At 34.2% G+C, this 71,116-nt stretch overlaps 8 protein-coding genes and 1 pseudogene across 11 annotated transcripts; 4 read left to right on the top strand and 5 right to left on the bottom strand.

Annotated features, from left to right (window-relative positions):
• Positions 1-13,709: 13,709 nt before the first annotated feature.
• LOC105780571 (UDP-glycosyltransferase 73C6) lies at positions 13,710-15,425 on the bottom strand. The gene has a single exon (XM_012604971.2). It carries the CDS (start codon positions 15,380-15,382, stop codon positions 13,886-13,888), a length of 1,497 nt encoding a protein of 498 aa, XP_012460425.1. The 5' UTR covers positions 15,383-15,425; the 3' UTR covers positions 13,710-13,885.
• A 10,493-nt stretch (positions 15,426-25,918) lies between these two features.
• On the bottom strand, positions 25,919-26,443 carry LOC105786757 (UDP-glycosyltransferase 73C9). Its single transcript, XM_012613239.1, has 2 exons — positions 26,366-26,443; positions 25,919-26,245 (listed from the first exon to the last, which is right to left on the bottom strand). Exons 1-2 carry the CDS (start codon positions 26,441-26,443, stop codon positions 25,919-25,921), a joined length of 405 nt encoding a protein of 134 aa, XP_012468693.1.
• Positions 26,444-36,892: 10,449 nt separating this feature from the next.
• LOC105780514 (DNA polymerase I A, chloroplastic/mitochondrial) lies at positions 36,893-44,369 on the top strand. Its single transcript, XM_012604899.2, has 12 exons — positions 36,893-37,376; positions 38,006-39,038; positions 39,161-39,352; positions 39,484-40,166; positions 40,623-41,043; positions 41,673-41,768; positions 42,126-42,218; positions 42,291-42,485; positions 42,923-43,015; positions 43,094-43,306; positions 43,385-43,474; positions 43,851-44,369. The coding sequence occupies exons 1-12, from the start codon at positions 37,237-37,239 to the stop codon at positions 44,010-44,012; spliced, it is 3,411 nt and encodes a 1,136-aa protein (XP_012460353.1). The 5' UTR covers positions 36,893-37,236; the 3' UTR covers positions 44,013-44,369.
• LOC105780522 (microtubule-associated protein TORTIFOLIA1) lies at positions 43,847-49,001 on the bottom strand. Of its 3 annotated transcripts, XR_008196130.1 has the most exons (7): positions 48,104-49,001; positions 47,621-47,812; positions 47,008-47,113; positions 46,227-46,912; positions 45,289-46,152; positions 44,751-45,184; positions 43,847-44,487 (listed from the first exon to the last, which is right to left on the bottom strand). XR_008196130.1 is itself a non-coding variant. In XM_012604909.2 (6 exons), exons 1-6 carry the CDS (start codon positions 48,794-48,796, stop codon positions 44,987-44,989), a joined length of 2,739 nt encoding a protein of 912 aa, XP_012460363.1. In that variant the 5' UTR covers positions 48,797-49,001; the 3' UTR covers positions 44,701-44,986. The 3 variants fall into 3 exon arrangements, 2 of the variants coding, with proteins under 2 accessions (XP_012460363.1, XP_052487268.1); XM_012604909.2 differs by lacking the exon at positions 43,847-44,487 and having other exon boundaries at positions 44,701-45,184; XM_052631308.1 differs by lacking the exon at positions 43,847-44,487 and having other exon boundaries at positions 44,701-45,184; positions 46,227-46,774.
• A 3,429-nt stretch (positions 49,002-52,430) lies between these two features.
• LOC128041321 (uncharacterized) lies at positions 52,431-54,543 on the top strand. 2 transcript variants are annotated; one of them, XM_052631303.1, is made up of 2 exons: positions 52,431-52,597; positions 53,208-54,543. In XM_052631303.1, the coding sequence occupies exon 2, from the start codon at positions 53,292-53,294 to the stop codon at positions 53,796-53,798; it is 507 nt and encodes a 168-aa protein (XP_052487263.1). In that variant the 5' UTR covers positions 52,431-52,597; positions 53,208-53,291; the 3' UTR covers positions 53,799-54,543. The 2 variants fall into 2 exon arrangements, with proteins under 2 accessions (XP_052487263.1, XP_052487264.1); XM_052631304.1 differs by lacking the exon at positions 52,431-52,597 and adding an exon at positions 52,613-52,736.
• Positions 54,544-54,558: 15 nt separating this feature from the next.
• On the top strand, positions 54,559-61,031 carry LOC105780552 (F-box/LRR-repeat protein At4g14103-like). Its single transcript, XM_052628237.1, has 5 exons — positions 54,559-54,620; positions 59,887-60,133; positions 60,243-60,581; positions 60,726-60,881; positions 60,954-61,031. Exons 1-5 carry the CDS (start codon positions 54,559-54,561, stop codon positions 61,029-61,031), a joined length of 882 nt encoding a protein of 293 aa, XP_052484197.1.
• A 4,131-nt stretch (positions 61,032-65,162) lies between these two features.
• Positions 65,163-66,479, top strand: LOC105780562 (F-box/FBD/LRR-repeat protein At3g52680-like). Its single transcript, XM_052628197.1, has 4 exons — positions 65,163-65,671; positions 65,810-65,880; positions 65,983-66,144; positions 66,225-66,479. The coding sequence occupies exons 1-4, from the start codon at positions 65,284-65,286 to the stop codon at positions 66,477-66,479; spliced, it is 876 nt and encodes a 291-aa protein (XP_052484157.1). The 5' UTR covers positions 65,163-65,283.
• Positions 66,480-66,686: 207 nt separating this feature from the next.
• On the bottom strand, positions 66,687-69,393 carry LOC105786755 (germin-like protein 9-3; annotated as a pseudogene).
• Positions 69,394-69,396: 3 nt separating this feature from the next.
• On the bottom strand, positions 69,397-70,461 carry LOC105786754 (aspartic proteinase nepenthesin-2-like). The gene has a single exon (XM_052628127.1). The coding sequence runs from the start codon at positions 70,459-70,461 to the stop codon at positions 69,397-69,399; it is 1,065 nt and encodes a 354-aa protein (XP_052484087.1).
• Positions 70,462-71,116: the final 655 nt, after the last annotated feature.

The following is a 71,116-nucleotide window of genomic DNA, read 5'->3' as shown; positions in this document are numbered from 1 at the left end:
TTTTTTTTTAAGTTTTTAATAGATTAGACCGAAAGAAATTTATTTAGACAATATTAAAATGACCAAAAGCTTCCTTATATTATCACATAATTTCAAGTGTTTCCTTTTTTTAATTCATTAGATAATTTATTTTTACGGGACATAATTTTATTCAAATTATTGAATATAATTTAAATATATTATTTTTAAAGTAAATAATAATAATAATAATTCAACCCATAATTTTAGCCTAAAAATAATAATGACAATTGAATTTTTTTGAGAATTTTTAAGGATAATTTATCAAAAAAAGCCAATTTTTTTTTAAATTTATCGAAATAGGCCCGATATTTTATTATTTACCGGAATGGGCCCCTTTTCCCTAAATCGCGTCCACGTCAACGCGATGTCAGGAGATGTGTCAGCAAAGCGCGGCCACGTCACCGCGCTTTGATGACATGGCAACAAAGCGCGGCCTTGAGAGCGCGATTTGTTGCAACGTCAGCAAAGCACTCTAACGTGGTCGCGATTTGATGACGTGGCGCATCCTTGGGGACGTGATTTAGACCGCGCGTGAACAGTGCAACGGTCAAAAATTTGACCGTTGCCCCCTACGTAAAAAAAAACTATAAATACCCCCACCCTTTTTTTTTCACAAACAAATCCTCTCTCAAATTTCCTCTCAATTTCCTTCCAAATTTCTCTCAAATTCATATTTAATCTCAATTAGCTCTCAATTTCCTTTTAAATTTCTCTTAAATCCCTATTTTTAAATAATTTTAAAAAAATTTTGATTTTTTTTAAACCTAAAAAAACTACTCTTATATCCCTAATTTTTAAACCGAAAAAATTTGTACGATTTCAGTAATGGACGGATGATTGACTCATCTTGATAAGCACCACATGTCCGTGGAACAAATGAAGATGGTAAGTGTTAAATTTAATTTTTAAATATTATTTAAGATTTATTATTTATGCATTTTTAGATAATTATTAATTTATTATTTGTTATAAAAGTCTGTAGATCGAGTATTGGAATGAAATATCCGGAATATGCATGCTCCTCCATCACCGTTGGTAGAGAACTACCTGTGGGAAGCGGGTTTTTGGCACGTGACGACGGTAGGCCGGGGATGCAAGGTAGACTCGAAACTAATCAGTGCGTTGATCGAGAGGTGGAAACCCGAGACGCACACATTCCATCTTCCATGTGGAGAGTGCACTGTCACTTTGGAAGACGTCAGCCTGCAATTGGGATTGCTGGTGGACGGGTACCCAGTCACGGGGTCTGCCCAATCTAGCGATTGACCAGCGGTGTGCTACGAGCTTCTGGGCACTATTCCGGAGAAAATGGATGGAGGTAAGATCGAGATGGGCTAGTTGCGAGACACATTCCCAGATCCAGATGAAGATTCAACCGAAATAGAAAGAATCCGATATGCTCGGGCATACATTCTTCAGTTAATTGGAGGTTATTTGATGTCAGACTTGTCACGGAGCCGCGTACATCTAAGATGGCTGCTGAAACTCATTGATTTTAGAGCAGCCGGTGAATTGAGTTGGGGGTCTACCGTCTTGGCCACATTATATCGAGAGATGTGCGGGGCGATGCGACCGAGGAGAGCAAAAATTGGAGGTTGCCTGTCACTACTGCGGTCATGGGCACAGTTTCGCTTTCCATTTCTACGTTCTCGAGTGGACCACCCATATACATTCCCACTCATAACGAGGTAAATTTTGTATTCGATTTTACAATTATTATATAGATATTTAACAATAAAAGTATGCTAAAAGTTTATTTAATTAGGTGGAACCATCCGGCAAGTCATGCTCGATTACCTACCGAACTTGAAGATATACAGCATCTATTAGACTAACAGTCAGAAGCACATGTAAGTATTAAATAAAATTGATTTTTCCATCATTCGCTAGTCGATTGGTAATTAGTATTTAGTATTTAGTATTATGTATATAACTAATATTTCTATAATGTTCATATAGTTTCAATGGACACCATACGAGGATCCGACAATTCAGGCAGTAATTCCAGATTAGTTCTTACAAAATCGAAACGCTTGGCACGTGAAAGTCGCGTTGATCAACTATGCAACCGTGGAGCCGCACCAGTCAGACAGAGTGCTACGACAGTTTGGATGTAGACAACCGATTCCCACGGAACCTGAGGTGTTTGACGATCAACACAAAGTCGACCTTCGACAATTGAATAGGATTGGTCGAGATACTGGTCCGAGTACATGGAAATGTGGGAAGATCGGTATGAATATATACCTACTCAGGAACCAATCATCGTTTCGGAGTTAGCGTGCGTGCCGGAATACATGCCATGGTTTAGAATCCATGGCCAGCCGTATTTACTGACGCCAGAGGAGAGGCACCGGCAAATACGTGTCCAAAGAGAAAGGCGTGGGCCTCTAAATCCAAGACGAAGAAACGACGATGTTGGCCCCTCAACGAGGCCTAGACATTCACCCGGCCCATCATCAGTGGCCATGCAATCACCAGGCCCAACAAGAGCACCGGCACAGTCACCTGACCTAGTAGTTCAACCGATGATACCCACGCAACTGCCTTTTCAGATGATGCCAGATGCGTTTCCTAGCCCTTTTATGTATCCTAACCCTTATATGTATCTTTTTTCGAGTCCTATGGCAGGTTGGAGCCAGTGGCCCGGTTCAGCTCCATTTCTTATTACGCCGAGTGGATCGTCGATGTATAGGCCAGTGGCGCATGAGGGATCGCAAGAGGGGCCGTCGGGGAGCTCTTCGTTTTACCAATCCCCACCACTGTATGGGTTTCAAACACTGTCGCCGTTGGTGATGGAAACACCTCCACATTCATTATTCTTTCAAGGTGGATCATCGTCTCAACTTCGACAACATGATGCCCTACCGGAAGAACCAAAATCCCCGTCGGAGGAACCACAACCGCTGCCGGAAGCTGGACAAAAGAGAAATCCAGCACGTAACCATCGATGGTCGCCATGTGGCACTGAATCCGGCGGGCACGGAGATTGATTTTTGTATTTAAATTTATTTGTACAAATATTTTGAATATTTTGATATTATTTGATGTAATAAAATATAAATTTTTTTGAGTTATTACTTAAAAACCCTAAACTAATTTATTAAAAATTTATAACTTTATAATTTATAATTAAATGCATAATTTAATTGACAAACTATAAACCCTTAAACTAAAAACCCTAACCCTAATATTAACCATTAACTTAAAAACCCTAACCCTTAAATCAAAAAGGGTAACCCTTAACTTAAAAACCACAAACCCTAAACCTAAAAACATCAAACCTTAAACTTTAAAAACCTAAAAACCATAAACCTTAAACTTAAAAATCATAAACCCTAAACCTAGAAACACTAACCCTTAACTTAAAAACCACAAACCCTAAACTTAAAAACTACAAACCCTAAACCTTAAACTTAAAACCCTAAACTTTAAAACCCTAAACCTTAAAATCTTAACTTTAAAACCCTAACCCTTAAGTTAAATATAATTTGATAATTCTACTAACCATTAATACAATTATCAATTAATATTTTTACATTCACATAAAGTTAGATTTAAAAAAATGTTTTGACTGGTACTAACAATTAATAATTTGATATAATTTGATAATTTTACTAAGAATTAATACAATTATCAATAAATAATTGAAAAAATATAATTTATTTACAATTACATTCAACTATTCCGATTAGGGCATGATCGACTTGTATGGCCTGGATTCCTACACCATCCGCACAACTTCTGTTGACTGGATGTTTCTCGGATATTTATATTGTTACGTATTCTAGTCGAGCAAGGTCGACCCTTTGGTTTACGACGCAATTCTCTATTCGGTAACAGCTTAAAAGGAGCAAGAGATATGGGCGGCCACTTACGTTCATCTGGGACCGGTGGAAAAACGTGTCTCTAGACACTGTACATGTTTCCTAATTTGTACACTTCATCCACATAGCTCATCGGATCTAGACGGAGATTCTGGCAAGTTGCAATAACATGAGCGCATGGATAACGAAGTGCATCAAACATCCCACAGTCACAAGTCCTATTTCGCAAGTGTACACGATATTTCCCGCCAACAACACCTTGGTGCGGTCTTTCAAACTCTGTCACGCGAAACCATAAATTGTCTCGATCGTGACACACTGTGTGTATAGTGTTTGCCCTCGCATTGGCCTTGTTAATTTATTGAACTACCTTACTGAACCATACATGGCCTCCCTGCATCTGGCCTGCATAACTTGCTGCTCGCTTTGGAAATAGCGCCGTCAAACCAAAATATGTCCCTCGCACAACCGATGTTATCGGTAGATAGTGCGTTCCTTTAAGAACAGAATTTATGCATTCAGCCAGGTTCGACGTCATATGGCCATATCGTAGGCCACCGTCATATGCTTGTGCCCACTGTTCGAAACATATGTTACAAAGATAGTCCGCCCCTTCTCCGTTAATTGAACGTAAAATTGCCAACATCTCGTGAAAACGGTCTTTATTTATTTCATACCCTACCAATATAAGTTCATAGCGAATATTACATACCACTTCTACCAATAAAACTAATTCAAATTGACAAACGAAATAACACAGATATAGACTAAATACCCATGTTGGTCACTTGTCGTCGTTCGCTCTTAGATGGATATTGCCTGTAGTAGTTCGAAGCAACGTATCTTAGGCAATATCAATGGTGTGTGTGCTGCCATAAGCTTCCCTGTCGGTCAAATGCAGCTAGTATACTGGTGTCCTGATCTGAAATAACACAAATATCAGGTTGGGGGCACACATGCCTCCTTAACCTAGAGAGAAAACAATCCCAGTCATCAGGTGACTCCCCGGTGTTATTACAAATGCAATTGGAAGAATTCTCCCACCGCCATCCTGTGCCACTGCAAGCAATAGCCGATGAGTATACCTACTGAACATAAAGGTACTGTCAATTTGTACCAATGGCTTGCAGTATGGAAATGTGTTTCGGCATTGCTTAAAGGTCCAAAATAGACGTTTGAACATTTGGCATCCACGTAGCAATCGACCGTTGTAGTACGCATGTTCCGTTTCAAGGTCTGTGATGGCACCTGGGACGTATCTCTCTAGCACCTGACACCACTGCCATATTTCATTATATGAGGCGTCTCACCCACTATGCATCTTCTCTAACGCCTTTTGCTTAGCTATCCAAGCCTTGCGGTAAGAGGGCGTGTACCCCATTTGGCTACGAATATTGGCAATTAACACCGGTACTGAAGTCTTGGGATCTGCTTTTACCGTGGGCAGTATCAAGCTAGCTAACATAGCTGAATCCATCTTGGGATGATCTTGTGAAACACCTATAAACGGAGTACATTAAATAATGCAACATTACATAATAAAAGTATTATTCAGAAACCGTCAATATTGTACCTGCAACACATGTATGTGAACCTTTGTACTTTTTAATCTCCCACAACCCTATCCTTTTCCATAATGAGGTGTAGATTTTCCATGAACATGTGCCGTCTTGCACCGCATCCTTCGCCTCAAACTTATCAGATTTGGATTTAACGACGTGGTAGTTAACACCATTTTTGATGCTATGTTGTTTCAAAGCACCAATAAAACTATCCTTGTTGGTAAACTGATTACCAACTTCAAATTCACCCGAATCTACCTCCGAACTTGTACGATCACGCAATCGGTGTGGTAGATCTGGAAACTCTAACACATCATCTACAGACAGATCGACATTATGCATGTGGGCTGGAGGTGAGTATGCTCTGAATCGTGGATTTTCTTCTTCATCTGTACTCCTTTCATCATCTTCAGGTTCTGTTAGAATAGGCTCCGGTTCAGAAAATAAGCCAACTTCTGCACCATCGGGCCCAGGCTCTCGAGGTGGATCCACATCGGAGTTATATTCTAACCCACAATCATCTGCAGTGTACGAGGTCCCCTCACCGGTTGACGTCGTAGGGAGTACATTCTCCATTCTTCTGGGCATGTGATAACGTCCCCAATTGGATGTAGATTGCCACCCACTAAAACTTGATGTTGTTCCCCAGTACGTATTTCCAGCATCAAACATTGAGCCACCGACGTACATGTCCCATCCACCGACAGAGTGTCTTGTAGGGATGTGCATTCGACACCGCTACCAAACATGGGTTGTTCTGTATTTTGTAACCCGCTAACTGAGTGTCGGTCAGGGGTCGTGTATAGATCTCGAACACCGGTCGCAACCACATCATTTGGCGATGTAAATTGTATATATAACTCAATATAAGGTACTCCACTAGCAAGATGAGTCTGCACCATTGCCTCCAAGCTACGAGCACCTTTTATGTCAAGCGAGTCATATGTCACCGGATCAACAGAAGAACAAAATCGATACGTGATAGACAGAACTTTCATTGGCGTCGTTCCGAAAATTTTACGCCAAATTCTTTTACGAAGTTATGTCAAATCTCTGTTCTGGTTAAAAACCAGTCGCACCGTATTCTCCGACAAAAAAACAACACCATTCTCGGTGTGGTAAACCTCACCATCATAGTAAATAACAGCACTAATACGTTCACTCATATTTGAAACTCTAACCTTCTTAGCCTCTCTAAATTGTTTCTGCTGTGACTTATACATTCTGAGAACATTTTTTGCCTCATTTATAGCCTCAACCCAAACATGCTACTGTAGCAAAAGCGCGTCCACGTGGGCACGATTTCACAAATTCTTCTCATAAAGCATCCTGCTAGAAGCGATTTTATACAATTTGCTCAGAAACGTCAACTCAAAATTATTTCTTCCAGGACCAACTGTAGCAAAAGCGCGTCCACGAGGGCGCAATTTCACAAATTCTTCGCATATAGCATCCTGCTTAAAGCGTTTTTTATAGTATTTGCTCAGAAACGTTAACTCGAAATTATTTTTCCAGGACCTACTATAGCAAAAACGCGTACACATGGGCGCGATTGCAAAAATCCTTCTGATAAATCATCCTGCTTTGATTTTATCTTAAAAACCCATAAACACGAAACGTAATCTAATTTTGAATAAATTTTAATTAATTTAATTATGAAACTCTAAACTCTAAAATTTAATAAATTTTAATTACAAAATGTAAGTTAATTTTAATTAATTAATTTCTCTCCAAAACCCTAAAAATCTGAAAAACCCTAAAAATCATAACGAGGGAAACACGGCGAAATCGCGTCCCTAAGGGCGTGCTACGTGGCAGCAAATCGCGTCCACGTCAGCGCGCTTTGATGACGTGGACACAAATCACGCTTTCAAGGACGCGCTTTGTTGCCACGTCAGCATAGAGCACTGACATGGACGCGATTTGCTGACATATCCCCTGACTTCGAGCTTACGTGGACGCGATTTAGGGGAAAATGGCCCATTCCGGTAAATAATAAAATACCGGGCCTATTTCGGTAAATTTAAAAAAAATAGACTTTTTTAGTATTTTGCCCAACTTTTAACAATTATTTAAAAGAAAATCTTGCAAAATAAATAAAGTATAACTCAACATTTAATAATTTAAATTATAGTAAAAGTGTTTTTTTTAACTTGAATACAAAGTGCAATTCAAGATTTATTAAAATAATTTTTAATATTTAAATTTTAATAATAAAAATATTATTCGACATCAATTAGTAATATAAAAAATAAAAGGCATTGAGATAATTAAAACTTATTTATAATCAAAAGAATTCAAATCTTATCCCATTTCTAACTAACTAAATTTTAAGCAGTTTTAATAAAAACCAAACTCGTTCATAGAGACGACACCGAAATTGACATAAAATTATTTTCATTTGCTAGGATTCAAACACAAAACTAAAAAGTAAGCTAACACCTTACCATTGAACCAATAAACTCATTCTTGTCATCAATTGAATAAAAATATTATTTATGCTAGAGGATCAGAAATAGAAGTAATGATGGGTGTCGAATCCACCAATATAAAGCTACACCTAATTTTGCAATTTTAAACAGTATAGGGAGTAGGGTCGATCCCTCAGAGACTGCGTTTACTGCAAATTGTTGCTCTCTTGACTAGATTTATGTTGGGGCAGTTGTCGTGCCCAAGATATTAGGGGGGAGGATAAAATCGAAAACCTGGAACCTGAAATAAATAAATACGCGTAAAAAGTAAAAGTTGAAAATGAAATAATAAAAAGCAGTTAAATAAATTTGAAGAAAAATTAATTAGAATAAGCTCAGCTTTAGGCACGGGTTTTTCCTCATCTTTGAATCGATCCTCAAAATTAGATGAACTCCTCTTTTCCAATAAGCTAGTTATAGCTACCAAGGACGCCTCGGACACCAACTCTTCCTTGTGTAAATTAGTTATGGAACGTCCAATAACTAACCCTTACCGATCGAACAACCACGAACCGTTCGTGATTTAGAACTCCGGCAGCTTTGCGTTCTAGAAGAGCCTAGCTCGAACCAATGCCCTCAACCGCGTGGGACATTTAAATCCGGTTACTACTTCCCTTGACGGAACCAAACAACAATCTCCACTTGGCACGCCAATGTGTTCACAGAAAACCGATTAGAAACGTTCCTTTTGGAATTTCAACTGTACGTCTAACTACACTAAATCAAACGACGTCTTTTTTGACTTAATGTTGATCTGACTTTGTGAGTTGACAAAATCATACTCTTAATCTGGAGAAATAATAAGTACTAAAATTTAGGAGTTAATTTGCTCGGGTGCGTAACTCACGGGTTTTGACGAGGCTAATTCCGGCCTAAAGCTGAAATGGATACTTAATAAAAAAAAACTTGGTAATTAAAAACTTGATTAATGACTTGATTCAAGACTTGATGATAAAATGAACAAAGTAGTCCACTATTTATACTAGTGGCTTTGCTAAATTAAGAGCCAACTAGTATAGAAAATCAATGAATAAAATATTAAAAATCCCTACATAATCTCCCACTAAGTCAACAAAAATTTCAGCTAATTAATCTTGAAAAAATTCTGCTTTGGTCCTCCTTATTTGCTTCTTTCTTCAATCTAGCCCAATTGTATCCTTTTTCTTCTATTTAGCCCCAAATTGCACCCCTGCACAAAATTCAACAAAAACATGGAAAAAATTAGTGGTGCATTCTCATAAATTAACCAATTTAATTACATAAAATATGTAACTTTAGCATTTAATCAAATCCCCCTACTTAGCTTATGCTAGTCCTCGAGCATTTTGTATGTATCAGCAAAAAGAAAAAAAAATTCTCCAAAATAGGACTTGACCACCACGGTTTGCACAATTCAACAATTTAATCCTAGCACATTAACATCTCAAATAACCTAGCCTAAGAAGTAAGAAATATATTTCAGAATTTATTAGAGCTTGATAGACCTACCCCTAATTTATTTTTAATAATAATAATAATAAAAATAATAATAATTTTTTGTGTACTTAAGACATTTTCGAATTTTTTTACGCGAGACAAGATGACAACCCAAGCACCATGTTCTGGTTACTCGATTCGGATGTCTCTAAGCGGGTTATTTCGCCCTACTCATGATAGCTTGTTAGCGGAGTGAGTGCAAAGAAATTAGATAGTCACACGAACCTTTTTTGAGCGAGATGTGATGACAACCCAAGCACCACATTCTGGTTACTCAGCCCGATGTACAACCCCAATTTTTCACTCTTAACATTCGTATCAGAGGAGTATTTATTCATTTCTTTTTTTTTCTCTTTTTTTTTAAGAAGAGAAGGCAAAAAATTGACATGTGATATAAGGTAGGCAGTCAAGCAAACTCATAATTCCTAAAAAAAAAAATTCTTACCCACTAAGTCTAGGCTATTGAAAAGTTTGTGTAAAGAACTAAATAGCTAAATAGGTCAAAACATAAGTGTACCATCCTAATTTATCAAAAGAAAAATTTTACCTTTCACGGAAAACATGCAAAAACAGCGACAACGAATAAGCAAAATAGAACCAATAAATGTTCCCTTCCCCCTACTTATTTTACATTGTCCCTAATGTAATTTGAATTGAATTAAATGATAAAAAGTAAAGGTAAGTAGGGAAAGGAAAAAGAAACTCCCCATGTATTTCAACGTCGTGGAGGGTTGCCTAGTAGGTGTGTCCACAGTGCTAAATGGTGGGTAGGTGGATTGGGCCTTGGCTGAAATTAAAAGAATTTTGTGGGTTGATATGGGGGATTTAATTTTGTCTTGGAATGTCTCCCTGCAAAATAAAAATAAAAATAAATAATAAGAAAAAAAATTAAAATTAAAATGTGTATTTTTTATTTCTTGAATTTATTAGCTAAGCTATAAACTCGAGAAATAAATTATTAAAAACCAAGATTACGAGATTTTGTAAAACTGTCATGATACATGCACCAAGTAAGTTCCCAGGAAAGAGAGGTGAGTCACAATGGACATTCTTAAGTACCAAGTCTTTCCTTAGACAGAACTGATCCTCGACATGCATTTTCATTTTCCGTTTTACCAAAAATTTTATTTGCATAAAGGGAAAATTTTGGGTTGCCTCCCAATAGCGCTTTGTTTAACGTCGTTAGCTCGACGACCTGTTATTCAAATTCTGGGCTCCTCGAGAACAATTGTAAGTGTTGCCAGTCCCCGGCAACGGCGCCAAAACTGATGGGTGTCGAATCCACCAATATAAACCTACACCTAATTTTGCAATTTTAAGCAGTATAGGGAGTATGGTCGATCCCTCAGAGACTGGATTTACTACAAATTGTTGCTCTCTTGAACAGATTCATGTCGGGGCAGTTGTCGTGCCCAAGATATTAGGGGGAGGATAAAATCGAAAACCTGAAACCTGAAATAAATAAATAAAACGCGTAAAAAGTAAAAGTTGAAAATGAAATAATAAAAAGCAGTTAAATAAATTTGAAGAAAAATTAATTAGAATAAGCTCAGCTTTAGGCACGCGTTTTTCCTCGTCTTTGAATCGATCCTCGAAATTAGATGAACTCCTATTTTCCAATAAGCTAGTTATAGCTACCAAGGACGCCTCGGACACCAACTCTTCCTTGTGTAAATTAGTTATGGAACATCTAATAACTAACCCTTACCGATCGAACAACCACGACACGTTCGTGATTTAGAACTCCGGCAGCTTTGCGTTCTAGAAGAGCCTAGCTCGAACCAATGCCCTCAACCGCGTGGGACATTTAAATCCGGTTACTACTTCCCTTGACGGAACCAAATAGCAATCTCCACTTGGCACGCCAATGTGTTCACAGAAAACTGATTAGAAACGTTCCTTTTGGAATTCCAACTGTACGTCTAACTACACTAAATCAAACGACGTCTTTTTTGACTTAATGTTGATCTGACTTTGTGAGTTGACAAAATCATACTCTTAATCCGGAGAAATAATAAGTACTGAAATTTAGGAGTTAATTTGCTCGGGTGCGTAACTCACGGGTTTTGACGAGGCTAATTCCGGCCTAAAGCTGAAATGGATACTTAATAAAAAAAACTTGGTAATTAAAAACTTGATTAATGACTTGATTCAAGACTTGATGATAAAATGAACAAAGTAGCCCACTATTTATACTAGTGGCTTTGCTAAATTAAGAGCCAACTAGTATAGAAAATCAAGGAATAAAATATTAAAAATCCCTACATAATCTCCCACTAAGTCAACAAAAATTTCAGCTAATTAATCTTGGAAAAATTCTGCTTTGGTCCTCCTTCTTTGCTTCTTTCTTCAATCTAGCCCAATTGTCTCCTTTTTCTTCCATTTAGCCCCAAATTGCACCCCTGCACAAAATTCAACAAAAACATGGAAAAAATTAGTGGTGCACTCTCATAAATTAACCAATTTAATTACATAAAATATGTAACTTTAGCATTTAATCAAGTAACGACATAAATAACAAAAATTCAAAGAAAAGATTCAAACCTAGACCCGCACACACAAAAACACAAAACCTATCCACTAAACCAAATTAACACATTTAACATAATTTTCATATCCTTAACTAAAAATTCAGAACGTGATCACTCTCGGTTTTACTAACCCCGTATCTTCTAACCCAATTTTTGGGATGTGACACAACTCATTCAATTCAAGAGTAATATGTTCACTCACATTATCAAAGGCATTATACTTAATTCATTCAATATTCATTCATTTGAACTTCAAATTCATTTAATCTCATTTTCAGTTCTCGTTTCATATAAAGTATTTTGCTTGATGAACCCTAGTAAACGAACTCGGATACATAGGTATCTATATCACACCAGTTGCTCATCCGAGTTGAATATATTCATGTTAGGTTACCCGTTCGGGCTAAACCTTTAAAACGATATCAAGTTACATGTCTGAGCTAAACCTTTGTCATATGTATTTGAGTATCCGTAACAAATATTGAATCTCGGTAACATCTGTAATTAATCTCGTACAAGTTAGCACAAAACCCTATTGGCATGCCAATCGTATCCTAACCTTTACTAAGTTCACACATGCATCAATTTCGCATATAATCATCATTTTTCAATTTAGTCCAAATCTTACATTTTGAATCAATTTACAACCAAACACATATATAATTACAAATCAAATACACAACAACCTATATAAATAAATATCATATGAACTTGTCTGATCTAAACAACAAACAGTTGAATATTTAGAGACTAATCAATAATTTTGATTTTTCCCTATTTATCTCCTGTTTGATCCAATTTTTAATTAATTAGGGACCGAATAACTTGAGCTTGAAAATGGTAGTTCTTAGGTTTTAAAAGCATGTACAGTTAGGTGAAATGAAAAAATAAAAAACCCCACTAAAATTTGTCTTATATGCTTTAATTAAATATTTAATTACTTATTTAACTTAATTAAACCTTAATTAATTAAACTTAATCACCATTAATAAAAATTAGTGGAAGTTCCCATCACCATCCACTATTGCATATTATAAAATTGTTTATTTATCATTTTGGACCTTTAACTAATTGTAATGTAAGTCTCTAAATCTTTGGTTAATTAAGCAATTAATAGATAAAATTGAAGGACCAAACATTAATAGTCTTTTATACCAACTCCGTAAATATTCATATTTAATATTTACGGACCCAATTTATGAAAATGAGATTTTGAAATTGCCTTTTACGACACCGTTGAAAATCGAGCCGTTACAGTTAAGGCTTATTGGGATTCAGTTATTAAATGAAATGAAGTATTAGTCAAATATGTGTGTAGATAGTCTAGCAACTAATTTCTAATTAATGATGGGGTGAATGTGCAAAAATTTTATATTAGTGTTATGGTCTCCAAACTACACATACATAACTTTTCTGACATCCCATATTTAGAAAAAAGAGTCACCTTTTTGTATATTAATTTGGAAGATCAAAACTACACGATTCAAAGATATCAGCATATTGATAGATTTATATATGTTTCTGCATCTCGTTTTTATTATTAACGATCTAACATGAAAAAACATGATCTATTATGTTTATATTAATGTGTTATAGTTCTAACAAAAGAATCTCAAGGGAAATGGTGGGAACTATGACACTACGGAGAAGCTGATCTTCACATTTGCAAAGTACGTTCAGTTGGAAACTATGGCACTACGAATATGCCTAACATTTGGGGTTTGGGATCATGAGGAGTTCGATGATTGAGAGTCGACCATCAATTGAGAAAAGGAGAAAAAAATGGAAAAAAAATAAATCAATGCTGTTAAGTAATGGCAATTGAAAAACGTACCGTAATTATTTCATTAAACCAAATTGTGGATACAAGACACAGACTGATAATAATACGAAACACAAAAAAACAACAACAAAAAAACTACATCAACCGAATAAATCACTCTTTGACGTTATCTCGATTTTCTTATTAGATAGAGCCTCGCTCTTATTATATCTCCTTAGTTCTCATGGCGATGTGAGGTTGGAATCATATCCACACCCATCTTTGAAGATTGTTGGATTATATCTTGGATTAATAGTGTCATATTAAGATAAGAAGATCCACCTACTTCAACAGCTTTATTTGCCTTCTCTCCAAACACTTTTGCTCGTTTTCTTCTCTCTATTCCTTCATTTCCTTCGTTCATCAATTGGTCTATTGCGTTTTTAACATGTTCTTTCTTCAACATGAACCCAGATTTTTCATCTCCCCAGGCCGTAGGTTCATTGGCCCCAACGCTCACTCCGATTTTTAGTATTTGTACTACAAGTCTCTCATTGGTAAACTGGTCTGCAAAAAGTGGCAATGTTAATAATGGAACGCCAGCAGAAATGCCTTCGATTGTTGAGTTCCATCCACAATGAGTTAGGAACCCTCCTATTGCAGGATGTGATAAAATGAGCACTTGGGGAGCCCATCCCACAACTACAAATCCTCTCCCTTTTATTCTTTCCTCAAATCCATCCTCTTCAATCCACTTCATCACCTGGTTCGACGCATCATTATTTCCTCTTAAGATCCAAATGAATGCCTTGTTCGAGGCCTCCAAGCCCAAACCCAACTCTATCAGTTCGGGAGATTTCATAGTGCTCATGCTCCCAAGACAAGCATAAATTACAGAGTTGGGTTCCTGAGAATCAAGCCACTTCAAATACTGCTGCTCATTGATTGAAGCCTTCTTACCTCTTTCAGCCTTATCCAACTCATTTTTGTGGCTCAGAGAAACTGGACCAATGCACCAAGCTTTTGTTATCTTCCTGTACTCTTTGACGTATGGTGATTCCAGCTCTTCGAAACTATTTATGACAACCCCATATGATGCTTCGTCAGCTTTTGTTGTTGTATCAAAAACGTCCTTCCAGGATTCATCAAGGTTAAGCGGCAACTGGGGTTTAGTAAATTCGACCTTTTCAGCCAAGCCTGGCACCTTGAAGCATTCGTAATCAGATGTTACGTTGTCTAGTATCTTGGAGGACTTCAGATTGTGCACACAAAGATAACAGAAGCAGCAAATTCCATGAAACGATATCCTTGGGACCTGAAACTTGGTAGCAATTTTGAGGGTGTAATGCAGAAACATGTCCGAAATAATACAAATGGGGCGTGGTGTTAGCTTCTCAAATAATTCCTGCACTGCTTCGTCCATACTGTTTGCTGCAGTGAAGAATTTGAACAAGTCCTCCATTGAAGATATCATGTCTATATTCTCAACCCCGTCTGGTAACCCTGCTTCTTTGCCTGGAAACCGGAGCTGCACTAAACGGATAGCGCGGCCTGATTCAACAGCTCGATCAATTGTTTTCTGGACTCTGCTTGCATTATGAGGTGTCGTAACTATAGTAACAATCACGTTACGCTGCGCTAACAATCGACCGATATCTACCATGGGGATCAAGTGGCCTTGGGCCATGGAAGGGAACAGCACAAAGTGAGGCTGCTGGGTTTGGGAACCCATAGGAATATGAGTAGAAAGAAGGAAAAGTGAAGTGAATGGTAAGACTAGCGTACCAATATCTGTTATATATACAGCCAAGTATGGAGTCCGATCATTTCAGAAAGGTACAATAGGCTGCTGATGCAAGAGCATACATAAGCATATTATTTGTTTATTCTGTGGAAAGAGCATATATAATTATGTGGGTCTCAAGTAAAGTCCATTCAGAGTTATTTGTGAAAGAGAACGGCAGTGGCAAAACATCAAAAACAATGATCCAAACAGAATATTTAATAATTAATAGTACTTGGAGTCCAAGTGGTGGAAGATCCCGTAGTACTTGGAGTCCAAGTCTTGAATCAAAGAATTATTTCTCTTTTCGCTCATTAATGAACACTATAAAATAATTATTTGGCAGGAATTTTAAATTTTTTACCTTGTTTGTCCGGTAAAATGTGATTTTTTAAAAAGTAAAATTTATAATTATGTGCGTCTCTGGTTTTCACGTCGGGTTCTAATCTTGATATCTCCAATTCAGGCGTGGCTAGAGTTACGATAAAGGTTAGACGTAAAACGGAGTTACCACCTGACTCAAATGATCCCAGAGTGGATGGGGACGGTAGGAAGGTGTTGGAGGATTCATTGCCAAAGATGAGCTATAAGCATTCTCTTATGTGTGCTCCCGGTTCGAAGGAGTAGTTGCGGATGGTGGATGATTTTGATATTAAGGATGGTGATATAAGGACTGAACTGGTAGGTGGGATACCATCGATTACGTTCTCTGACCGGGTGAAGGGTTTCATTGAGAAGAAGATGGAAAAAAAACAATCATTGTTAAGCTATTGGATAGGAAAATAACATTCAATGCTTTGCTAAATAGGGTTACACTATTGTGGAAAACAAATAGTCCATTCCAATTAATGGATTTGGAGAATGATTATTTTCTGGTTCGGTTTAGTGAGGAAGATGGCTACAACAATGTGTTAACTAATGGATCATGGGTGATATTTGGGCAATATTTGACAGTCCGTCCTTGGTCATCCGATTTCTCGATGAATCAGGATGAGGTGAGAGTCCAAGTGGTGTGGGTTCGGTTGCCGGGATTATCTGAAAATTATTATTCGTCATGCATTCTCAAAGCCATTGGGAAAGCGATTGGTTCAATGGTTAGGATCAATGAAAATATCGTTAGTGCAACAAGGGGAAGGTTCGCCAGATTAGCCATTTGTGTAGATTTAAGGAAACCCTTGATTTCTAAAGTCAGGATCAATGGTCATCTCTAAAGGGTTGAATACAAAGCTTGGCATGTTTTCTAAGAGGGTACTTGGAAAGAAAAAGTTTCTGATAAAAGCTCATAGCTCATCGCAATCACTACACCAAAACAGGCTTTTAGCGGCGCTTTTTAGCGCCGCAGATACTTTTAGCGGCGCTTTGAAAAGCGCCGCAACAGACGTCGCTAATGAATGCGCCGCTAAAGGTGTTGGTCTATAGCGGCGCTTCTAGCACAAACGCCGCTGAAGACTAAGACATTTAGCGGCGCTTTAATGGAAGCGCCATAAAGACCTCGATCTTTAGCAATTTAGTAGAAGCGCCGCTATAGATCGTGGTCTTTAGCGGCGTTTTTTCTCAAACGCGGAATAGACCACGATCTATAGCGGCTTGATTCACAAACGCCACTAAAGAACCTAATCTTTAGCGGCGCTTTCCCCTAAAAAGCCGTAATAGACCCTGATCTATAGCGGCGCTTCAACCACAAAACGCCACTAAAGAACCTAATCTTTAGCGGCGCTTTCCCCAAAAACGCCGCTAAAGACCATGATCTTTAGTGGCGCTTTTTTCACAAACGCCGCTAAAGACCCTTATCTTTAGCGGCACTTTTACCAAAAACGCCACTAAAGGCCAACACCTTTAGTGGCGTTTTTTTTAAAAACGCCACTAAATTTGGCAGATTTGTAAAATAAAATTTTTTATATTTTCAGCCCTCCTGTAAAAACAAATCAGAAGAAATCATATCTAAACCAGCCAAAAGTAATAAATCTATATATTAAACAAATAATAAATATCAATAAATAAAATAAATTTCAGATTATTCTTACAAAATGTTAAAAGTTAAAATGGTAATTAAAAGTCAAAATCAAGTATATTTACACGATAGTCTAAGAGGCGGTACATTGCTATGATTCTTGAAACATCTTCATCATGCTCGAAGCTGCCGCTAGAGTTCATCGAACTTTTGACGCCTGCTCGCTTCCCTCGCTGCACCTCGCTTCCCTTGCTTTAGCCTCTGCTTCCCTCATTGCAACTGTACTTCTCTAGTCGCCTCTACTTCTCTTATCAGATTCGCTTTAAGTCATTGGAGTTCTTCATACTTCGTTGAACCTCGGCTTCTCTTGCACAGATCTCGCTTTCAGTTGTAGTGGAGTTCTTCATATCTTTTGAACCTCGGCTTCTCTCGATGTTGCCTCCGCTTTAAGTTGTGTAATTTGCTCAATTGTTGTCGCTTGCATCCGAGCCATCCGGTCTCTTAACCTCGAACTTCACTTGGCTCGACGACTTCAAGGCATATATTGTTGCGAGCTAGATCCAAAATATTGGGATGGGTTAACAAAAATCCTTGAAATCGAACCCGACCATACCTTTCAGACCCAAAACTTCAGTGATAATCCGGTTATCAATGTCGTCAATATGAACAGAACTATCACTTGGAAGCAATCGCTTCAGACTCGCCTTTTTATCCTTTAATTTTTCCTAAAAAATAAATCCTATAGTTAGGAACATAATATATATTAAAAAACCCAATGCAACATAACTTAACAATATTTGCATTACAATAAATGAAATAAATCATTAGAAAATAAACACTATAAATTATTAAAACAATTTAAATTGTATTAATTAAGCAAACGTACCATAATTGCAATCAACCAAAACTTGGGGGTTCATATCAGCTGCAATCAACTTTGCTGTAATTGCAATCAACCTCAGTATTTATAGCATTTTTGTGTGTATATTCAAGTGAATTGGATGAGTAAAGAGAGATGAAATAAGGTATATAAATGCCCAAACATCAAAAGAACAATGAGATTAATGAAAAATTGTCTATAGTCACAATCATCAAATGCAAGTTCAATAAATAGTTCTATCCTAAACATAAGTAAAATCCTAATACTGAAATCGATGCTTCGAACAATTTGGAAGAACACAGATCCATAAAGTTAGACCACAAATACAATTTTTAAAGTTTATGCTACAATATGTAGGACAACTAGGGATTATTAGATACCGTTAAGTTGACCAGTTGAAGTGTTGAACTATATTGTGAGAAAAACAAGGAATAGGGATTTAACTGTAACATTTTATCCTTTCAAGATGTTAGGAAGCCATCGACTTGAATCATAGAAAAAGATGGCTCTTTCACATTCCATATACCTAGCCTCCCTTTACAAGATCTGAATCCAAATCCTCCAAGTTGAAGTCCCAAGTTCTAAAAATTATAGTGTTCCTTTATTTACTTGAAATAAGGTTCACCTAAATGTTGAAGACACAAGGTGAGGGTGTTTTTAGCTTTGAATCTTGTACCTTTCATCCTGTTATTTCCACCTAATTTCATCTTTCTAAGTTTGTTGAATCCTTTATGAAGCATATCAACAAAGATGCATGCTAAGGTAGTAAGGTTACATTAAAGGTAGCTATTTTATGAATTATGAAGTTACAATTAATATGCTTCTTCCATTAGGATTTAAATACCGGTGGGAGTGTAATAGTATTGAATTTAAAACAGTTAAACATTCCATCAAGAAATTCTATGTTAAACAGTTACAACTAATATGTAAGCCTTTTACAAGAGTAATTAGCTAAAGGCAAATGTGTATACCGCATCACGTAAAAAAGAACACAATACAATTATGAAGACCAAAAAAAGAAAAGAGAAAAGGAATAAATCAAATTTGGATACAATTAAACAAATATGCAAGGATGTACATGTAGACACATAAACATATTGCTTACTTGTACAAGTGAAGGCTTATATCGCAGACTTCAGTTTGGGAAAGGCATGCCCGTTAAACGCTGGAGATGTCTCGAACTAGTATATCTAAAAATGTCATCTTCTTTTAGCCATTCAACATATGCAAAAGAATGTTTTGAGGGCCCACTATACTGCAAAATGAAGGGTATAGAAAAATTATTAGTGGCAAAAATGAACTACTCCAAGGAATCGATAGGCATTATGCAATCGCAAACCAAGCTATGCATCTTTCTAGCACTACCATCAATATCAATCATTTACTTGCATTCAAGAAATACTCCCTTGTTTTTCCAAACAACATACGACTTGAGTACTTTAAAAGGAAAGGAGGAATGGGAGGAAAGAAGAAAACAAAAAGACCAAACTATACTATCTTCTACAATTAATCAATATCTTGGAAGGAACTAAGCACCAAGAGAGTCTTGAATAAAGATAGGAAAATATGCTCTGTACATACATGGAAAAGCATATGAGAACTATATGCATTTTCAATTACTAAAATTTTTGTAGTTTAAATTTGAAAATAACTGTACAAGGTCAAAAATGAAGCAAGCACTAGCATTTGCAACCTAATATTTCATTTTAGTTAGCAAAAAAAAGGGATAAAAAACACCCTTTTGTTTAGTCGAGCATGAAAAATCAAATGAGCAGAAAAACAATGTCGATTCATCACCAAATTATGGAGTGGTAGAATATGACAGTAATCACAATGCTCAAATCGCCTTGAATAATGGAACGTAACTATTTATTCAACTATTAATTAATAAAAAATGCAAGGGGTGACTGACAAAGTACCTGTGCGTTAATCCCTTGTTCGTTTATATAGATTCGGCCATGTATGTCCAAACCCTGAAAATAAAATTAAAAAAATAAATAAATGAAACGCCTGGTAGAGCAGAAGAAAGGAGTGTGACGGAAGAGGAGTGTGACGGTAGAGGCCTGCGACGGTCCACGAGTGCGACGATGCAGCAGATTTGGGGAAGGTCTGCCTCGTCGAGGGCAGCAGGCTAAGGTTCTTTATTTGGGGAATTTTGGGGAAAATAGGAGGGAATAGAACCAAGGTTTTCGGGTATGGGGAAATTTGGAAGCAGAAATAATTGAAAATTTGCGGCGTTTCTACAGTAACGCCACTAATGCCCACAAAAACGGTGACGTTTTGTTTAAACAACAGCCCAACCTTGCGGCGTTTTTATAAACGCGCCGCTAATGCGCACATTTAGTGGCGTTTTTCCCTAGCGCCGCTAAAGCCATTAAAATTGCAGACTAAAGCTACGCCGTTTTGTCTATAAAATTAAGAATTTTTGTGGCGTTTTTATTCCAAACGCCGCTAATGTCTCGTTTATTGCGGCGTTTTTAGTGGAAACGCCACTACGAAATCAAATTTTATATTGAAACGGCTACTGTTTAGGTATTCCATAGTTTTGTTAAGTAATATTTATAATATATAGTAGTAAAATTATAAATTTTAGTGTTTTAACTAATATTTATAAATTTTAGATAAAATTATAAATTTTAGTGTTTTTATTTTTTATTTTAATTTAATTCCATTTGTTAATTTGGTCCTCTCCTAAATTATCAAATGTTATATATTAATTTTTTAACTTATTTATTAGTTTCCTTTAAGTAATATTTATAATAAATTAGATAAAATTAACATTTTAGTGTTTAAATTTCATTTTATTTTTCTATTTTAATTATCTTTTATTTTCTTCCACATTTGTATGCTTTTAAAGAAAAACTCCACTACCTAAATGACCCTATTGAAAAATTGCAATACATATTTGCGGCGTTTTCACAAAACGCTGGTAATATCTACCTTTTATGCGTTTTTTTGAAAACGCCACTAAAAATTTAAATTTTTCTACCCAAACGGCACCGCTTTTAGGAAATTTTAATACATAGTAGTGGCGTTTTTTTTTAAAACGCCGCTAAAGCTCGTATATATTTTTTATATTCAATTATTGTATCTTTCATATAAATTTTACATAAAGAATTATTATAATTTTAAGTAATATTTAAAAGAATTAGAAAAATATTTATTTCATTTTTTTGTATTTTATTTTTCTTATAATTTGGTCCTATCCAAATTAAATAATTACATAAAGAATTATTTTTATTCCATTTTTATTTTTGTATTTTATTTTTCTTATAATTTGGTCCTATCCAATTTAAATAATTACCTATCTATCCATATTAAATATATCAAATGGTTTAGATTAAATATTTTAAATATAAAAGCATTAATTAATTGTATAAAATTGTATCATTTAACAAATCTAAAATAAACCTTAAATCTTAAATTAACCATTCAATATACATAAAGTCTATCTATTATATATCTCTTAAATAATATAAACTATACTCATAATTTCAATATATATATTAAACTTATTATTATATCTTTTACAATTATATAAGAACATATTTAATATATAAATAAAAAAAACTAATTAGTCTAAACCTTAAACCTTAACCCAACCCTTGAAACCCTAAATCTGTAGCTCTTAACCCCTAAACCCCCTATCTCCTAACCCCTAAACCTTAAACCATAATCCCTAAATCCATATATAATCCCCAAACCTTAAAATAGTAACTCCTAAACTGGCCTTCAATCTTAAATTAACCATATACCTTAAGCCATATAAACCCTAAACTATAATGATAATTAATTAAATATTTTAAAATATTTGTTATCTTATCCTTTTCAATTATATATGAAATTTAAAAACATATTTAAAATATAAATAAAAAAATTAATCTAAACCCAAAACCCTAACTCGACCCATGAAACCCTAAACTATATATCCTTAGCTCTTAACCCCTAAACCCCTAAACCTCTAACCCTAACCCCTAAACCTTAAATCCTAACCCGACCCTAAATCCCTAATCCCTAAACCCCAACCCAATCCAGATTCCCTAACCCTAAACATTATTTAATATATAAATTAAAACACACTAATTAATCTAAACCTAACCCCTATACCTCTAACCCTTAAATCCATAAACCCTAAATCCATAAACACCATATTTGGTGTTTTATATTTACTTTATTTGATTTATTTAATCGAACTATCAATTTAAGTTCTATGATATTTTATTTTACTCATAATTTAATATATTTTTCTAGTAAAGTAGTTTAAATAAACTATATGATTGAAAAAAATAATAAATAGTTAGGAGGTAGGACTTCTCTTTAATAAAAACATTTTGTATTAAACAATATTATTTGTTATCATTTAAATGTAAATTTGACTATTATATAATGAATACAACGAAATATCAATTTTTCAACTTATAATAAAAAATATATTAGCGGCGCTTTTTCAAAAACGCTGCTAAAGATCTTAGCATTAGCGGCGCTTCTTAAAAAACGCCGCTAAGGGCCTCAAAAACTCAGAAAACGGTGTCGTATGGCTTAGGCTTTTTGCAGCGATTTTCAGAAAACGCCGCTAATGCTAATTTTTAGCGGCGTTTTCTGTTAAGCGCCGCTAATGCTCTACCTTTAGCGGCGTTTTTATAAAAGCGCCGCTAATTCTCGATTTTTAGTGGTGTTTTTTGTCCAAACGCCGCTAAAAATGCCGCTAAAAGCCTATTTTGGTGTAGTGAATGCCATCTTTCAATTTCATGGAGCTTTAACCATGTTACTGCCAAGGCTTACAATGTTCAATCCATCAACTCAACTTTGATTTTGTTCCTTTGGGGTTTCATGTGCTGAAAATTTGTGAAACTTGAGTTTTTTAATTTTTTTTAACAGGTTAGACCGAAATAAATTTATTTAGACAATATTAAAATGACCAAAAGCTTCCCTGTATTATCACATAATTTCAAGTGTTTCCTTTTTTAATTCATTAGATAATTTATTTTTACGGGACATAATTTTATTCAAATTATTGAATATAATTTAAATATATTATTTTTAAAGTAAATTATTTAACAATAATAATTCAACCCATAATTTTAGCCTAAAAATAATAATGACAATTGAATTTTTGAGAACTTTTAACTATTATTTGAAAGAAAATCTTGCAATATAAGTAAAGTATAACTCAACATTTAATAATTTAAATTATAGTAAAAGTGTTTTTAACTTGAATACAAAGTGCAATTCAAGATTTATTAACATAATTTTTAATATTTAAATTTTAATAATAAAATTTTATTCTAACATCAATTAGTAATATAATAATAAAAAAGCATTGAGATAATTAAAACTTATTTATAATCAAAAGAATTCAAATCATATCCCATTTCTAACTAACTCAATTTTAAGAAGTTTTAATAAAAACCAAACTCGTTCACAGAGACAACACCAAAATTGACATAAAATTATTTTTATTTCTGAGGATTCAAACACAAAATTAAAAAGTAAGCTAACACCTTACCATTTAACCAACAAACTCGTTCTTGTCATCAATTGAACAAAAATATTATTTATGCTAGAGGATCAGAAATAGAAATAAAGGCATAAATAACAAAAATTCAAAGAAAAAATTCAAACCTAGAACAGCACACACATAAGCACAACACCTATCCACTAAATCAGATTAACACATTTAACATAATTTTCATAGCCTTAACTAAAAATCCAAAACGCGATCACTCTCGGTTTTACTAGCCCCATATCTTCTAACCCAATTTTTGGGATATGACACAACTCATTCAATTCAAGAGTAATATGTTCACTCACATGATCAAAGGCATTATACTTAATTCATTCAATATTCATTCATTTGATTCAAATTCATTTATTCTCATTTCCAGTTCTCGTTTCATATAAAGTATTTTGCTTGATGAACCCTTGTAAACGAACTCGGATACATAGGTATATATATCACACCAGTTGCTCGTCCGAGCTGAATATATTCTTGTTAGGTTACCCGTTCGGGCTAAACCTTTAAAACGATATCAAGTTACATGTCTGAGCTAAACCTTTATCATATGTATTTGAGTATCCGCAACAAGTATTGAATCTCGGTAACATCTGTAATTAATCCCGTACAAGTGAGCACAAAACCCTATTGGCATGCCAATCATATCCTAACCTTTACTAAGTTCACACATGCATCAATTTCACATGTAACCATCACTTTTCAATTTAGTCCAAATCTTACATTTTGAATCAATTCACAACCAAACACATATATAATTACAAATCAAATACACAAAAACCTATATAAAGAAATATCATATGAACTTGTCTGATCTAAACAACAAACAGCTGAATATTTAGGGACTAATCGACAATTTTGACTTTTTCCCATTAATCTCCGATTTGATCCAATTTTTGATCAATTAGGGACCGAATAACTTGAGCTTGAAAAATGGTAGTTCTTAGGTTTTAAAAGCATGTACAGTTAGGTGAAATGAAAAAAATAAAAAAACCCCACTAAAATTTGCCTTATATACTTTAATTAAATATTTAATTACTTATTTAACTTAATTAAACTTAATTAATTAAACTTAATCACCATTAATAAAAATTAGTGGAAGTTCCCATCACCATCCACTATTACATATTATAAAATTTTTTATTTCTCATTTTGGACCTTTGACTAATTGCAATATAAGCCCCAAAGTCTTTGGTCAATTAAAAACTTATAGCGATCAGACTTTTATAATTTAGTTCATGTACCCTAATTAAGCAATTAATAGACAAAATTGAAGGACCAAATATTAATATTCTTTTATACCAACTTAGTAATTATTCATATTTAATATTTACGGACCCAATTTATGAAAATGAGATTTTAAAATCGCCTTTTACAACACCGCTGAAAATCGAGCTGTTACAGTTAAGGCTTATTGGGATTCAGTTATTAAATGAAATGAAGTATTGGTCAAATATGTGTAGATAGTCTAGCAACTAATTTCTAATTAATGATGGGGTAAATGTGCAAAAATTTTATATTAGTGTTATGGTCTCCAAATTACACATACATAACCTTTCTGACATCCCATATTTAGAAAAAAAAAAGTCACCTTTTTGTATATTAATTTGGAAGATCGAAACTACACGATTCAAAGATATCAACATATTGATAGATTCGTATATGTTTCTGCATCTCGTTTTTATTATTAACGATCTAACATGACAAAACATGATCCATTATGTTTATATTAATATGTTATAGTTCTAACAAAAGAATCTCAAGGGAAACGGTGGCAACTATGACACTACGGAGAAGCTGATCTTCACATTTGCAAAGTACGTTCAGTTCGAAACTATGGCACTACAAATATGCCTAACATTTGGGGTTTGGGATCATGAGGGGTTCGATGATTGAGAGCCGACCATCAATTGAGAAAAGGAGAAAAAAATGGAAAAAAAATAAATCAATGCTGTTAAGTAATGGCAATTGAAAAACGTACCGTAATTATTTCATTAAACCAAATTGTGGTTACAAGACACAGACTGATAATAATACGAAACACAAAAAAAACAACAAAAAAACTACATCAATCGAATAAATCACTCTTTGACTTTATCTCGATTTTCTTATTAGATAGAGCCTCGCTCTTATTATATCTCCTTAGTTCTCATGGCGATGTGAGGTTGGAATCATATCCACACCCATCTTTGAAGATTGTTGGATTATATCTTGGATTAATAGTGTCATATTAAGATAAGAAGATCCACCTACTTCAATAGCTTTATTTTCCTTCTCTCCAAACACTTTTGCTCGTTTTCTTCTCTTTATTCCTTCATTTCCTTCATTCATCAATTGATCTATTGCGTTTTTAACATGTTCTTTCTTCAACATGAACCCAGATTTTTCATCTCCCCAGGCTGTAAGTTCATTGGCCCCAACGCTCACTCCGATTTTTAGTATTTGTACTACAAGTCTCTCATTGGTAAACTGGTATACAAAAAGTGGCAATGTTAATAATGGAACGCCAATAGAAATGCCTTCGATTGTTGAGTTCTATCCACAATGAGTTAGGAACCCTCCTATTGCAGGATGTGATAAAATGAGCACTTGGGGAGCCCATCCCACAACTACAAATCCTCTCCCGTTCATTCTTTCCTCAAATCCATCCTCTTCAATCCACTTCATCACCTAGTTCGTCGCATCATTATTTCCTCTTAAGATCCAAATGAATGCCTTGTTCGAGGCCTCTAAGCCCAAACCCAACTCTATCAGTTTGGGAGATTTCATAGTGCTCATGCTCCCAAGACAAGCATAAATTACAGAGTTGGGTTCTTCCAAGTGGGGTTCCTTTGAGAGATGATACACCTAATGCGGGATTTGGTGATTCAGATGAATATAGTAATGAGAATGAAGGTATTCCTGCTAATGAGGCACCATCAAGTCCTTATCATGAAACTCTTAATCGAAGAAAGCAAACACTTAGTGTTGTACACGATAAAGGAAAAAAAATCAAGTTCAAGTAGAAAATTATCAAGAAAGAAATTAACTACTCAGATTGAGAAATTGTGTGAGAGTATGGCTTGTTCAAAGGCAATGAATGCTTTGCGTGCTTTGGGAGATGAAATTCCAAAAAAAAATGAACTGTACTATTTTGCCATCAAAATGTTCCAAATACCAGTGAGACGAGAAGTGTTTCTGAACTTAGATCCAGATGTTAGGGTTTGGTGGCTTCAACGTGAGTATGCCGAACAAAGTCCAATTGCATCATTTTCATCCTTGGTAGGAACATCCTCATTTCCCTTCCAACTATACCATCAACCACCTCCATCATAAGCTCCTTAGAATTATTACTGTAATATAACTATACTACTTTTTTATGTGTAAAACTAATATATGATATTTTTTATGTTTGGTATTTTTATGCTATGCTTTTATTCAAGTTTCTATGTTGTATAGAATGTCACAAAATATTAATTTATTTTCATTTGATTACTTTTTTAGGTTATGGATGAATTTAACAATATGTATAATAGTTTTGATATGAATTATGATACCCTTGAATTAAGTGAAGAAGCACAACGAAGAATAGCCACAATTGTTACACAAGTTGAGCACAACAATTATCACGAAGAGGAAGAATATGTGTTAAGGTGTGTATTGATACACCATGAAACTTATTTCACTATGCAGTTGTGTATGGATTCAAATTATATAGGTCAAATATGGGTGGACGAAGTATTAAATGGGCATGATGAACATTGCATGTGTAACACCCCTATCCCGTATCCGTCACCGGAACAGGGTTTAAGAGCTTTACCGGAGTTTTCAGATCAAACTTAGATATTTTATATTACTTAACATTCATATAGGAAATTATTTATAAATTATATATTGTCCCTTATATGAGCCCTCGAGGCCCAAAACATACATTAGAAACAAGTCGGGACTAAATCGATAACTCAGAGAATTTTTCGTGAAACCTTAAAAAAATTTTCCTAAATGCAGGGGACGCACGCCCGTGTGGTCAGGCCGTGTGGCTCATACGGCTAAGTGACACACCCGTGTCTTAGGCCATGTGGTATTTGAAGTAGGGCACACAGCCGTATCCCCAGCCCGTGTAACTCTCTCACTTGCAATACATTTAAGTGTAGGGGTCACATGGCCAAGCCACACGCCCGTGTGAAAATTCCTGAGCATTCTATTTTGAATTTTTAAGATGTAGGGGACACATGACCAGAACACATGCCCATATGCTAGGCCGTGTGTCACACACGGCTGAGACACACGCCTGTGTCTTTGCCCGTGTGGACAAAATAAGGTCATTTCCAAGCCTTATTCCTCACCCAATTTCACCTTCCACCTACATAAACACTTAAACACATTCATCAACCAATTCAAGACATTTGAACCAAGCCAAAACCAAGTCTTATGCATGATATTTCATCACATGTATTCCTATACTCAATCTTACCTAATTAATCAAATTTACATATATGCATACTTTATCAATTATGCTATCTTCATCCGTTCATCCATATGCTTACTATCATTAAACCATTTCAATTTCACACATCAAACATGTTAAGGCCATATATATACACATTTCAAATTATACCAAACACAAGCCATACTAATGGCTAGTTACAACCAAAATATTTAAAATGCCAACAATTGCTAAGTTAACCTATACATGCCATTATAACCAAAATTAGTTTCATAATTGTACCGAAATGGACTGGTGGATAGTGTGAGTGACCTCCGCCAAGCTTCCAAACACTATAAAATAGAGGAAATACAACTGAGTAAGTACTTAATGCTTAGTAAGTTCGTATTGTAATACCCAATTTTAGCCCAGGCTCACAAAAAAATAATAAACCCAAAATGATAAAACAAAGTCTAAGTCCAGTACAAAATTATATCATTTGGCACGATCGAAATGGCCCATTACTTGAAAAGGTTGAAGGTCCATCTACAAGCTTATGGAAACATAATCTTCAAGGATATGCAATCTTAGATATGATATGCAATCTTAGATATGATATATGCAATCTTAGAAGATATGATTTTGTAATCTTAGAGATTTAATTTGTAGATACTCTTTAATCTTAGCCGTTGATGTAATTGTTCTGTACCGTTGGATTTAGGGAGGCTCCACTATAAATAAAGGCCTCTCCCTTCATTGTAAAGGGGGGAGTTGGGAGTAATAATTATTATTAAGAGTATTCACTCAAATTTCTCTCTCTCTTGAGTTCTTATTTTCTTTGGCTTGTTCTTATTTTGTTGATTTGTGTATAATTTATTTATTGATTTGTATATTGTTGATTTCAAATCTCTTTTTCCTTATTATTCATTTTCAAATTCATTATTTTCAAATTTGTTCACATTTTATTTTGCCTTATATTTTTTATTTTAAATTCATTGGTCTTTGATTATTGATGCTATTTAATCCTCTATTTTTATTTTAGTTTGTTATTATTATTATTAAATTAATTATTGTAATATTATTAACACTATTATGTGGCATCATTAATCTTGTATCATTATTATTTACTTTTTATGCCTTTAAATTTCAAATTTTATTATATATATGCATGTATACATACATACGCTTTTATAATATATACATATACATACATATTTTTTAATTTTATAAATATATATATACACATACTTTTATATATTTTCTATGTTTCATAATTTTATATACATACTTATATATATATATATATATATATATATTTTACATATTAAAATATGTATATTTATATTTATATTTTATTTTTTATAATTCACACACACATATTTTTCTTATATGTACATATATATATTTTTATATTTTATATTTTTATCTATTTTCTTTGTTATTATTATTGCTTTACTTGATGTTTATTTATTTATTTATTTATTCACATGACCATTATTATCATTATTATATTCTTTAAATGCTTCGGTTTTATTTATTTATTTACTTGATATTGTGTATACATGATTGATTTATTTTTTATTTATCTTTTCATTATTATTATTATTATTATTATTATTATTATTATTATTATTGTTTTTGATCATGCTATTTATATTTACATTATCACAATTGTTACTCCATTATATAATTTTTACCCAAATTCGTATAAAGAGAAAATTTTGAAAAATAAAGGCAATACTCGGTATTTGGAATCTTCGAGAGAATTGAACCCTAACGTATTGGGTTCCAACACTTTCGTTGAATCTAAATAATCGAGAATGCTCTTTAATCAAAACATAAATAAAAAGCTCATTATCGAGAATTCAATACGTTGTGTCCTAACGCATTGGATATGACATGTTGTTTTCTCGAGATGAAGATTTTTTTTCTAAATATAATAAAGGTAATATTCAATGTTTAGAATTTTGAGAAATTGTGCCCTAACGTATTAATGCGATTTCTTCATCGACTTAAACAATTGAATATCCTTTTAAATTTTATTTGCGAGTTTTTTGGACAAGCTCGTTTTTGAGGAAGTGAAATATCATGCCCTAACTCATTGGGTGTGACATTTTCTCTTTTCAAAATGAGAGGGTCTTATCGAGTAACTTGTTTTATATAAGTTTTTTTTAAAAAAAAAAACAAAAGATTGTATTTTAAATCTCTTCAAAATTTTCAATTTTCGACATTAAGACATTAATTAATTAACTAGGTACCAATTTTTGGGCGTTACGAGGGTGCTAATCCTTCCTTGTACGTAACTGACTCCTGAACTCCTTTTTCTGAATTTCGTGGACTAAAATCGTTGTTTTAATAAAGTCAAATCGCTTATTAAAAATAACCACTTTTTGAGGTGACTCGATCACACCTAAATAAAAAAGATCAGTGGCGACTCCCATTTTCATTTTTTTCAAAATCCAAGTCGACCCCGTTTTTCAAAATAAAAAATGGTTTCGACACGTATAATAGGAAATTATCTTACTATTCATTTACTCATACAATAAACTGCATAATACATCCAAAGCAATTTGGCAATTAGCCTAACACATATAACCTCAACAAACATGTTAGTCATGTATTTCATGTGAATAAAAAGAACAAGAGCAAGAATGAGCTCATCAGGTATCAAGTTTCCAAGTATTTCATGCATATACAGATAATAGTTTCATTTTGATTTCACATGTTCTCATGTCAGAATTTCACCCATTGAATCATTTGAAATCTTGATGGATACTTGGGTAGTACACCTGAAGTGTATAATACTATAAATCCGTCCATTCATATACGAGAATGCTTTTATGAGCACTTAAACAGAAATCTCTCTCTCAAGAACTATAACGGGAAGCTCATTGAGCCATGTACAGCTTATCCGGGCAATATAACGAGAAGCTCACAAAGAGCCTATAAAGGGTAGCTCCAAAGAGCAATTAACGGGTAGCTCCGAAGAGCACTTAACGGGAAGCACCGAATAGCCATATAACTGGAAGTTCAAGAGAGCACTAACGAGAAGCTCACAAAGAGCCTTTAATCGGAAAGCTCACGAAGAGCCATATAACGGGACATTCATAAGAGCTGCGGTGTGCCCACAACACATGTAAGTTCACAACCGATCGGGATGCTCTGAAGAGCATTTAATGGGAAGCTCGCAAGAACACTAAAACGGAAAGCTTATGAGGTCTTATAACAGGATACTCTTTCGAGCTACGGTACGTTCGCAACATATGCAGGAACACTACCATTTCGGGAAATAGAAGCCTGTTTCCATCGAATCTTATTATCCAAAGGGACTTATTTATTTATCAGGGATTTTCAGTTATGAGATCAATTACATACACATATATGACATTTAAACAATTTACATATTCAACACTCAATATAAGCATATAAATATACACAATTAAGTTACACAAACTTACCTCGACAATTGTTCGTAACTTATAAACTACTAATCCAATACTTTTTCTTTTCCACGATCTAACTCCATTTTTTGATCTATTCGGATCTATACGAGTAAATTTAACATCAATTTAATACAATTTACATTCAATTCAATCCAAGTCACATCTTAGGCAAAATTACCATTTTGCCCCTATACTTTTAATTAATGACGATTTTATCTCTAGGCTCGGAAAATGAAATTCATGCAATTTAATCCTTATTACAAGCCCAGAAAAATTTTACTTGTATCAATAGAAGCCCATGTACTTCACAAAAATTAGAATTTTTCCATGAATTTTTACATTTTTACAATTTAGTCCCTGAATCACATTTTCATCAAAATTCCTTTAACAAAAGTTGTTTATTTATCAACAAACTTTCATTTTCTACCATAAAAATTCATAATTCAACTATATTCATCCATGGAAAAATCCTAGAACTTTGATAACTTTGCAAATTAATCCCCCAAAATAGCTTAATTATGCTATTACAATCTCGAAAATTAAGCCAAGAAAGCTTCCTTGAGCTCTTTTCTCTTAGCTAGGGTTTCCATAAAAAAATTTGGGAAAGATGATGGTAAATGATGATATTTTCTTTATTTAATCATTTACCATCTTTTAATATCTTTTATTTCCAATTTCATCATTTTATTTAATTAAATTTCCATGGATGAATCATCATCATTATCTACTAACTTCTCTTAATGGTCTATTTACCATATAAGGACCTCAAACTTTGAATTCCATAGCTATTTGATACTTATAGCTACCAGAATCCAACTTTTACATTTCATGCAATTTGGTCCTTTTATCAATTAGACATGTAATCGGTAAAATTTTCTTAAAAAAATTTTCATACGATTTTCCTATTATAATTCAGACATGAAATAATATTAAAATAATTATCTTTTTGGATTTAGATTTGTGGTCCCAAAACTACTATTCTGATTTCACTGAAAACGGGCTGTTACAACATGAATAGTTTTAGGATGCTAAAAAATATATTTCACAGCTTGTTGCATGATTTGCAAACAAATTATGGCTTAAAGCATGGAATGTATCGGTGATGGAGAAGTTACCATTATCATTGAACATTCTTGGAAATAGAGAATCAAATTCAAATGCAACAGAGCAATTTTAACGATCTGGGGAAACTGTTAGTCGAATTTTTACTAATATGTTGCATATATTTGCTCGAATGGGAATAGACACAATTAAACCCACTGAAGGTTAATTCGAGGAAGTATCAAACCATATTCAACATGATACAAGATATTGGCCTCACTTTAAATAAAATTTACACAATCTTTATATTTTTAAAATATAAATTATTTCTAACTTTTATCTCATTACTTTTATTTATTTTAAAGGATTGTATTGGGGCCATAGATGGAACACACATAAAGCATGCATTTTGCCTTCTTGTCAAATACCTTATATCAGACGGAAAGGTGAACCACCTCAAAATATTATGGCAGTTTGTGACTTCAACATGTGCTTTATTTTTGCATTTCCTGGTTGGGAAGGAGCAACACATGACAATAGAATTTTTTTGCAAGCACTTAGAAAACAAGAGTTATAGTTTCCACACCCTCCACCAGGTTGAACTTTAATTTTTTTAATTAATCTTTACATAAAAACAATATTAAATTTTTTAATTTATTTTTAAACTTGATATTATGTTTTACTTTTTTGTAGGAAAATATTATCTTGTGGATTCAGGATATCCACAAATGGCAGGTTTTCTAGGTCCATATAAGGGGAACGATATCATTTACCTGATTTTCGTCAAGGTAATCGTCGAGTATCTGGAAAAGAAGAAACCTTTAATCATGCCCATTCTTCGTTACGCTTTATGATTGAACGAACATTTGGAGTGTGGAAAAAAATGGTCAATATTAAGAGATATTCCAAGTTATTCATTCAACAAGCAAGTTTTAATAGTTATAGCAACCATGGTTTTGCATAATTACATTCGAAGACCTGCTTGGTCAAATGATGAGGATTTTTGAGAATATACCCGACATGCCAGTCTCTTCAGGCCATTTTGACCGAGGTGGATCGAGTTCTTCTAACAGTGAAAGTGACCTTAAAATCGCGATGTTAAGGGAAACCATTGCAACTAGTTTAATGAATTCATATTTGTAAAAACATTTTGTATCATAACCTAATTTCTAATAATAATGAAACTTGTTATGTCTTATGTTATTATTTTGTTTTTTTGTATTAAAAATCATCCGATTAGATACTTCAAAATTTGATCCAAGTATAGTGTTACCATTTGTGAAAATAATATTTATCATTGTTATAAAAGAATATTTAACTATAAAAATTAAAAATAATTATCATTTTATCTAATAAATAATTTAAATTGATTATATAATTTATTAAACTATTTATAATAAAATATTAGAAGATACATTTTAATATTTTATTAAATGAATTTATAAATTCACATATTTTAATAATTTTATAAAAGTAAAATAATTTAAAAATTATCTTATATATCAATTCTAATCTGATGTCCTTAATAGTCATTTTTTATTCTCACATCACCGCTACAGCTGCGTTTGAATCTAAACACACACTCCACCGTTGTTTCTAATCTCACCGCTATAGTATCTAATCTCACCGTTATAGTAACTAATCTCACCGCCGCCGCTATTTTTAACCTCACCAGAGGTAAACACACCGTCCATCCAAACTAAGCCTTAGCCTTCCATGCCAAATTGTAGTCATGTCATTCAAAGAACTTGTCCCATCACAAAGTAGAAATAGAATCGGATTGTAACAAGTTTGATGTGTCAAAGTATAAAGTCCTCTTTCTTTACCAATCCCTTTCATCTTGCTACTATAGAGATACTGCAAAATACAAAAGTCAGGATAAAAAGATACAAAACAATTCATGTCCTTTGTTAGTTTTGAAATAGAAATTAAATTAAAGCAAAAATGAGGAACATAAAACACATTTGTCATTTGTTTTTCATCAAAAAGAGTATATATACCTATATGAGCGATATATGTTCTTTTTTCTAGTTGGCATTTTGACAAAAGAAGGATTAGAACGACAACTAATAGGAGTTTCCAAACAATTTAAACTAAATACCATATGGTCAGTAGCTTTAGTGTCAATAATCCATTCCAAGTTTTATTCATTATGAGTTTCATGAACCATACTTGCTATGTTTGTTTTTGTAGTAACAAAAGGACATTTATTAAGAAGGTCCAAAATATGCTAATACGGATCATGTGTAAAAAAATGAGCTAAGTGTTAAGTTAAATGCTCTAAAGAATGTTGGGATGCATCATTAGCACTTGAATCATTTGATACAATTGCATTATTTTCCTAATATGATTATTTTCTTTCTGAATTTAAAGTTAGGATTATATGCCAAAAGCCTGTAGCAATTTTCTCTCTTATGCCCTTTTATCTTGCAATGATAACATGTTCTATTGAAAATTTTCTTTTGGCCACTTGAGACGTTGTAGAATACATGATTGAGTTCCATATTAACAGAACTAGGTGTGATTTGATATTGTGCTTCTTCTTGGACAAGCATTAAGTATGCTTGATAAATAGTAAGCAAAGGTTGCATAAGCAAAATTGATACGTTGAACATTCTTCTTTGAATTCTCACAAGCACAATAAGAATATGGTACCAAAACATTATATTCATCCCATAATAAACTAAGTTTAGTGAAATATGCTAAGATAGAACTTAATCCTTGTACATGAAAAGTTATTTCCTTGTGAAGACTTTATCATATCTTTCTTTAAGATGTTTCCAGACCAAAGATGCAGAAGAAGCAAAAACTGTACTAGTAGATAACTCTTTACAAACAATATTTAAGATCTAAGAAAGAACAATATCATTGCATCTTTCCTATTAATGATTCAGTGTTGTACTATAAAGACCTTTGTCACAAGTACCATCAACAAAACCTAATTTATTTTTGGCAAGTAAAACAATACGCATAGATCTAATCCAAATACTATAGTATTCTATCCTTGTTAACTTATGTGAAACCAAAAGAGTACCTGGTATGTCGGAGGGATGAATATACAATAGATGATTGTAATATAAAACTTCTGCACTTGTGGAATTTGTCTGCAACCGCTCTTTTACATTCACCATTGTAAATCTCCAAGACTCAATCAACCAAGAATTACAAACTACAAACAGAGAAAAAAATTGAAAAAAAAATCAAACGATTTTCTTTCTCCACAAGAAACTACAAACTGATTTCTTCTCTAACAAGAAATTGTATACAATGAAGAACAACTAGAAGAAAATTATATCAGAATCTTGGTAGGCTTTGGTACCATGTTGAAAATGAACAATAATGAATTATTATAAAAATACTAAGAGAAAAATACACCACATTTCATTATTTTCGGACTAATACATGTTGCATATATATAGACTTGTAGTATATTAGCTTCTAACTAACCTATTAACTTGTTTTAACAAATATTGTATTTAAAACCAATCTCTATTGGATCGAATGGTAATGAATTTGATGTCCTTCAAATAAAATTTCAAGTTTGAGTATTGTAAATGGAGAAAACAATATTGGAAATAGTTTACTCTTGTATAAGGATCCAACCCAACTTAACTTCAATTTTAATAAAAACCCGACGTGACTTTTAAATATTGAAAGATTTTAAACAAATAATAAAGTTTATTTCTTCCATTTATTCTTAAAAGAAGTCTCATTCAAAGAACAATGGCATATATGCAATTCTCTTCGTAGTTGATTCCTTAATTCAAGAAAATAAATAAAAAAGATGGTTTCATTATGAATTTCATCCTTCATGAAATTTGAAAAGTTAATTACTCTATTTTGATTTGTCACAATTTAGTTATCCTACATTCAAGAAATTTAAAAGCTAATCCAATTAAATAACACGATCAAGACCTTGCCGGTAAACCACTCAAAAGAAAATTAATAGTTTCACAATTTATATAAAGAGGAATTAGTAAAAGTTCAATAATTCAATGGTTTATATGTAACAAATTAGTAAAAGCAACAAATCGAGTTCATGTATTTATCATACCTAGACTAATTTCTCAGTTTTTGTAAAGTACGAGAACTAAATTAAGACAAATTAGAAGAGAGAGGCTAACTTCTTAAGTTTCATAAAATAGAAGGATAAAGTCAAAATTATACCAAAAGAAGATATTAGCCGAAATACCAGCTATAAGCACTTCTAAGGTACAATTTATCGTGTTGCAGCTTAGTTTGGAGTCTCAAGACTGTGGAGGGTTTTATTTACCCTCGTAAAAGAAAAGAAAGGAAAGGAAAGGGTTTTAGGCGTTTTTCGTCCATATCTCCCTTTGTTTTTGTTCCCTCTTCCTTCTTTTTTTCTCTCTCTCTTCATGGCCTCAACTCTGCAACCCTCACAGTCACGGTCCAACTTGTAAAAACCCTCCAAAAATCTCCAAAATCTTGACCCTTCAATACCCCAAAATTTTCCATCTTTGCCACTGCAAGACCCCCAACAAAAACCAAGCAAAACGGCTCCTTGTATAGTAAACAACACTAGCAGCAAGCTAGCTAGACTTGCAGATATCATGGCTACTATGGGGATTGTTTCTTCTACTTCCCAAACTGCTGCTACCCCTTTCGGTAGACCGTTTTGCCCTTCTTCTTCTTGGTTTTTTCGGTCTCGTTCCAGGCACTTCTTTTTGGCTTCTTCTAGAGCCTTACAAAGGTTTCACTCTTTAACTTTTTCTTTTCCTCTGTGTTATTTGGGCGCCGGGGGAGGGGTTAGCTAGTTTATTGGTCAATTTGATGCTCCTTTATCCTATAAAAGAACGTATATATTGTTTAATTGGTTTTCATTTCATTAGCTGCTGTTGCCTGTTTTAAGAGGGTTTTGGTATTGTATACTGGATAAGGTGCCATTTTTATCGCTTTTGTTTATTTTCGGTGTGTAGGTGTTTGTTTTCTGCCTTTTTTTTGTTCCCCCCTCTCTTTATTTGGGTTTTTTTAGATTATGTGCTGCTGTTGCATATTCCTAGAAGGTTTTGGGGTTAGTAGTGTAGGATGGTGGTAAAATGTGACATAAGATGTACATAAGCTATTGGGATGGTACTGTAGTATCTTGAGTTTTTAGAATGTGAGTTTCTTTAGGGAAATGGCAAATAAAGTGGGGCCAATGATATTTTTGTTGTTGTTGTGATACTCTGATTGGAGTGCTAATTGCGATTTGCATGAAGTCTAGAGTCCTTTGTCCTTCTTTACTCTTTTGTTCTTTTTGGTAGATGACATGCTAGAATAAGTGCTTTATCCAAATTAATAGGTGCTTCTGTTAATTTTTGCCTTTTCTTTACATTACAGGCGAGAAATGTGCACAATGCAGAGTGTTCACTGTGCTTTTCTCAGTGCAACCATGTCAAGTAGTTCCCGGCATTGCCATCATCCCAAAGATATGAGACTTAAGGTAGCTCCTTCTGAATATGCCAGAATGGTCCACCCTGAACCAGATTGTTATCTGGCTGATAACAAGTACAAAGGAGTACGGGTTGACCATAAAACGAATGAAAACTCCGCTAGTTTTGGAAAGTCTGAAGTAACATCATTTCGAGTGAATGATTTTACTTTTACTCCGAAAATTACTGGCATACCCAATGCTGCACACTCATGGGAAAAAGAAGCTTATAGGGTGAAGAAAAATAAGGAGATGGCAAAGGAGAGCTTTAAAGGCCGTAATTTTTCTTCCGACGACCAACAATACTTGAATCTGAAGCTTACTGGCTCCCTATTTAAGACAACTAACAAAGAAGAATCAGTTTCCGGAAATAATGGGAGAAGTGTTACTCTTTTCGAGAGTCATTGCCCACCCCTACCAACCAGTAATAGTCAACTATCCATTGAAAACACCGTAGCTACTGATGAAATAAATGGTTTTAAGCAGCTGAATAGGACCGAAGTTTCTGGTAATGGATCATTGCCAGGGCTGGTCTTTGATGACCACGAAGACCTTGGAACCAGTGAAGATGGTGATTTTCTATTTGAGGATCATTCTCCGCAAACCCCAACTAGCAGTAAACAAATTTCTAGAGCCAAAAGTGTAACTTCCGATAGGGTAAATGGTTCCAAGCAGTTAAATGGCTCGTCACAGGGGGCAGTTTCAGATGACATCCAAGACAGAGGACATATGGATCCTAAAGTAACCAGAAGGGACCAAGCCAATGAAAATGGGGTGGCTAGCAGTGAAGAAAATCTCCCAGTTTATCGAAATGATATTCACAAGCAGCTTGCTAAGATTTATGACCAGGTTCTTGTTGTAGATAATATCTCCGTCGCGAAGGAAGTTGTTCTGATGCTTACAACCAAATTCAGGCATCTTGTTCATGCATGTGATACTGAGGTATTAGTTCTGCTAGTACATATCTCTTTTACCATCTTGTTGTAGATAATATTTGCTTCAAGCACTATCCAGTCTAGATGTGAATGAGTTATTGTCTATTTGCTGATGTAGTGTATTTGCAGGTATCTAATATTGATGTGAAGCAAGAGACACCTGTTGATCATGGTGAGATAACATGTTTCAGTATTTATTCGGGAGCAGATGCAGATTTTGGAAATGGGAAGTCCTGTATCTGGGTCGATATTCTAGACGGTGGTGGCAGGGATCTTCTGAAGGAATTTGTTCCATTTTTTGAAGATCAATCCATCAAAAAGGTGAAGTACACTTTGTCTTTTCTCACGTTTCTGCTGATATGCTTCTCCTTTTTTATGTGCTAGCTACTGCTTACCCCATTGGAGCACTAGATCATACCTAGTCCTGAAACAAATTTGATGTTGATGTACAGGTGTGGCACAATTATAGTTTTGACAGTCATGTTATCAATAACTATGGGCTTGAGGTTTCTGGATTTCATGCTGATACAATGCATATGGCACGGTTGTGGGACTCATCAAGACGTACATTGGGTGGTTATTCTCTTGAAGCACTTACGGGTGATAGAAATGTTATGCAAAGGAGCACGTGGTGTAAAGAAGAAAAGGAACTGATAGGTAAAACATCAATGAAAACCATTTTTGGCAAGAAAAAGGTGAAAAAAGATGGATCTGAGGGAAAAATGATCACCATTGCCCCTGTTGAGGAGTTACAGCGGGAAGAACGCAAATTATGGATTTGTTATTCTGCCTTAGATTCTATAAGCACACTGAGGCTTTACGAGAGCTTGAAAAACAAACTATCAAGCATGTCTTGGGTGTTTGATGGTAAAACAATTCCTGGAAAGTCCATGTATCACTTCTATGAAGAGTATTGGCGGCCATTTGGTGAGATTCTTGTAAAAATGGAACGTGAGGGAATGTTGGTTGATCGGATGTATCTTGCTCAGCTAGAGAAGGTTGCTAAAGTAGAGCAAGAGATTGCTGCTAATAGGTTTCGCATTTGGGCATCTAGATATTGTGATGATGCCAAGTACATGAATGTGGGTAGTGATACTCAGCTCCGCCAGCTTCTTTATGGTGGCATACTTAACAGGTACTAATTTGGTACAAGAACATCAATATTAATCTGCACATTGCATTGAAATTTGGGCAGTATATTGAATATAAGTGAGCAAGATGCATTTTGTCGTTTCCTAAATCAGAAATATTGTTAATATCCTAATTACATGCCTATATTCAAATTTCTTGCTGTTAAGTCCTTGCTAACTGTTGTTGTTGGTTTTATGGAGGCAGTGCAAGAAATTCAGAACTTGATGTTGCTTGTGAACATTCATTTCCTGTAATCTGTGGAATTTTTCATACCATCAACCAATCAAATATAATTTTTCATTATCCAAAAGATGTGCATGTGTGTGTGTTTGTGTGCTGTGGATCCAAATTTGAGCCTTCATGATTAGAGAACTTTCAGGGTGTGGATAGAGATGGAGATAGAGAGTGTGTTGAAAATTTGAAACTTCCCAACCATTAACGTGATTGTTTCTTATTACAGCAAGGATCCAAATGTGAGCCTCCCTGATGAGAAAACTTTCAAAATTCCAAATGTTGATAAAGTGATTGAAGAAGGCAAAAAGGCTCCCACTAAGTTTCGCAATATTAAGCTATGTAGCATTGGTGTTAAGCTCCCTGCTGAGATTTACACTGCCACTGGTTGGCCATCCGTTAGTGGTGTTGCTTTGAAGAGCTTAGCTGGGAAGGTTTCCGCTGAATATGATTTCACAGAGGACACCGGTGATGGTGATATTGATGATTATCCTGAAACAATGACTGCAGTTGATAAATCTGCATATGGAACTGCTTTTGCAGCTTTTGAGGATGAGGAAAAGGGGAGGGAGGCATGCCATGCTATTGCATCATTATGTGAAGTTTGCTCTATCGACTCCCTTATATCCAATTTCATTCTACCCTTGCAGGTGATTTTGATGCCTTGTTTGATTGGTCATACATGTTAATCAGCTTTTACAGTTTTCTAATATGCCTGGCTTACTTTCCATCTCTAGTATCTTTTATATATATTTTTAATTGAGGACTTATGCTAGTGCTTCTTGGTCAAAATTTCTACCAAATAATGAGAGCTGTGCATGTATCCACTATTGTGTGGTAATACTACTAGGAGCGTGGCAACATGATTGCATCATATGTTCTCCTGTCAATTATAGTTTATCGTTAACAGAGGAAGCTATCGAAATGCTGGTTTGGTATTTGATCATGTGGGTAGTTGATGCTGCTAGGTGCTAACAAATCGGTAAAATTATGTATGGAATTGCGATGGCAGTTGCTTAAATTATATGCTAAGTTGTCATATACCTGGAGTACATTATTGCAAATACTTATCTGGTTAAAAAGAAAAAACAGAAGTTTGTTTAAGAGCTTGTGTCTTTCAAGAGCAACTCCTCTCTCTGTCTGAATAGTCATGAAAATCATCAAGGCATTTTTATAATTTTTTCCTTAACTTCAACTATTATTTCATTTCACTTTACTAGTTTTGTACCTTAAAATTCCTGGAATGGATTATACTGAGAATGATCTCTTTTTACTTCAGGGGAGTAATGTATCAGGAAAGGGTGGGCGTGTCCATTGTTCATTGAATATCAATACAGAAACTGGGCGCTTATCTGCAAGGAGACCAAATTTGCAGGTTCATTTTTCTTTTGTTTTGTTCTCTGCCATTATATTAGCTAGCATTTGAATTATTAGAACCTCAAGGTTTGATACATGCCTATAACCACTACGTCAGTCAGGTAGCAAAGACAATTTTCTTGAGGTGAAACATGGTGGACCATGTTTTCTTCAGTAGTATAAATATTCATATCACAGTTTAGTTAGTTTTCTGCCATGTAGACATGGTTGCTTCCTCCACAAAGTTGTCAGAGTAGGGCATTAAGAAAACAAAAAAACAGTTTTTGTTGCTCCTCTGGTCATCCGTCTCTTGTCTGCTGGATTGGGATGGAAACTTTATAGTATTAACATCCTTTTTGTGGTTTTTTAAATTCAGAATCAACCTGCTCTAGAGAAGGATCGATATAAGATACGTCAGGCCTTTGTGGCTGCCCCTGGAAATTCTCTTGTTGTTGCAGATTATGGGCAGGTAAGTTCATCGAGCTTTCTTACTTTTTCATGTAATTTCTTGTATTGATTAGAATATAAATTCATATTACAGCTGGAACTTAGGATTCTTGCACATCTGGCTGACTGTAAAAGTATGTTGGATGCCTTCAAAGCTGGTGGAGATTTCCATTCAAGGACTGCAATGAACATGTACTCTCATATCCATGAAGCTGTTGAAGAGGGGCAAGTTCTTCTTGAGTGGCATCCTCAACCTGGTGAAGAGAAACCGCCAGTTCCACTTTTAAAGGTGAAGTAAAAAATCATTTTTGGTTGTGAGCATTCACCTAATGGTGGGTAGAGAAATCAGCTCAAATAATTTCATTCACCTAAATGATGTACAGAAAATGGTGAAGATCTGATGACAAGGATTTGGCTAGTAATTGTCCAAACATCTTAACATATGTTTATTCTGGAAACTTGTCTTAGATATCTTGCTATATCAATGACTGTGATTCAAGTATGACCTAAACTGCTTTTGCAATTTGAAAGTTGTTAAAGATTTGATGTTTTGTTTTGAAGTCATTGTCATTGGTTTGCTCAACATAGTGTATTTATAAATGTAAAATGGACATTGATTTGGAGTGGCTTTGCATATCTTGGGATATTATTACCCAACTGTTATTGTAATCTGGATTGATTTTGATTGTTGAATCCAACCGGGTTGAAAATTGTGTTTCTTTTCAGGATGCCTTTGCTTCTGAAAGAAGAAAAGCTAAAATGCTTAACTTTTCCATTGCATATGGAAAAACTCCTGTGGGGCTTGCTAAGGATTGGAAGGTATGCTTGAAACCTAAAATAACAGTTAAAACTTAAAATCCATTAAGCCACCAAGTTCATTATTGTTTCACCTCTCAGGTTTCTGTAGAAGAAGCAAGGAACACTGTTGATCTATGGTACAAAGAAAGACAAGAAGTGCTTGAATGGCAGAAACGGCGTAAATTTGAAGCTCAGAAATTCGGCTGTGTTAAAACATTGCTTGGAAGGGCTCGCCGCTTCCCATCATTTGCTCATTGTACACGTGCTCAGAAAGGTCATATTGAACGGGCTGCTATCAATACTCCAGTGCAGGTTCACTTCTTTCTCACGCACTCAACTAAAACTCTCTTTCTCACTCACTCTCTCTCTCATCTAGTTGAGGTGTTACAGGGGAGTGCCGCTGATGTTGCAATGTGTGCTATGTTACAAATATCAAAGAATGAACGTCTAAAGGAGCTTGGCTGGAGGCTTCTTTTACAGGTTATGCCTTTTATATTTTCATCTATTTGCTCTAACTCAATTTTCTATTTGTAGTGGTCTAAAGGCTATACAAACTTTAATTCTTTAAGAAACAAAATTTTGACTATATTGCCTGATTCTTCTTTCTGGAACTCTTAAGCCAATACTCTTATGATTTCACTAGTCTTTGCATTCCATTACTGATGTTACTCGTGCTTTAGTTGATGAGTACTATTGATAAATATGCGCATGTTGTCTTGAACCAATATAATTATTTCACAAGTTTTATACTATTATGTACAGTCTTCACAATCACATTTCTTAGGTTACCATATTGATGTGTATCTATAGTCATTGTCCTGCAAATTCTTTAGAAATAACATCCTTCAGAAAACAGGTTCATGATGAAGTAATCTTGGAAGGACCAAGTGAGTCGGCTGAGATTGCAAAAGCAATTGTTGTTGACTGCATGTCAAAGCCCTTTGGAGGAAAGAACACTCTTAAAGTTGAACTAGCTGTTGACGCCAAGTGTGCTCAAAACTGGTATGCTGCCAAATAGACAGTGGTTCGAGCTCCGAACATGTAAATTTTGGTTTCAAGAACTTTATTCCAAGATGCTGCTTTTTCCTCTAAAGAGGGATGTCAGAGCTCGAGTTGTCCTTTTCTTTGGTGCTGCGGTAATTTCATACCTAAGGCTGTTCCTTAGGCATTTCATCTTCTGTTCAGTGATGTAGCCTTTGGGGTTTTTTTGTGGATTTGGGGCATGCTTTGGGGCTTTAGTTGCACTGCAGCACCATATGTACAGAAATTATTGTTGTCGTTAGTTAGTTCCTTGTAAAATACTGATAGTACTATGATTCTTTTTCCTTCCTTTTGAGAAATGAAGGTATGCTTGATTTTGTTTCCTTTTATGTAATTCATGCTGTTCTATAGTTTTATACCTGTATTATTTATAGCCTGAGTGTTGATAAAAACGTAAAATGTCAGAAGCATCGGCAAGGTTCAAAAATAAAAGCCATTAGAACATCCTGTCTCTGTAAGACGCCAAATATGAGTCTGGTTGATTAGAGAACATATAGGAAAAATCAACTAAGAACTAACTGGCTTAAGTCTGTTTGGTACCTACCTAAAAATTAAGCTCACTAAAGTAAAAAGACAGATTTCAGCGGCATGGAACATATTTCTGTGTAAACTATGACCTAAAGCCATGGAAAATGTTTTTGTCTGGATATATTTTGCAAGCGATGTTAACAGTTGATAACAATTTCAAGCTCTATTCAAGAAGATTCAAACAGACCTCATTAAGCCATCGTCTCAACCACAACATGCTATACCATTAGATTGTAAACACCTTTCAGGTGTGCTTTGATATAGTTTCATCTTCCAAACATTTTATCCTTTTTACAGTACTCTTGTCCCTCTGAATCAAGGCAGGCTTTGTTAATCTGCCATTCATGTAAAATAAATGCATTGAACCAGAATCCTCATCAAGAAGTTTGCAAGCACAACACAAGATTTCAAAACCAGCAGAGATTACTTATCAAACTGTTGCAGCTCAATTCCCCAGGTTGATGCTAACTGCAATAGAAGTTGGTCAGGTGCCACACCTTCCCAATCCTCAGGTGGATCCAATGTGGAAGCTGCCTCATGCAAATTCAACAAAAGCTCTTTCTTCAACTCCATAGAAATACCCAGTGCATCAGGTCCATTTTCTAACACAACTTCTACCAGCTGAAAAAGTTGTAGGAGAAAAATGAGTAATTTGAAACTTTGAGAAAGAAAATGTCTAACTAAATCAGCTTTAACTAAAATGATCAAGGATTAAAAACCTATACCTGTTGAATCCAGGATAGACAAATATCAAACAAATCCTGCTCCAGAAGAAATTGCAGAATAGCATGCAAAGCCTCATTTGCTAACTCATTGGATAGTTGGTCAACCACAGGGCCCGATCTATCCATTAGTTTTATAAGCAAGAGATCATCCCCTGTAGACAGAACCTCAGCATAAGCAGAATCCATATCACCTACTTGAAGGGCGTGCATTGCATTGCTCCAAGAAGTCCATATAGGATCTCGCTCCGGTCCAACATTATCATCTCCAACAGCTTCAGCAATCAATTCAGGAGCACATCCTGTTCGCGATGCTCCACTATCCTCACCAGCTACACGAATTGCTTCCAAGGTAGCTTCATCCTTTGATGCTTGCCAGACACTTCTAGCAGAAGGCCCTTCATCAAGCCTCACAGGACCGGGACCTTTATCCCAAGCCCTCCTGCCACCAACCTGATCACTCTCGTGTTCTGATTTGGGTGATCTACCATCCAGGCCGCTGCTAGCTGGATCTCTTCTTGATGCAATTTGCCCATTCCTAGAAGCACCGAATGCAGGGAAATCCCAATCGTCAGAAATTTCAGATCTCCAAGAAGGTCCCCTTCCACGGCCGCCCGGAGCAGTTCCGTCAGATTGCGCAAACCTCTCTCCGTATGGGATTTGTCCATTGAACTTAGAACTATAATCAGAGAAGCCATTATATTTCCCTAAAGGTCTGTTAGACGATCCCTCAAACCCCGGCATAAAATTACCGCTTCTGCCTGAAGATATTGATAAATCCCTAGCCATGTCTTCAACAATTCTCTCAAGACCCCTAACTCTGTTTTCTAAAGTTACCCTGCTATGATGAGAACCACCCATAAAATCCTGCAACATAACAACGAATCTTATTGATCATTAAAGCATTCACTAGGATCCTAAATACAGAGTTCAGAAAATACCTGCAACATGTTCATGAGATTCGCTTGTTGTCTCTCAAGCTGCAATAGCTGCCTCTGAATAGCCAGCCAATTTCCTTTATTGCTGATGAATGACCCTTCAGACTGTCCATCCACCTTTGAGCAACCCAAATGATTTCCAGATTGTTCTCTTTGATTTACATCTATCCTGCCATCAGCCTCAAATGCCTTTGTTCTTAGGTATTTCCCATTTATCTTCTCTTCAGGCCATTTATCCCCCACATCAGCAGCTCCTCTCTCCATGTTATGGTCTTTGCAGTTGGAAGATGCATGAATGTCATCTGTCTGGCTGTTTCGTAGACAATTCAATCTTCTTCTTGCATCTGGATCATGCAGTTCTGATTCTTCCTCACCCTTCATGTTTGAAGAATTACAGTATCTGCGAGGAACAATTACTTCAACTGGCAAATCACCAGAACCCCTCGATTCAAGTTTCTGGAAGAATTCAGGATTTAACTCTTTGTCCGTTAATGCAGGTGCTTTCTTCTTTAAAATTACAACTGCTTTTTCAGGAATGCTTCCACCTTTGCCTTTGGAAACAGAATCAGAAGTAGGGGAAAGATTATTAGATGAATCCTTCACTGATGGGTCATTTTTTTTACCACCAGCATTTGGGTTTTTCAAGCCATTCTTTTGTGATGATTCAGTAGTTTGAGTATTGTCACCATCTACAGCATTAATTGAAATAAGTTTATCCAAAAGAAGTATTAAACATCTGAAGGACAAGCGATAAAACTTAGAAGCACATAACAAACATACTTACCACAAGATGAGGCTTTCTGGTAATCTGCAGCTCCATCATCCCCTTTCCCTGCAATCTTCTTCCATAATTGCAATGCTTCTGTCATGGCATCTCTCACAGGTTTTATCTGTTTAACCAATTATTAAGCATTATTCAACACAATAAAATTTCCATAAATCAGTGTTGAGTAACACCGTATATGTTTCATTAGAAGAGATGGGAGTGATGGATAAACACTGATGAACAACATCATTCAGAGGACCACAATGCTTGATGTATATTGATTAGTAATGAATCAGACAAGTCCCCTGCCTTCCTCAATCATAATGTACAAACTGAAAGTCCCTTTGAAACCATTTCAGAAAGCAGGAATTCATCTAGCCCAAATTGACATTATCTACTTCCCTAAAAACGTATTCTATCTCCACAAAAGGGAAATTTAGGTTGAGAGAAAGCGCATAACTTGCACCATCTCAATAGACCAGATCCATTCATGAAAAGAAGAAAAGAAGTAGATGGTCTTGGACCAGTGATGTCTACATAATATCAAAATTTGGTAACCACAGATTTGTATGTGACACTGAGTGCAGGCATAAAAACATTATATGAAAGAAAAATGGCTCTAGAAAACTACCCTATCAAATCGGCAATCCTCCAGTAATGTTATCGTTGAAGATGCTCTATCTGCAATCAAGTTGCTTGAATGTAGTGCCAAGGCACTTAAAGCATCAGCAGCTGCCTTCCGAGTTGCCCAGTCTGTGCTCCCAAGGCATTCATGGATGCTTTGCAGTAAAGGTTCCAAGCTCTGCGGGGCAATCACTCCCACCTGCAACAAGGCAATCATAATTTTCACAGAACTAAAGTTTGTTCTTCTTTTGTGAAATTCTTCAAACATACTAAAATGTATTTCCCATCTAGCTACCTAATTTGCTCTATTAAAACATAACAAGGTGCACATTATCAGCCAGGTAAGCAAGCACATAAATACAAATTAAGAAACTACAAGACTTTCATTTAAGCTGCCCTTGAACATCAACAAAACAAACAATATAAACCATCAATATCCTAGAACAACGTACATAATCAAAATCAAGCCAAAAACAACTACATGCCAAACCTGTGACAAACTCGCCACTACTGGCAAAAGGGAAGCCTTAGCCAAAAAATTCTGGTTATTCAACAGCTTGCAGATCCTTGGACACAGCTTGTGAAAAGCAGCCAAAGGAGGGTCAGAAGCACATTCCACCATCTTAGCCATACATGTTGCCGCACCAGATTGCACCCCTTTATTCTGTTCTCCCATTGCTTCGAACAATGGCTTTACAAACAATCCCACCACAGTCCCCCCATTCTCCCCTTTCAAATACTGCCCTGAAAGGGCCCCAATCGAATCGCGACAAGCATCTTTCACACCTGAATCAGCATCTTTCAGCCTTTTAACAATGTGGGCAACGATTTTAGCCAAATGGGAAGCTGCCAATTCACCGTGGCAATTACATAGCACTGACAGTAACCTTAAGGATTCTTTTTTCACAGCTGGTTTTGGATCGTTGGAAGAATCAAAAAGGCAATTGAGTAACATAGGAAGGGATTCATGGGAAATAGATTGGATTATCGTTTCAAGATCTTCAACGGCAATCTGGTAAGTATCACGGTCAGAGAGCTTGGAAAGTGAGGTTAGAATCCTTTGCTTTTGTTCCACCATTGCAAGATGAGAAGAAAGTGAAGAGGGTTTTGGAGGGTTTGAAGGAGGAGGTAAAGTTGAAGCCTTTGAAGGCTTTGTTGACTTGGCTGCCTGGGAATTACTCATTTCAAAACAATGAGAAGAAAACGATGGGTTTTTGAAGAAATGGGATTTCAAAGATTGAAACAAAGGGGAAGTTGTGAATGGGATTTTCTAGGAAATTAAATTGTTTTATGAATAAAAAAAAAAAGAATGGGATTTTGCATACAATGTAAGAAAGTTTTATGAAGAGAGATGGAGTAAGACACAAGGGACAGAGAAAGCTGAGACAGTGAAGAAAGAGAGGGGGTTTTGATTTTTTTTTTTTTTGAAATTATTTGTTTTTTTAGTTATAATAATAAGGTAAAGTCTAATTAATTAATGCGATTAACGTGACTTAACTTAGATAAATACTCTTGACTATCATATTCTACGTTATGAAATTATTTGTTCTTAAGTTAAAAAAGAGAGGACAAATTGACATTTAAATTCGATAATTAGAACGTTTTAATTTATTTTTGGAGGGTAGGGTTTGATGTGATGACCAGATCATGACGCTTGATTTTGATTGGTCTGATTTTGTAACGTGAGTGGTGAGGCCCGCTAATGAGGAGTGGGGACCTTTTCAACATGGGACATCACATGGAACAACAAAAATAAAAGGGTAAGTTGTTATTTAGTCATCCGAGTTTATCCGTCTTTCTATTTTGGTTACTCATTTAAAAAAATTTCTTATTTTAATCATTATCATTAGATAAATTGTCAATTTTAGTTATTCTACCATTAAATGCTTTTGGTCATCAGACGGAATACTGGCGTGCTAGTCTTTTGATTGACATAATACCAAATTTAACCATTAACACTTTGCTTTGGTTCTAATTCTAAAAATAATATATATTTCCAATTTTTCAAAATTATAAATTTTTAGAATTTGGACTAAATTGATAAAATGTATAAATATTGAGGTTAAATTTATTAATTTTTTAGAATTAAGACTAAACTGATAGAATGTGAAAAGTGTTAAGAGCTAAATTTATTATTATACCAATCAAAAGATTGTCACGTCAACATTCCATCTAGTAATCAAAGGCATTTAACGGCAAAGTGATTAAAATTTACCACTTATCTAATGAGATTATGGGAGTAACTAAAATAACAAATTTTTAAAAGGTGGAAAAACTCAGATGACTAAATATATAGTTTACCTAAAAAAAATTTCGCTAAGCACTAAGAAGTCTATTTTGGTGGTAAGGCAAATATTTTATTTTACTTTATTTGTTTTGAATAATCTCATTATAATTTTGATTAAATTTACTTTTTTTGGCATAATACCTAAAATTATCTATAACACCTCCCCAACTCATAAATAAAAGGATAATGCACCTTAGCGCAGTTGAACCCACATCTTTCTATATTAACAATGATGTCTATGTAAATCAAGCTAAGACTTAAGCGCAAATTATCTTCTTTTTTTTTTTTAAATTTAAATTGGAAAGGTAACCCTTTTTCCTTAAAAGAAATAAAAACCTTAAACGGTTGGTTTTATTAATTTATTATATATAGATGATTGAATTATTGGTTTTATTAATTTCTTTCATGAAAGCTACTATTTTGCTAATTCTTTATATATATAGTTGAATTTGAAGTTAAGAATTTAAGTAAAAAGTTTACCTAATTAAGGGAACTTTCTGGTACTAATTTTATAAGTCTATCCCAATTTACATTCGTTGGATGATATGACACTTGCAAAATAAATATATTTATAAATATTGGTATAATTAATAAAGATGGTTTTGTTTGAATAATAAAATATAAATATTGGAAACTATAGAAGTTTAAGTAGGGCAAAATACTAAAAAAAGTCATATTTTTTTAAAATTTATCGAAATGGGTCCGGTATTTTATTATTTACCGGAATGGGCCATTTTCCCCGAAATCGCGTCCACGTCGGTAGCGATATTAGGGGCGTGTCGACAAATCGCCCACGTCGGTAGCGATTTGCTTACGTGGACACAAATCGCGCCTACGAGGACGCGATTTGCTGACACGTCCCCTGACATTGCGCTAACGTGGACGAGATTTTGGGGAAAATGGCCCATTCTGGTAAATAATAAAATACTGGGCCTATTTCGGTAAATTTTAAAAATATAGGGCTTTTATGTGTAATTTACCCCTTTTTTTTGGTATTTTGCCCCTAATAATACATATTATAATACATATTAATGTATTACTGTAATATGTAGCTCAAATTATGTATTATAGTTAATATTCATAATATTGTAGCTCAAATTGTCAATCCGTCTATACTATTGTACTAATAATATATATTAATGTAATATTGAAGAGTTAATTGATTAAAAAATAAATGCAACAAGTACAAAAAGATTCAAAATTATTACCAACAAGATTTGAACCAAGGTACTAAGGGAAAAGAGCAAGTATCTTAACCAACTAAGCTAAACTAATTAACTAACATATTATAAAAATATTATTATTATCTTAATTATATTACTTACGTTCTAACGATTTATCGGACCTATTCCATACACGTGTCAAATCGAAAAAATAATACAACAATTCTGTAAAAAAAATATCCGGTGTTTACTTCAAATAAATAAGGAAAATAAGGATTTGAATGTTTCAAAATTCAATTTTAAACCGAAAAAATCAAAATTTAGAGGCAAAAAAGGATCTTTTTCGACAAAAACTGCGACAAGCGCCTTCTACATTTGTCGTAGCGAGATCTCAAAAATTATTCAAATAAAAAATCGTCTCAATCGGACAACCGAGCCAAAAGTTATGACCTTTCAAAATTTTTCAAGCTAAAAAACATAAACTGTTTATGAATTATTGCTTCAACGTCAGCAAATCGCGCTTACGTGGACGCGATTTGTTGCTATGTAAGTAATCACGCTGACGTGGACGCGATTTGCTGACACATCCCCTGACATCGCGCTGACGTGGACGCGATTTCGGGGAAAATAGCCCATTCCGGTAAATAATAAAATACCGGGCCCATTTCAGTAAATTTAAAAAAAAAAGGCTTTTATGTGTGATTTACCCGCTTAAGTATTTATATTTTTATAAAAAAATATAAAATAAAAAAAATATTTTTAAAGTAATATAATTTATTTTATAAAATAAAAATAATTTCGTTATTATTCTATTGAGTTAGTATCCGATTAATTTTTGGTACTAAATTTAATAAAGAATTTATATCAGTAGAGATGAGTAGTTTTTATTCCCCTTCCACAGCTCCACATAGCAAACGATATAATTGAACTTACACACCCAAAAGTGATATCTACCCGTTGTCGGCAATTTATCCTTAACTGGTTTCAGTAATTCCAGATTTAGTTTTTGGCCCATGCATGAAACCTTTAAGATAGATATGTATTTACTCATTGGGAGAGTAGCCCAATTTCATAGATCCAAAATGGGTTTAACAGGCCATTGGTAAAGACTTCACTTTTCTCACCCCTTCCATGAATCTAACCAAGTTAATAGCAAGTCTCACGGTTAAAAGCCTTCATTTTTCTCCGGCAATGGTAGGCGGACTTGCACTCAAAGTAAACATTTTTATAAGTGGCAACGTACCATTGGTTATTGGAACATGGTTGGTAACTGGCAAGTCATGTTTTTTGCTGCACTATGATTGGTGTTGGTTGACTGGTCTGACAAGAAACAAATAAGACATAACACTATTCATCACAAAGTTAGATTTCAAATAAGGCGACATAATCAGAAAAACAAAACAAATGTGATAGATTTTTTATTTACAAAAAAAATTTAAAGTTCAGTTTCACTTTTTAGTTGTGTTTTCAATTCATCCTGTCATCTTCAAAGTTGCTGAGTTCACACTTTAATGCACTTTGGTATTATAAAGTGGTAAGCCTTTTTAATGTCAGCCTTTTATGATTAGAAAGTGTTGAACTTGTTTAGGTCAGATATAATTGTTATGCTGTAGAAAAGATTGTCGATTTTTTCCCCTTTCGGATTCCATGATTTTTTGGTTGCCTGGATTTAGGTGAAATTTCTTACTTTCTGGTTTGATTTAGTTGGGTGGTGTTTCTGCTTGTTTCCTGATGGGATCAACGTTTTCTTTTTGATCCATGGTTTTGATTTTATGATGGGATTTGATGCTAAATCTGGAAAACTGCTTGAGAGATTGATTCATAATCTAAACCTGCAATTTCATATTGCAAGAACTGACCTGAAATTTCGATGAAAACTGGAAATTTTCTCATTACATTTATGGATTTGCTCTCTTTCTTTTGTTTCTATATAACTATGGATGTAGCTTTTCAGCCTTTTCTTGATCTATTTGCTTTCCTTGGGTCGCTGTGAAAATGGTAAAAACAGCACTGCTTTAATGGAGAACCCTGCAAGTTCAATATCTGTAGCTTTTCTACTTGTTGAAAATTGTCACTCAACTATGAAGCATATAAGCTACATATAGACTGAAATCAGTGTAATTTCGTTTGTTGTTGGATGACAGGCTCCTGGACAATCTTTTGTTGAAATATTAACTTGGAAAACAGGTTCTCAAAGGGTGACAATATCTTAAAAATACAGAGGAAACATGGTGCAAAAACTAGAAGCTATCAAGGGCGGTGGAGGATCAATTAAGGTGGGGACTAAGGGAACAATCAGTTCCCTTATGACACGGGAACTGGACTCCGTTAAACCGGCACCTAAAACACCGGTGTCTTTCAGACACAAATCTCAGACAATTCCTACATCAGTTGCCTGTGGTTCTCCCACTCCTAAAAGATTACAGCTAAGGAAATCTTTGGATGGAGCAAGCACCAATGGCAATGACAACAATTACATAAGTTACAAACACCACCAAACTTCCCAGAAGACAAAAAGCTTGTCCAAAAGCACCCACCAGATTCCAATGCTTGGTTTTGAGAATATAGCTTTAGATAGAACTCCTAGCAGACAGAAAAGTGACAAAAAAGTATCTAACATTGTTGAAGTTGTGGACATAAAGTGTGGGAAATATCCTGATAGAGCATGGTCAAACCCTGTAACAAATCGACTCAAGAAGCTTGGGTTCTCTAAACTTTCCCAAAGCATTATCTAGACCTGCAACTTGTTCACATCAGATTTCAGGTTCCTATAACTGAGACCTGAAATCCCAAGTGACCTGTTGTCTGAAATTTCCACCATGGAACATATGCTTGGTATTAGCTTGCTGCTTCCTCTCTTTTTCTTCTTCTGAGTTGGTACAACAGGTCCAACATTGGAATGAGGCTTCTTTGAGCTGTCTTTGCTTCTTAATTCAAGCTGGCTGAAGTACTCAATCTCTTGCATCACTAAGGATCCTACAGTGCCTCTGGTGCCTATTTCAACAGGAGGATTTGCAATTGCAGTAGCCATTTCAACTGGAACACTTCTGGTACTAGTTCTTGATCTTTGCATGCTTTGTTTGATGGGATTAATGAAGGAGGGTTGTAAATGAGAAGGGATTGTTGTTGTTGATGTTGTGTTTAAGATGAAATCTCTTTGGGACAGGGCCATCGGTTGTTTGGACTTAAAACCTAGTATCTCCAAATGAGTTCTTTGCCTCATGTTCTTTATCTAAAAGTGAAAAAGCATTTAGATATTTGGCTTTGTTTGGAGGATTAAATGATGGGCCTCATCATTGTTTTCATGTGCTGGCGGTTAAAAACATTTAAGCTTCTAACTTCTTTTCCTTTTATTTTAATGTTGTTTGGTGCACAGTAGGGTCAATTATTTTTACAGATACGGTAATGTATTTGATGTAACATAAACTTACTATTTTGTTACTATCCTTTTCAAGTAAAATATTTAGTTGAAATTTGGTATGGTGGAAGCTGTATATGATTAATGGTCCCGTGATTGTTGATAAGGATAATGATGTGAAGAGAGCAGGAGGAGGAAAGTAAGTGTTATGGCTTCACAGGCAAGAGTGGGAAAGGGATTAGAAGAGGGTGGACTAGTGGGCGGTGGCTGTATGGTCAGTGGTCAGGTCTGGTGAGCAACTTTACTGATTTTCATGCATGGAGGCAGTTGTGGGGGCGAGCGATTTCTTTCTTTTTCTGCTTTTCTTTATATATAATATTGGAAATAAAAAGAATTATAATGTGGATACTCAATTTTTAAATTTATTGAAAGATATTTAAATAATCATATGAATCAACTCTTATTGTATACTGGGCTATGGAAATAGTTGAATGATGACGGTAAATAACAGTCTATATATCTATCCATCTATCTATATATAAGAAATGTCCTTTTAAGGTTAAAAGGACCTTCTTTCATGATTGATGGCAACAAAGAACAATCTATATATCTGTTTATATATATAGATATATGTAGATTATTGTTTGCGGTCATCAATATTTGTTTTAGTGACTCATGATATGGTATACAATAAGAATTGGGATTTAGATGAGTTAATTCATGTAATCATTTAAATATCATTCAATAATTTTAAATAAGTGATCAAACTGTAATAATATTCGACAACATTAGTGGCTATTATATAACTTTTAAAAATTGGATGATCGAAATATAATTTTAAACAAAACCCTATTTTTGTATTTTATCCTAATATTTTAAAGCTATTTTGCAAGTGACTTGAAATCAAATTTTAGAATTCTTTTGTAAGTGGCTTGAAAGATTATACTCTTTTTTAATTTTAATATTTCACATGGATTAACGATGGGTTATAAATGGTAAAAATAATTTTTTAATATATATATTTTATAATTTATAGAGTTAAGACTAAATTGATAGATTTTGTAAATGTTGAGTGCCAAATTTATTGAATTTTTAAAATTAGAACTAAAATGATAAATTTTATAAACATTGAAGGTTATATTTGTTGAATTTTTAAAATAATTTTATTTATTTTTATATTTTTAAGATTTTAGAATTATTATTAAAAAAATTAAAAAAATATATATATATTTTAAGGACCAAATTCATAATTAACCATTTAAATTAACATTTAGGAAGTTTAATCTATTTAGACTATGGCTGCTCAAGATGAAATTAGTCCGGAGATGAAAAATTTAGCCATTCTCTTTAAATGGTTTTATCCTTCAGAACAATGGATAGACATGATCATGAAAGAATAGCTCAAAGATACCAGGGCACAATATATCGTGATTATATTTGTAACAACCCTTACCCGAGACCGTTGCCGGAGTCGAGCACGAGGTGTTACCTGACTTAACTTACTAGTTCGGAGCATAAAAAAAAAGTTGCTTTTAAAACTAATTCACTAACATTCAATCAATATGTCCCTAAAAGAACTCTTGAGACCCTAAAACATGCAACGGAAATGGTTCGGATCCCAACCGGGAACATTAAAAATTTTCCGATTACTTAAACAAATAAAAATAATTTATTTCACTATTCACAATAAAACTATCCACCTGCGCAGCAGTCAATAAATTAATTATAACTCGAGTTAAAAAACTAAAAATTTAGATCCGTAAATTTTCCCCAAAACTAGACTCATATATCTTCTTACTATAAAATTTTCAGAATTTTTGGGTTGGCCGATTAGTACAGTTTATTAGTTAAAGTCTCCTCTGTTTCACTGTTCAACAGTCCTGATATCTCATCACTAAAAATTAATTATCTCCTTTTATAGACTTCATATGGTGCTACCACTTGTTTCTAATGAAAATAGACTCAATAAGGAATCAAATCATATAAATTATAACTTCTAATTTTTTCTTTACAATTTTTAATGATTTTCTAAATTCAGAACAGGGGACTTCAGAATCCATTCTGACCCTGTCTCACTAAAATTCAAATATCTCAGAATATAAAATTTCTTCACCCACACCGTTATTTTTCTATGAAAATAGACTCGATAAGATTTAATTATATATATCATTAACTCTCTAATTCATTTTATACTATCCTTGGTGATTTTTCAAAGTCACGTCACTGCTGCTGTCCCAAAACTGTTTCATGGCAAATTTTTTTACTCTTTCATAATTTCTAGGTATAAACTATCACCTAGGCATTCATAATACCAAATATATTCTTACTTAGCCATTTTAATAGCTAAACATTATCACATATTTACACATCATCCTTTAGCATATCATAAGGACATACATTCAAAATGACTAAGTCTCTATACATGCCATAGCTCAAACATTGATCATCATAAAATACCGAGTTGTTGTTGTTGATAGTGTGAGCATTCTCCGACGTCTTTAAGATCCCCGAATTAGCTTTGCGATACTATAAAAGAAGGAAAATAAAGGAAGTAAGCATAAATCTTAGTAAGTTTACAAACAGATAAATAACAACATTTAACACAAATAAATATACTCAAGTGTCATGATCTCTAATTTCCTCTTTACTTAATCTCTTACTCGTTCACTTACTTGTTTACTTAGATAAATCATGATTATAACTTACTCTTCTCTTGCTGAAATGTTGGTTCTCAATTGATAACATAATATGTTCTTAACTCTTATAACTCACCTGAATTTGCTATTTATGCTTTTACCTGAACTTTCATTGAACATAATTTGTTTACTAGCCGTTGAGCCACATTGGAATAATAAGGATACTTGGGTCTGTTTTCTGATAATAACATGCAAAAGCCATGTCCCAAACATGGTCTTACATGGGATGTTTCTTGTACTGCCAATACCATATCCCAGATGTGGTCTTACATGGGAGTTCTCATATCGGTGCCCATGCCATGTCCCAGACATGATCTTACGGGGGACCTCTCATCTCGGTGCCAACGCCATGTCCCAGACATGGTCTTACATGGGACCTCTCATCTCGGTGCCAATGCCATGTCCTAGACATGGTCTTACATGACACCTCTCATAAACTCAATGATGCCAATGCCATGTCCCAAACATGGTCTTACATGGGATCTCATTCCCTTAATGTCATGACATTTGTATCTGATACATTCCCAATGTTTCAACGGGGCTTTTATCACTAATTCTCTGTCATCTCATACTCGAGTCAACATTAAATAATTTCATGAAGTAAATACATAATTGCTGGAAAATAAAAATATTAATAATAATTATTTAAATATTGTATTTATTTACTGTAAACTTACCTTGGTACAAAATTTGACCAAATCTAGCAACTTAGTCCTCTATCTTTTTCTTTCCCCAATCTAACTCCGAATTTCGTTCTTCTTGATCTATAATAGAAAATTTAACTTATTTAATACTCAAATTCATCAAAACAATCCTTGACTCGAACTTTTGAAAAATTACAATTTTGCCCCTAAAATTTTGCATAATTACACTTTTACCCCAAAGTTCGAAAATTAAACTTCAAATTTAAGTTTTATGACATGCTGAAAATTTTTCCCTTCTATGGAAACATCAAATTCCCACTCTAACATGTACTTATGAACATTAGGTATTTTTACCGATTATGTCGTTTTACTCGTTTTCACTTAAAATCGCTTAGCAAAAGTTGTTTAACATAATTTCAAGCTTCATATTCTACCATAAAACATCAAAATAAACACATTTAACCAATGAGTATTTTTCCAAATATAAACCCTAGGTTAAATTATTGATAGAATAAGCTAAATCAAGTTATCGAGACTCAAAAAATGTAAAGAACATTAAAAACGAGGCTTAGAATCACTTAATATGGAGCTTGGAAGCTTGAAAACCCCAACAATGGCTTTCCCCTTGCTATTTTCGTTCACCATGGAGAAGATGAGCACATTTTGCCATCTTTTTCCCTTTTTAATTCTTTTTATTACTAAATTATCAAATTGCCCCTAACTTAAAAATTTCCTATATCACTTATCTCATGTCCATTTTTGTCTACCAACTTAACCAATGGTCTAACTACCATATAAGGACCTCCAATTTAAATTTTCATAACAATTGGACACCTCTAACATGTAGAACTCAACTTTTGCACTTTTTACAATTTAGTCCTTTTGACTAAATTGAGTGCCCAAACGTCGAAATTTTCAAACGAAATTTTCACAAAATCATTCCGTGAAATCGTAGACCATAAAAATATAATAAAAATAAATTTTATCACGTCGAATTTGTGGTCCCGAAACCACTGTTTCGACTAAGGTCCAAAATCAGGATGTTACAATATTTTATAAACCTCAGTACTTTATGCAGAATAGTCCAACAACACAATTAGGGTCATTTCCTAGTGCTTGGATACATAAAATATATTTCTCAGAGGTTAGTTCAAATCCTTATAATTATAAGAATTTACAAAAATATTTGTGCCAGGTAAATAGAATTATTCCAGCAGATATATGGCCCCCAGGAGATACATTAGCACCATGAGACATAAGGATTAAACCACCAACACCTTATCAAGAACAGTTGAAGAAGGCATTAGAAGACTACTAGTCAAATATACCAGATCCAAAAGAATGGTCACAAGACTATCCATGGTTTTCTAGCAGTGCAATAGAAAACACGTCAGCTTGGACTAATTCGCAGGAAAAGACATCACCTATGGAATTAGAAGACAATCTTGACAGCTCACGTGATGGTCTTGAACAAAAGATTGAACAGATGGAGATAAAGTGCTACAGAGCTAAAGAAGAAAAAGCAAAGATGATAGAAGAACTGAACCTCAATTCTAATGTTAGTACATACTATGAAAGTGATTAAATGTGATTAGATGTTTCACTATTTTGTATGAGTCATAAAAGTAAGTTTATTTGTTATATGAGTCATAAAAGTAAGTTTGTTTGTTATATAAGTCATAAAAATAAGTTTGTTTGTTATGTAAAGGAAATTCCTCCTTATCATGTTTGTCTGTAAAAGTAGTCTGAGGGATAAGTTCTGAAAAACTCCTCCAGATTTTCCTATATATAAGGGAAAAAAAATTTTAGTTCTAAGAATCGAATAGCTTCTAAATAAAAATACTAGTGTGTTTTAAAATGTCTTTCTAAATATTTCCTATTCTCTTTTTGATCAACATAGGTCAATCTTTAAAAGAAAATTTTCCGTGAATTTAAAAGTATGGTCAATGGATCCTCCACAGCTACCAAATTCATTCACTTCAACTTCTACAAGTTATTAGGTAACGGTGGAAACAAAACCCTCATAGGATTGGCAACGTTTCGAGTATCTGTTATTTTTCCTCGTACAGCTTCATCTTCTTCAGGCTTTTTAACAGCTACGCAGGTGAAAATGGAGGATGTAGAGTGTAGACAGGATTAGTGACTTACCTGATTCAATATTAACTCACATTCTGTCATTCCTTCCTACAAAGGAAGCTGTTGGAACCTCTATTTTATCTACCAGGTGGAGATATCTTTTTGCTCTACTTTCTAATCTCGACAGAGTCCTGTTTTTCCATAACACGAGTGTCGATAAATTTCGTCTAAAATGCGGGAAAACGGTTGATTCTAGACGTGTTTGCGGTTGGATATCTGCTGCTCTTTGGCGTGGGGTTAAACATCTCCCTTGATGAGTTCACTACTTTGCCAGGTGTTCTGTTTACTTGCAGTACATTAATAACTTTGAAACTGGATATTGGTTTCTTTTTGGATGTTCCAAAGGGTATAATTTTTCCGAATCTAAAGACCCTTCATCTCAGATCAGTTGTATTTTTTGGTGATGATTCAGTTGAAAGTCTTATCTCCAGCTGCACTAGTCTTGAAGATATGGTCATAGAGAAATGCCACATGTGGAATATAAGCAACTTTAATATCTCATACCATTTGCTCAGGAGATTGACTATACTTTACTCTGAATTTATTGTTTTCGACTTTTGGTTAATAATTGATGCCCCAAATCTAGCCTACTTTAAATACATCGACCATGTAGTAGCGAGGTATTCACTGGAGAATCTGCAAACTCTTATCAAAGCTGATATTGGTATATTCAATAACAGTAAGGTTCATTGTTTAGAGGGATCTCTAATGTTCGCTCACTTACTCTGTCATCTTGTTCTTTGAAGGCTTGTTTTCTTGACAAATCCTTAGTTTTGTGATACTTCACAATCTAGTGTACTGACAGTACAATCTTTGTCACTATCATAGCTTCTTTTAAGCTGTGAACCGCTTCCTGTTTTTGCTACCATGATGGAACTGAAGTTAGGTGAACTTTGGTCAAGTTTTAAATGGGCTCATTGGGAAACAAGACTTGAAACTTTACTGTCAAGTTCGCCTGAACTAGAACAACTTGACTTTGATCAGGTATTATTCTAAGTATAAGCTTTGTTTTAAGCTGCAGACCCATACTGACTCTATTTTATGTTGTGGTTTCAGGAATTTCTCAGCTCTTTGCCTGATAAAGGGAGCATCCTTGCCCACCGTATCAATGGTGGGAAGCCAAGCACTGATTAAGGTTAATTTTCATTGCCAGAGACAAGTATGTATGCCTGTACATGTTTCCCAAACCAGAAAAAGTAATTTTGTGCTGCAATTCTAAACCTTGATAAATACTACCATACAGTAGTAGCAATTACAATCAAAATCACATCCTAATGTAAAAATATATAGATTTTACTTTTTAATCATGAAGGTGTATTTTTATTTAAATAGGTAAAAAATATTAAAGGCTAAATGTGTAAAAGTCCTCAAATTTTTCTAAAAAATTAATTAAGTTCCTACTTTTTTTTTTGCACTCATTTGAGTATTTAAACTTTCAGAATATATCAAAAGACCTTAAAACTTTTTCAAAACAAGTAATTAAACCTCTGTTTTTTTACACTCAATTAGGTATTTAAACTTTTAACATGTATCAAAAAGGCCCTCAAATTTTTTTAAAAATAAGCAACTAAGCGCATACTTTTTTTGCACTCAATTGGGTACTTGAATTACCCCTAATTTTTTTATTTAAAGCCACCACATGTCACAACCATAGTGTGGCATGTGGCAAAAAATGATAAAAAATAAAAAAAATCAATAAAATTTATAAAAAATATTAAATTAAAAAAAAACTATAAAAAATATTTAAAATTTATAAAAAGTATAAAATTGTAAAAAAATATAAAAAATTGTAAAAAAATATAAAATATATAGAAATATATAAAATATATATAAAATTTTATAAAGTCGTAAGAAAATTATAAAAAATGTAAAGAAATACAAAATTCGTAAAAAAAATTATAAAAATTATCGTACTAAAAGAAACATTTTATAATATTTCTATAACTTTTATTGATTTTTATTTTTTATCATTTCTTGTCACATGTCATGTTGTATGCGGCACGTGATGGCTTTAACTAAAAAAAAATTGAGAGTCATTAACTTTAACGATCAACGGTTTAAGTCAACGGTTAAATGGTCTTTTTGATGTAATTTATAATTTTTATAAAATTTATATTTTAAATAATTTTAAATACTTTTCTTAATATTTAATATTTTTATAATTTTTTGATTTATACTTTTTATAATTTTTGCCATATGTCATACTATGGTTATGACAAGAGGTGACTTTAATTAAAAAAATTAAGGATAGTTAAATTTAACGGTCAATTGTTAAAGTAATGATTAAAGGGTCTTTTTCATGAATTTGACAAAGTTAAGTACCCAATTGAGTGAAAAAAATCAAGGATTAAATTTAAAAAATAAAATTTGAGGGTCTTTTTGATACATTTTAAAATTCAAATACTTAATTAAGTGGAAAAAATAGAATCTCAATTGCTTTTTAAAAAAAAGTTAAAGAGCTTTTTACAAATTTAAGCCAATAGTAAATGTGAAATTGGAAAATATTGTTTAGCCAACTATATTAAAGGCCAAGAACAGTGATACAAGATAACATGCAACAAATCAGAAGACACTCCAAGACAATGAGTTGATAGAAACTGAAGTGAAACGAAACCACTTTCAGTTTACTTGTCTCAAAAGAATCAATGGCTTCCATCCCTTGTACTTCCCAAACACTCTTTAGTTTCCACGCTTGGGTTGCAGAGCAGTTATTTATTGTCATGGCTGAATGTCCAATGAATCCCATTCATCTTCTACAGGCTAGCTGTTACTTAAATGTGAAATGGTTATTGAAGTATGGGGTAATTTTTATTTTTATTTATTTTCATCACTATTATTTGAAATTTGATGAGAATGCTCACGTAATTTTTTTATTGGTCTAATAAAAATTTAGTCTTTTTAATATTTACATATTATATTAATTTAAGCTTAATAATAATATGCTTGAACCAACAATAATGCTTTAGGCTTTTAAAGAAAATCTAATCTATACGTTATAATCACATTAAAAAAAAACATAGTTTAAATTCTTGAAGTTCGATGATGGTTACAATTTAACCCTAAATTCCTCTATAAGAATTAAAATAACATCAAATCAATTAAATTCTTTTGATGAGTTACAAGAGAAGAGTAAATCTCTAACAATAATGTGACTAGTTTGACTTGAACTTGAACTCAAGTCACAATTAAAACAATGAATATCCTAACCATCATACCAACACACGGATTCTCAAATCAATTGAATTGCATAACTAACAACTTATATTCCAAATCATTTATATATATAAAATATGAATCCCAAAGAGTTTATAATTACAAAATTCCATGAAATTCTCATCTTTGTAAACTCAAAAAATCCTAAATTCAAATCCTTTTCATACATTATAGTTTCAAAACAAACCCAATGTGGTTTTTCAAACAAAAAATAAAATAAAAATCAAAGAAAAATACATCATCAAATCAAACTAAAGCATTGAAAACCCAAAAAACTAGGGGTGCGTTTAGTTCGCTGTATTGGATTAGAGGTGTATTGGATTAGAGGTGTATTGGGATTAGAGGTGTATTGGATTAGAGGTGTAATAGCTAATCCACTGTTTGGTTGAATGTAATGGAATAGAGGCGTAATAGTAATCTTGTGTTTGGTTGAATGGAATAGAGGTGTAATAGCATAATGGAAAAAACTAAAATGACTAGAATACCCTTAGCATAAATTTGTTTTGGTAAATGATTATTGTTATTGTTATTTAAATTTTAATAAGATTATTATTATCAATAATAAAAATTTAATCATATTTAAACATAATTATTATTAAATATATTTTAATTAAAATATATAATTTAATAAAATTCTTAATAATCAATATTCTTATATGAATTTACTCAAATCATAATATATGATACTATAAAATATAATTTAACATAATTATTATTAAATATATTTTAATTAAAATATATGATTTAATAAAATTCTTAATATTAAATATTCTTATATGAATTTACTAAAATTATAATATATAATAGTATAAAATATAATATAACATAATTGGGATTCACTGCATTTGAAGTCACTGCATTTGGAGATAATTGGCAGACAATTTCAAGAGACTTCCCTACTCACTGCATTTGAAGAAAACAAAATAACAAAAATAAAGAAACAATATTTCAAGAACAGATCATTAAATTCATGGTATATATAAAGAAATTTAATTGAAATCAAAGGAATAGAAGAAGGAGAAGCGTGCTTGGGAACCATTGTCGCTGCTACTCTCATTACTCTGTTACCTCATACGATTCAGAATTGAAGGCCTTGTTGAGGGTTGTTAGGGTTTGTTAAAGGGTTGGTCGGGATAGAAGCATGAAAAGGAGGAAGAAGGTTGGAAGGAAATGGAAAGAAAATGAAAAAAGAAGAAGATGTTTCAGACGTGAGAAAGAAATGAGAAATGAGAAAGAAATGAGAAGACGGTGGGGAGGGTAAAACAGACTCGATTAGCTAATCCTTACTTTTGGAAGGTATTAGAAATCGCGTTGAAGCAGAGAAAATAAGGAATACCTCCAGTAATGTAATAGGCCCGTATTAGGGCAATACATTGAACCAAACAAGGGATTAAGTGGGCCCACGGAATAGGGGTGTAATGGCTAATCCATTACACCCAACCAAACATGGTGTAGAAATTCAAACAACTAAATACATGGTGGGACTGGTAAATTTGTTCAATATTTTATATTTAGAAATGTTTAAATGTTAGAGAACTAAATTTATTATTAGATCAAATTTGTTAAATATTTTATATTTAGAATCAAGTTGATAGAATGTTTAAATATTGGAGGACTAAATATATTATTAGACCAATAAAAAATTATATGTGATATTTTTTTATCGAAATTCAAATAGTTTAATAATGAAAATAGAAAAAATTAAAAGTGGAGTGACTCCATAATATTTTAATGGTTATTTCTATTCTTGACGTATTTATAGATAGGAACTTTGGTACCCAAATCGAAATTCGGAATAGACAATACAAGAACCCTAATAATTATTCCGCACAGAAATATTATTCCTGGCTAACTTCTTCCAGGCATTGGAATGGGTAAGGAAGTGAACAGGAAGAAAGCAGACAGAATCAGTGACTTACCTGATTCAATTCTAACTCACATTCTGTCCTTCCTTTCTACAAACGAAGCGGTTAGAACATCTATTTTATCTACTAGATGGAGATATCTCTTTGCTTTACTTCCTAATCTCCACTTTGATTTGGAGGACGTTTTGCGCCGCAAGAATTTTAACAGTTACACCGCTTCCGTTGAGAACTTTATGTCCTTCGTCGACAGAATGCTGTTTTGATATAATACAACAAATGTGGATAAATTTCGTCTCAAATGCCGGGGTATGATCGATTCCAACCGTTTTTACGGGTGGATATCTGCTGCAGTTCATCGCGGTGTTAAATATCTCGATTTAAACATCTACCTTGACAAGTTCATTACTTTACCGGATGTTCTGTTTACTTGCAGGACATTGGTGAGTTTGAAAGTGGATAAAGATTTTGTTTTGGATGTTCCAAGGGGTGTTGTTCATCTTCCGAATCTAAACACTCTTCATCTCGAGTCAGTTAAATTTTTGAATGATGATTCAATAAAAAACCTCCTATCCGGCTGCTCCAATCTTGAAGATATGATCTTAAAACAATGTTACATGGAAAATATAAGCAAATTCAATATTTCACATCAGTTGCTTAAGAGATTGACTATAGATTACTTGTATGATGGTTACCATTGTTGGTGAATGATTGATACTCCAAATCTAGCCTACTTCAAATACCTCGACTCAATAAAAGCCAGGTATTCAATTGAGTATCTGCAATCTCTTGTCAAAGCCGATATCTATTTATTCAAAACTAACTATACTCTTCAAGGTGGTGCCACAACACTTTTTAGAGGGATCTGCAATGTTCCTTCACTTATTTTGTGGGTTACTTCTCTCGAGGTTTGTTTCTTCACATATTCTTTCAACTTTTTTTCTGCTATATATAGAAGTTGTTGCCTGTTGCAATAGCTACTGATAGTGCAACTTTTGTGACTGTCATAGCTTCTTTTAAGCTGTAAACCACTTCCTGTTTTTGCTACCTTTTTCAAATTGAAGATACCTTGTTATGATCTATTCCGAGAGTACTCATACATTCGAGGTGGAAAAGGACTTGAAACTTTACTCTCAAGTTTGCCTGCACTTGAAAAACTTGAGTTTTCTCAGGTATTGATTGTTCTAAGTTTAAGCTTAATTATTTAAGTTGCAAACTCTTACTGACTCCTTTTTTTATGTTGTGGTTTTAGGAAGTTCTTTGCTTTCTTCCAGAGAACGTGCCTTCTTGCTTGTTGTATAAACTCAAGGCCATCAAAATTACAAACTTTACAGATGAAAAACATTGTATTGGGAAGGCAAAGTATTTCCTAAAGAATGGTGGAGCTCTGCAGAAGTTGACAATACTTACAGCACCAGATGTTTCTGTAGAAAAACAACTGAAGATATCCAATGTGTTGTCGGCTTCACCTAGGGAATCAAAGCAATTGTGCATCTTGATTGTTTGATGTAAATATATACTGTTGTACTGTTGCTATATATATTAGTCTTGCTCTTATATAAGAGTGACTCATTTGCTTGTGTTTTCGAAGATTTTAATTATGTCTTATATTTATCAGTCATCTTGTAGATGTAAAAGAGAAGCATTAAAACATGAATTAAATCTTAGAATTCCAGATTTGGGATTATTGCTCTAATAGCTTAGAATCCCCAGCTCAGGCCTTAAGGGCAAACCCTGCTTTGAGCTTCTGAATTGTGTCAACATCAGTTTTGAAACACTTTGCTAAGATCTTCTCATCATCAACGACCGTCACTAACACCTTAGCAGGAACTGACACAGTGCCAGCAACTGAGCTACCGAAGGCTGATTGTGAAATCATTCTTGGCACAATTGAACTGGTAGTGGATTATTCCATTGGGAGCACAAACACGTCACCAGCTATAAATCTGTGTAAAGAGCTTGTTAGTAGTGTCAATAAATCCAACTTCAAGTATGCCATAGGTGAGAAAGAAAAGCTCAGTGGCAGAAGGACGAGTATGATGAGGGTTGAGTGAACAAGCAGGGTACTGTAAAACAGCATAAGAAACACTTTGTCCATTAAGGGCAGGGAACTCAGCCATGACTGCTTTTGTTACTGTGAAATTTATTGGTGGGATCAGTGGTAGTGAGTGGCTTCATGCCAGTATAGGTGAAAAAGTTTCCATGCAATAGAGTATTATTGACTCCAATTGGAACCATAAAATCAGATCTAATATCAGGGTCTCCACTTATTGCTGATAAAGGGAAGGCAAGAAATAGAATTGCTAGGAAGAGTTGTTGCTTGATGGTCAAGGCAACGGATGAAAAACCTTGGGTTTTCTTTTTTTTTTTGCTCAGCCAATGTCAAATTTTATTAATAAAAGAAAGCCATACAAAAACACCAATTAGAACAGAACAACGAAATACAGATAGCCAGGACACAACCATACAAAAAAAACCACCAGGCCTGAAGATCAAACAAATCCAACTTTGGTAAGGCATTAACGATAGTCTTTCATCTCCATACATGGCTCAAAACTTCTAAGTATCCACTATCGAAGAGATAGACTATATTTCACTCCTATCCCCGTTTTATGATCGATACGCCAAATCTATTTTCAAACACATTGACCATGTAGCAGAAGGGTATTCAATGAAGAATTTTGAATCTATTTTCAGCGCTGGTATTCATTTTCTAATCGAATATAATTATCTTCAAGTTCGAGCTAATGCTACAGCACTTTTTAGAAGGATCTCTAATGTTCGTTCACTTACTCTATCAGTTACTTCTCTCGAGGTTTGTTTCTTCACAAATCCTATCATGTCTAGACTTTTAAATACTTTATTTTTCTACAGATACAGTGCAAAATCTCTTACTGTTATAGCTTCGTTCAAGCTGTGACCGCTTCTTGTTTTTGCTACCTTGGTTGAATTGAAGATACGCTATGAATCGTCATTTCCTTTATACCATAACCTTACTGACAAATTCGCCTGAACTAGAAAGGCTTGACTTTTGTCAGGTATTATTTTAAGTTTAAGCTTTGATTTAAAGTTGCAGACTTTAACTGACTCCATTTTATGTTGTGGTTTTAGGAACCGCTCAGCTCTGTGTCTGATATTTAAACTCAAGGTGATGGAAATTTCAAACTTTGAAGGTAGAAATGGGAAGGCAAAGTGTTTCCTAAAGCATTGTAGACCTCAAGAAGAGTTGAAGATATCCAAAGTGTTGTTGGCTTCACTAAGGAAATCAAATCAATGTTGCATTGAGGTAATACAAAATTGTTATTTTTAGTTATATTTGCTTTTATATAAGAATTGACTCTTTTGGTTCTGTTTTCAAAGATTTTATTCATGTCTTGTATTTTTATCAGTATCTTGTAGATGCAAAAGAGAAGCATTTAAAATGGAAAAGAAAAGGGAGAAATAGTCAAAAGGGAACCTGTTATAATCAAAAGATGTAAAACAAATTAGAACCCAAAAAGCATAACTGAAAACCTTGGGGATTAAACATCTCGCATGACAAGTTCATTTTGCCAGGTGTGTTGTTTACTTGCAGGACATTGATAACCTTGAAACTGGGTATTAATTTTCTTTTGTATGTTTCAAAGGATGTTTGGTTACATAATCCAAAGACTACTCATCTCAAATTAATCGAGTTTTCCAATGATGATTCAGTTAACACTTAACAGTGCAATGTTTCACATAGCTCCTTAATAGCTGTGAATCTCTTCCAATTTTCCCCAAGTTGGTCCATCTAAAGTTATGTCGTGATTATTTTAGTTACTTTCTTCGTATAAAAAATAAATACTTGCATGATCAAATACCAAATCGAAGTTGGCAAGTGCAAAAATTTATTGAGACTGAACTATGTTGAACAAGCCCTTTATTAACTGATGATATCAAGGAAGATGTTAAAACTAGAATTCAATCATGGGCTGTGATCATTAGCACAGGTCTCTGTAACCCATTGCAATCTACCACCGTTCATATCATAAATGATACGCATGTTTTGTTGCTGCCATGCTCCTAATATAGTTTTTGATGATTTAGACAACGCCACGCAAAAATACCCCTCCCCTTTCTTTTTGTCGGAGAAGTAGTGCATATATTTTCCATCTATGAGATAGTCACCACCCTTGAAATGTAGGGTCATTGTCGCGAAGTCTCTAAAACCAACCTTGTTATAGTAAAATACCTCAAAAATTTTCTGCCACTTGGCCGACCTTTCTTCGGATGTTTTTCTTATCATAATAAGCCTTAAATGCTTCTATCACTTCCTGGTATGCATTGCGTCTTACGGTGTTTTCATCAATTCTGCTAACCAGAGTCCCTGAGTCTATGAGTGAACCACCTAAGCCATCCTTCCTAAGCTCGAACATTCCACGTATTGACTCAAATCCCATTTTCTAGAGTCCTACGCTGATATCTAACAGTTCAACAGAGTAATGGTTGCGATCGATATTTAGGAAGGGAGTTGATCGAAGATTTTCGACAGGTCGGGGGATGTTGTCTCTGAACCTTAGGATACTTGGTCGCTTCAATTCATCATGGAAAGGGACTAACCAATATGAGAATCGATTCTGAATGATGCCTCTCTTGGCTAACTGGCTTGTTAGTCCATCTGGTCCCTGGCTTAATCCTAGAATTCCTGAAATTTGACTATTCTCAAAACCAGTATCTGAGTTGTCATTGGAGCATCCGAAAATCATATCATTAATCACTCTAGTGTGGGAGGAATCAACAGGAATATAGAATGTTTCGAAAGATGCAACACCTTTGGTTCTAGGTGTAGTAGGTTGAGACAGATCACCATATCGGATGTCGTAGACGCATTCGTTATTATGACACCTGAACGGACTGTTTTGGCCTTGACAAAATGGTTGATTGCTTGGAAGCTTCTTGTAGGTCATGGAAATTCGAGAGTTGTAAAGGGAGGTCTTCTGTTGGTAGCATTTTATGCAAGGCGCACACTGTGTCCAAATCAGACTACTTGTATCCATCAGCAACTTCACCGTTTGGGGCTTGTTTCCAATTTTAAACTCGACCACATATGCTAAATCCTTAGGAACATGACATAATGGTAAATGTACTAGGACATTATCCTCTGATTGATTGAGACTCAGAAAAGAATCGAAATTTTGGGCTCTAACTGAAAGTTGCACCAATCTTTTTATTCTTTGGAATGTAGTGAGGTTTCTAGGGAACAATAAGTCCTTCGGATGAGCTTCATGCTTAGACCAGTGGGTTTGGAGCTTGCAGAAGTGGCTTGAAATAAGGTTATGAAACAGAGAAATAGAATAAAAATGGGGAAAAGTGGGATTTGAACCATATTTCGAAGTTGAGAAGGTGTTGAACATTGGCCTGCACTGCAACAAATGACCAGCAGCAAGCTCACAACAAGACCAGCAACAACAAATCAGTTTGAAGTGCAGCATTGAAGCTGAACCGAATGCAACAGTTGTTTTTTTCATTTTGTTCCTATGTAACTTTGCTTAGTTTACTTGTAATTTTCTTCAACAAAGTTAGTAGGATATGGTTTGATGTAATGGCTAATATGTCAGCCCATTTTGTGTGTAACTTAAGCTATCAATTAGTCATGTATTAGTGAGGGCAGTTAAGTTATTAGGTAACTGTCAAATTAACATTGTAACTCTCATATATTTCAATTTTTGAATGAAAATTGTGTGGAATTCTTCAGTTACAATTGTTGCCATTGTTTTCTTTCTATTTTACTTCGATTTTCTTTTCTTGGTCTGCTGCTTTTGTTTTTATTTTACTGCTTAAGTTCCAACAAATGGTAATCAGAGCCTGTGATCTTTGAGGGCCTCTGTTATTGGTTGTTTTTAGCCAAAACAAAACTTGAGAAGAGAGAATTCAAAGTTTTTGGGTTTGTTTCAGCAGGATGAGCTTCACGCCACTTCCACCACCTGTGTTCACTGGAGAGAACTACCACATTTGGGTAGTTAAGATGAGAACATACCTTCAGGCGCACGATTTGTGGAATGTGGTTGAAAATGATACTGAACCACCTCCATTGAGGGCCAATCCCACCATTGCTCAAATCAGGTAACATAGTGAAGAGTGCTCCAAGAAGCATAAAACAATGACCTGCTTGTAGAACGGAGT

Source organism: Gossypium raimondii, chromosome 1, assembly GCF_025698545.1.
Source record: "Gossypium raimondii isolate GPD5lz chromosome 1, ASM2569854v1, whole genome shotgun sequence".
Taxonomy (NCBI): Eukaryota; Viridiplantae; Streptophyta; class Magnoliopsida; order Malvales; family Malvaceae; genus Gossypium; species Gossypium raimondii.
Note: the sequence above shows the minus strand (reverse complement) of the source record. Positions and strands in the feature narration are given on the sequence as shown.

Bases quoted from the DNA above. Each gene is read 5' to 3' on its own strand.
- LOC105780571 (XM_012604971.2), bottom strand. From the start codon at position 15,382: ATGGGTTCCCAAACCCAGCAGCCTCACTTTGTGCTGTTCCCTTCCATG.
- LOC105786757 (XM_012613239.1), bottom strand. From the start codon at position 26,443: ATGAAGTGGATTGAAGAGGATGGATTTGAGGAAAGAATGAACGGGAGA. The intron at 26,246-26,365 runs GTGCTCATTTTA...TTTGTATACCAG, and splicing joins TTGTGGGATGGGCTCCCCAA to TTTACCAATGAGAGACTTGT.
- LOC105786754 (XM_052628127.1), bottom strand. From the start codon at position 70,461: ATGAAAAAAACAACTGTTGCATTCGGTTCAGCTTCAATGCTGCACTTC.
- LOC105780562 (XM_052628197.1), top strand. From the start codon at position 65,284: ATGATCGATTCCAACCGTTTTTACGGGTGGATATCTGCTGCAGTTCAT. The intron at 65,881-65,982 runs GTTTGTTTCTTC...TGACTGTCATAG, and splicing joins TGTGGGTTACTTCTCTCGAG to CTTCTTTTAAGCTGTAAACC. The intron at 66,145-66,224 runs GTATTGATTGTT...TTGTGGTTTTAG, and splicing joins AAAAACTTGAGTTTTCTCAG to GAAGTTCTTTGCTTTCTTCC.
- LOC128041321 (XM_052631303.1), top strand. From the start codon at position 53,292: ATGGTGCAAAAACTAGAAGCTATCAAGGGCGGTGGAGGATCAATTAAG.
- LOC105780522 (XM_012604909.2), bottom strand. From the start codon at position 48,796: ATGAGTAATTCCCAGGCAGCCAAGTCAACAAAGCCTTCAAAGGCTTCA. The intron at 47,813-48,103 runs GTTTGGCATGTA...GCCTTGTTGCAG, and splicing joins TAGTGGCGAGTTTGTCACAG to GTGGGAGTGATTGCCCCGCA. The intron at 46,913-47,007 runs GTAAGTATGTTT...TTAATGCTGTAG, and splicing joins CCAGAAAGCCTCATCTTGTG to ATGGTGACAATACTCAAACT.
- LOC105780552 (XM_052628237.1), top strand. From the start codon at position 54,559: ATGATTAATGGTCCCGTGATTGTTGATAAGGATAATGATGTGAAGAGA. The intron at 54,621-59,886 runs GTAAGTGTTATG...GAGGATGTAGAG, and splicing joins AAGAGAGCAGGAGGAGGAAA to TGTAGACAGGATTAGTGACT. The intron at 60,882-60,953 runs GTATTATTCTAA...TTGTGGTTTCAG, and splicing joins AACAACTTGACTTTGATCAG to GAATTTCTCAGCTCTTTGCC.
- LOC105780514 (XM_012604899.2), top strand. From the start codon at position 37,237: ATGGCTACTATGGGGATTGTTTCTTCTACTTCCCAAACTGCTGCTACC. The intron at 42,219-42,290 runs GTAAGTTCATCG...TTCATATTACAG, and splicing joins TTGTTGCAGATTATGGGCAG to CTGGAACTTAGGATTCTTGC. The intron at 43,475-43,850 runs GTTATGCCTTTT...TTCAGAAAACAG, and splicing joins GCTGGAGGCTTCTTTTACAG to GTTCATGATGAAGTAATCTT.